The sequence below is a fragment of the Centruroides sculpturatus genome, unplaced genomic scaffold (genome assembly GCF_000671375.1).
Source record: "Centruroides sculpturatus isolate CEXI.00-Female unplaced genomic scaffold, Cexi_2.0 scaffold883, whole genome shotgun sequence".
Lineage (NCBI taxonomy): Eukaryota > Metazoa > Arthropoda > Arachnida > Scorpiones > Buthidae > Centruroides > Centruroides sculpturatus.
Window position 1 is genome coordinate 9,589 of NW_019385114.1, and position 56,370 is coordinate 65,958.

Below are 56,370 nucleotides of genomic sequence, written 5' to 3' on the forward strand. Positions count from 1 at the left end.
AAAAAAAAGATTTTTAATGGAATGGGTATAAAAATTTAATTAAACTTAGTTATAAAACAGAAGACTAGTAAAACCTCATGTGTTTTTCTTCCAATATCCATATTAAATCAAAGTCATAGTCTGGTTTAATTCTTTTCTTTTTATGATTGACTTCTAAAATCGTGAAGGGTTGGTAAGGGGCCTTACAGAATTCAGCTTAGGGCTTCGAAATGCTTAAATCCGACCCTATGTCCTACACAAAATTACCGGCATTTTAAATTTTAACAAAATGTTTTAAAATTGACAGCATAACTTGTTTGTGAAAGCTGGACAATCGGGAAACTGCCAATTCTTAACAGTCTAATCCACTCTTTCAGAATTCAGAGCTCATAAATGTAACCGATCAATTTCCGAATAATCATCTGCTTTTCCCGTTTTTCGTGTGGGAATAGACGAAAACTTATGTCAGGCTCTCGTAAGGCTTTGAAATTGCAATTTGGAACCAACAGTAAGCGTTGCTTTTTCTATTGCTTTTCATCTTTACTGCTGATAATACACAAGAATGAATCAAACGACCCAGATAGAATAGTTTTGTTTTTAAACACCAGAGGGCGAGCATCCGGTGAAAAATGCGAATAGGCAGCCGGTTTGTGTGGGACGAACCACTCCCTGAAAAATTCCTGATGAATTTCTAGATTCGATCCCGTGTTCCTCAGAGCGGTAGGCTGCCATCTTGATCGATCGGCCATCTGGTCATGTAAGCAGTGGTGATATTCAGCGGGTTCGCACAGGTTCGGCCGAACCCGTTGTTAACATTTTCAAAGTTTTCCGAACCTTGTTAAACACACGTAACATTTCTCAGTGGTTTTGTTTCTTTTAAAAAATATATTAAAATACACGTATTATACTCTGTAACACTACTAAACTAGAGCCTTATATCGCGTTCGCCTTGGTACGACCTCCCTCGACCGTTTCAATCTCGACTGAAACGAGGTTCAATCGCGATCGACTCAAGAGAGTTCTTGAAACTAAATCCAGTCCAGCGTTGCCACGCCGATTTGCTTGCCATCGGTAGATTCATTAGGCAATTTTCGGTAGATTTCGGTAATTTTTCGGTAAATCGACTTTTTGTGGCAGAAAGCAGGTTGCACATAAACAATAACATTCTTTTTCGTCATTTTATTATACACTATAAAACAATAAAAAACAAAAAACTAACACAGAACACTTACGTAAAAAAATAATAATTTACTAATTAAGTAGGTACATTTTGTCTTATTTTTCTAACAAAATACAGTGTTACCTTTTATTTTTCGGATATTAATAATAATAATTATTATTCAATATCTTCCGTTTGTATGTTTTTAACACTGTTTCTTATTTTTGAAATTAAATTAACTTTTACAGGAAAATCGTAACAGTAATTTTTATCTAATTAATTTTTTAGTAAGAAGTAAGCCAGTGATTGTTTCAGAGCTCAGTTTATTTCCGTGTTTCGTGTTTAACAGATTTATTTACGAAAATATTTTTTCTACATTAGCTGAAGAATGAGGCAGACACAAAATATTCTCAACAAAACGAGACAGAATCTTTGCAATAAAGTTCTTACAATATATAAGAAATGAAGGTACAAAGAAATGTTTTATTGAGAATTTTTAGATACATTGAAAATAAAAATTTCTTTCTTGAATTATCGTAAACTTTTCGGTAGATTTGGTGCTTCAATCGGTAGATCGGTCCCAAAATCGGTAGATCTACCGAAAATTCGGTAGACGTGGCAACATTGCTCCACTGTAAGGTAATAAACTTCGTCATAAAAAAAATCACGGGTCTTCAAATAAACTCAAAAGGATACGAACATTTTAAAAATAAACCTTCGGGTTTAATCGAAGAAATGCGGTACCGGTAGTTAGTCTACTAACTATTTGAAGTTTTAAACTATTTAATAAATTTAGCAGATTTATAGCCCGAGTATCTAAGGCGATTGCTTGGCTGTTTTCTTATTTATTTATTTATTAATTTATAAACTGATGTTAAAAGTTTAAACTCAATAAATCATTACCTTATATAGACTAATGATTTTGTAGCTAAATTTTTTTAAAACTTCTAAACTCCTTGTTACTATTGTATTAAATACAGAATAAATTACACAAATATTAGAAATTTTGATTATTGAGTCAACTAATTTGTCATTCATCTCTTCAGAGCTAACGACGTAGCGACGCCATTTTATTTAAATAAAGAAATATATTTTATATACTTTTATATTGAAATAAAAATCTCCGTTAATAGTCGTTAATTTGTATTTATTCTGGAGAATATTCACAGACCACATTAATACATTATTTAAAACGAATGTAGGGAATTTAATGAGAAAAAATTTAGTCAGAATTAAAATAAATTAACACGAGATCTAGTTTAACACATTTTTTTCTCTTTCTTTAGACATATTTATTTTTTATTGTAATTTTTTAGTGTTAATTTTCTATATATTTTTTATATTTTTTGTCAATGATACTGTATATAGATTTTTAATCTCTCTTTTTATAATTCTTAATATCTACAATAGTAGGCCTATTATTAAAATAAGTAAGAATAATTTGTATTTACTTTTTAAAAAATCTTATAAAAATCTTAAACACTTTTAAATAACATTTCATATCATTTATAAATATAGGAAATGTATGTCATGGCACAGAAGATCGAAACTAGAGCGTTGTTTCTTTATTGTTTGCATCATCTTGATTATAGTTTTTATCACTACAATTGCTCTTATAACAGGTCTACATAATAAAAGTAACTATTTGAAATTATTTATTTATTATTACATAAAATTTTAAGTAAATGTTATAAAAGTATCGCAATATTAATTTTTGTAACGTTGTCCAGTAAGCAGAAATAAGTATAGTTATGCATAAAAGAAAGTAAATGATATAAAAATCTTTTCGAACAGATTCAAATAATGAAGTTCTTCCGAAAGAAAAAGTTTGTCTGAATCCAATCTGTAAGCAAGAAGGTAAGGCTCTTGATTTATTAATTCAAAAATCCTTTGAGGTAAATATTACAATAATTTTATATACAATTATTTTAAGAATAAATTTGATTTAGATTCGAAGATTTATTTTTTAGGTCGATTAATATATGGGTCTAAATAATTATGAATATTACTTTTTCGTTAAAAAAGATACTTAAAGGTATTAACATTCCGTAATATTTAGTATTTTCATTTCATTATAAAATAATATTTTGTAAAACAACATTAAGTGCTTTCAAACAAAAGTTAATGTAAATCTGACATAATATTTTTGAATTATTTAAATTCTAAATTCAAAGAATTTAACATGGTAATTTAAAGTAAGATGGTAAAACGCCAAGTGTTGTAATTTGTGACACTTATTTGTATTTGAGAAACAAAGAAATTATACGACACTGTTTCAAATTGTAAGATGATAATTTAAATCATCGAAATCTTACGAGATTGGATTGTAAACAATCAAGTTATTAGTACAGTACTATATAAGCCATACAATTAACTTAATTTTATAGGAAAATAGATTTTACTCGCAATTAGTTCGATAAGAGAAGTGAAAGATATCAATGACATGCTTATGATTAAACGTTCCACAAGAGAGAGAATCGCATTCGATCTTAATGAAGATTTCCACTTCTCAATGATGAGAGCATTAATGAAAGATCCTCATAATGACAAAAATTCATTCCATCTCATTATGTTACCAATAAAATCCTTAGAGGTAGAAACACTTCGATTTTCATACAAGATATGCTTCGCATAAAGGCGATTAAAAATTTATTTTTTTCTGCACTTTTTCATAATAAAGGCGTATTAAAAATCTATTCTAATATTTAATATTTAAGTTCGTTAATCACTTTGGAATAAGATTATATTAAGCTAAACTGCATTATACATCGGCAAATACTTAAATCAACTAAATAAAAACTTGATGATAAAAATTGCCAAGTGCCTGAAAATAAATACGATAATAATTTGTGTTTGAATTACTACTAATATTTTTACAGACGCTTTACTCTTGAAAAAGTAAGAAACATTAGCAAATATAAGATATAATCTATTATATACATGAAATAAATGAATAATATGATTTAAATTGCGTCAGAATAAATAAAAATCGACATTTAAACATGTATATAATTTTTCCTAAAAAGTGTCAAGAGTAAAAGTAAAATTCGAAGACTGCTTCTTCTGTTAAAACAATATATTATCATATGATTATTGAAGTTTTTTTATACGATACAATACGATATATTCACTTACAAATAAAAGTGATAAAAGTTTCTATAAATTTCATTGTGTCTGATTTTTATTTAATAATTTTCAGTTTATTAATAGAAGTAGAAAGAAAAAGAAATGCATAAATGTAACCTATATCATGTATAAATTTATAGTTTTACTGTTTCTATTTTCTTTCCTTACATGATTTTTTAAAATCTTCAATACATATTTATTGATTTATTATAAATAAACTTTACTTCAAATTAACATTGTTTAAGTCACGTTCCTGAGTTTTAGTAAAATTACGTTACTGCAAATATATTGTTAAGAAATCATTTAGAAGAAATCATTAACTAATTTTTAATAGATATTTCTTTCGCATATACGAAAAAAAGAAATGTTTATAGTACAGTAGATACAGTAGCCTACTAGAATTATATATTTGCACCAACTGGCATTCTTCATAAAGGGGCGTGAAAAATTTCAGCTAATTATGTATTTGAATAGTTAACACGTTTTATTTAGTAAATCACTTTAAACATATATGCAACTAAATATGTTCATAACAAAATGTACGTTTTCTAATAATGATTTCTAAACTATTACTTCTCTGCAATGCGGAAAAAGTTTAATCATTATGAGAATAAAGAAATTTTCCGTCCGAAGAAATTTTTCTGTGTAGGCATGTTTTCATTTTATTTAGTTCTGTTTTTGACAGATTTTATTGAATAATAGGCTATTTCTTACAAACAAACTATAAACTAAAAGATGATCTAAATACTTCGTTGTGTTTTTCCTGACTAGAATTACGAATATATTACACTAGACTAGACTAGAATATGAATATATACACTTTCAAGGAAAAATGCAACAAATTATTTACGGTTACTATCTAGCTTAAATATACACAAAGTATGGTAAAATATGTTTAATAAAACAAGTTGAGTGTAATTTATCTATTAATTAAAATCACAGAAAATTACTCATCTGTGATTACATAATTCAGGTAAAGTGGTTTTATAATAAGGACGCTTATAATCTATGTAAATAAGTAGGAATATAACTCATACCAGAATTTGCTATTAAGACTTGGCCGATTAATCCAAAGAATATTATATTAACTTATTTTTATGTCTTTTATTTAATTTTGTTTTTGAATAAAATATTTATAATTTTGATTCCATATTATTGTGAAATTGCGCTGGAGGATGGAAGAACAGTGTTAATGCATTTATATTTCTATAAACATTATGACGCCTTTTTAGTATGTCTTTCAATTTTTGATGCCTGAGGCAGATGCCTCTCTTCCTTATTCATCGGCAGAGCCTCTCTCAATATACACTCACTGCCAAAAGTTAAGCACAAAGCGATAAACTGCGAAAAAATAGACAAATACAGCTGTGATTGGCACGAAATGCGGCAGGATAGTTGCAAATATGTTTGTGCATGAAACAGCACAAAGAATTACATAGAAAAATGAAAATAATATTGAATTTTCATAAAGTATAAGATGAAATCATATTGGAATCATTAACAAAACGATGTTTAAATCCAAAACAAACAAACAAACAAACAAAACTGACATCAATAAGGTAAATGGTCACCCCTTATCCTTACACAAAGTTCACAGCATGTAACCATGCTTTCCATAAGGTGATCAACCACTCCAGAATCAAATAAGTGTCATTCCTCCTGTAGAGCAGTTTGCAACTCAGTGAGTGTGGCAGGGGGAAAACGTGCACACACAGCACGGCCGAGGGTATCCCAAAGATTCTCAATGGGATTGAGGTCTGGTGAATACGCCAGCCAATCCATACGCGCGATTCCCTCACTCTCGAGGCAGTCGTCGACGAGGGCAGCTCTACGGGGTCGTGCATTATCATCCATTAAAACAAAAGCAGGACCAACTGCTGCAGCAAACAATTTCACAATGGGTTCGAGGACTACATCCCGATACCGGACAGCCATTACAGAACCCCCTCGATTGATGTGCAAGTCGGTGCGATATCCCAAAGAAATGCCTGCCACACCATAATGCTTCCACCTCAGAATGCATGATGCTCGATGATGTTCTGGGGTCAATTGCATGTGCCTTTTTCTTTCCATACTCTTACATGTTTGTAATCTGGCTCCAGAGAAAATTGCAACTCATCCATGAACATAACGTTGCCCCAATCAGACACAGTCCAATTCACATGTTGCAGACACCACTTTAATCGTGTGCCTCTGGATTGGACGGATAGTGGAACACAAATTCATGGTACCCAGACGTACAGTCCGTTCATGTGTAGCCTTCGGCGCACAGTAGCAGCAGATATCGTTTTACCAATGGCTGCTGCAACCATTGATGTCACATGTGTAGAGGTTGCTCTTTGATTCTGCTTGGCTACAACAGCAATATAGTGATCTTCTGCAGGGATCGTAACTCTTGGGCGACCGGCCACAGGTCTTCAGACTACTGTTTGGCTTGTTTGGAATTGTTTCCATAACCGTGAAATGACGGAATGATGAATGCCAAAGAAAAGAGCAACATCTGTGATTGATTGTCCTGCTTCAAGGCATCCCACACACCACCAGCACTCACTGTCTGTCATTCGTATTCTGGAAGTCATAAAAACACATCAGTCATGCACACTAATTGTACAACAGTTCTCCACACTTTTTCTCGGCACTTACATGCAACTCCTCTCACACTTCAGAAGGCTGGCTTCTTATATGACTGCATCTTTTGCATATTTTGTGACACGTAACCATGATTGATAGTAACGTAACATATTTGCATACTTCCACCTACCTCTGCAGTGAATTGCAGCCTCTCAAATGCAGATTGCTTTCCGGACATAAACATTTTCTGCTCCGTGCTTAACTTTTGGCAGTGAGTGTATTACGATTATTGATACTAAAATTTATCTAATTTTGTATTACAAGCTGGAAGAATTCTTCAAAACATGGATACTTCAGTCAATCCATGTGATGATTTTTACAAGTTTACTTGTGGATCTTATCTAAAGTACAGAGATATTTATAGCGATTGGATCGATCCCGATACAGAATTAAGAGGACATATAAAATACTTACAAAAAGGTAACTTTCTGTTAAATGAATTTATTTATTCAACAACTCAATGTAAGATTTGATAAACAAAAAAATTACTTAACGTTTAAGTCCATGTTCATTAAAATTAATAAATAAAAGATAATTTCTTAATTTGAATTAAAAGTAATCATAAATCTAAAGTTGCATTTTACGATTATCGGGAGGAGCAAAATAACAGTTGCATAATAATTTATGATATATATATGAAAAATAAAATTAATTCTTTATGCCGAATACTTGAATTTAATTCATTTTTACTGAATATATAAACGAGGAAAATTTAAGTTCGGAATGATCAAAATTAAATTTATCTTTAAATTTTTATACACGTAGATCCGGTGTAGAATTAATGCAGAAAATTAATTTATAAATTATAATTTTGTCAAATAAAATATAAACTTAAAAATACGTTATTTAATTAAGCTTAATTTTCTACTGTAAAACATTATAAATGATTTTTTAGTTAAAGACGTTTTTAAAATAGCAAAATAAATTTAATTTATAGATTATTTAATGTTTCATTTAGAAAAGTAAACAGTTGTATGTAAAAGATTATTTGATTTAAAACTTTAGAAAGGCCCATATAAATTTCAATATAAGACTGAAATAACACTTTTTCTGGTATGTAAATGATTTTATTACGTTTTTAGAAGCTTTGGAAAAACCGGAGGAATCTACAAAAACTCATAATTATATAGAGAAAGTGAAAAAGTGCTATAAGTCATGTTTAAAGAAACGTAAGTGTCTAATTAATAATAATAACGATTTAAAATGTTAATTATTTAAGTTATAAATATCCAAAAATTTTATTGATTTTAAAACAATAATTCATGTTTATAAAATTGCATTTTAGCTACTTCTGTTAAGCAAATTCTGGATGATATTCTCGATGCGCTTCAAATCTCAGGTTGGCCCTTTACTGAATATCCTCGCGATAAACATTTATCCATTAATATAGAAAAAATCCTGGCCAAACATATGTTATATAAACCGACTGGGATATTTTACCAAGCTCTCTCACACATTCAGAACGATACGTTGCAGTATATATACGTATGTATAATGTTTTTAACATAATACAATAGAATTTACACTTAGTTTAAATTACTGATTGACCAAACTAATATTTATTCTGTCATAATTATAGGATTATATATCTAACTATGAAGAGTTAGATATATATATGTTTAGGAATATTGTTTTATTTTTTAGAAGACAAAAATATAAAGTACAATACAATCTCGTTAATCCGATAGATATGGAACCGGAATAATGTCGGATTACTGAAAGTAAGATGAATTCAATAGTTTAAACATTCGAAATAAATTGTTTATTTGAATGATTTTAACACACTGTATTAAGTTGGACAACTGATAAGAACATATAAGCGCACTGGGTCGCTGGTAATCATTGCCAAGTTGGTGGATTCTCACTATATTTAGTGGGAAATTGAATCGACCGTGGAAAATTTAATTAGAAAATAAATGGAAGATCCGGTATTTTTAGTGGAAAGTTTCGGGGAGTTGATTTTATATTTAAATATTATTATTATAAGATACTATACCTGTTTTGAGCAGCTCAAGATGATGAGCCTAACAATCTTTAATATCGTCAGCAAGCTCGAGTAATCAAGATCGAGCTCGATACCATGCCATGTTTAGTGGAAACTAGAGTTTACACTAATGCAAGCTTGTCTATGACTTGGCAACAGTACCAGTAATACCCAAGAGTAGCTAGTGCCGGATTACTGGCAATGTTTAACTAGCGAAGGACCGGATTACTGAGATTGTACTGTAATATTATATCGAATAATACAATAGATCGAAAGAATTTCATAAAGTCTCCTTTAGTATTCTTCACTTACATTCGATTTCACTCCGTCAATTAAATCAAGTAGTTACATTTCATTTATGTTCTTGTATTCCTTTATCCAAACAGTAAATACTATTTTTGCATGATAAATGATTTATTTCGAAAAAATTATAATTTTTGAAATTTTCAATCTCGAATTGTTCAAGAAAAATTTTAATTATAGTTGTTTGCATCATTTGAAAATATAATAGTAGAAATAAATATTAATTCTTTATGCCTCAATCTCCTTAATATTTCAATTTTATTTTTATATTGTCCACAGGTGAAAGTAAAGATACTTTTGTTTTATTTTTTACTAAGATTTCCTCCCTTTACTAATTCGAAACTACGCCAGTATAATAAGTTCTATTTATAAACAAGGTTTACGTGTACAATATTAAAAACATTTATAATAGTGGTAAATTAAAATAGCAAAGACTTCTAGAATTAAAAAAATATATATTTATTGAATGGCACAAATTGAAAAATAAAACCGGTACTATGCTGTGTACTATGCCGGACCAGAGTGAAGGCATAGTACTCAGCTACCGGTCAATTAAAGAAGTGTGTCAATGTGTGTTTCTGTATTCAGGAATTTCCTAACAATATGACATGTATTCAATATAGTGGCCTTCTGTAGTGAGATATATGTATTTCTATTCAATTGTAATGTTCCCAGGCTTTAGTGTAGGTATGACTCCTGTAGAGGAGAGAACGACAGGTACAATAAGCACCCTATCCATCCTCCACAGATGCCTTATTTTCTGGATGGGTTCTGTGTACTTGCTAATTTTTTCAGTAGATGTGTTTTGTATATTGTGAATGTTTGGAATGGATATGTCTACAATGTATGTGAATTTATTGTGTTTGTCAATGAGTGTGATGTCTGGTCTGTTGTGGTAAATTCTTTTATCTGTGATTATGGCTTTTTCATAGTACATTTTGTGCGTGTTGTTTTCCAATGAATATATTCGTAGGTCTCTAATAATTTGTTTATTTGCAAGCTCTTGGTGTATTATATTTGCTATTTGATTATGTCTATGTAAATAATCTGTCTGTGCCAAGAGCTTGCAACCAGAAGTGATGTGTGGTATGGTTTCGGCATGATGTGACATTTTCTGCATGTTTTATTTGTGAGTGTTGTATTTTTGAGTGTGCTTTCTGCAGTTTTTAGTATTTATGACCTGATCCTGTATGGCAATCATAAACACTTCTGTTTCCCCAAAGAGGCATCCCCGCGCTAACAGGCTGTTTGATGCAGTTTTATCAACAAAATCCTGGGCCAGCTCGTAGGGATGCCTACGATCTGGCCCAGGATTTTGTTTATGACCTTGTCCAGGTTATAAATGAAACAAATACTAAATCAATTTATATAAAATTATAAAATAAATGAATTAATCTTTCATTACGAAAATGTTCCATGAAGTCTTATATATTTGATAATTCACAATTTAACTAATAATTTTGAAAAGAAACTATTTCAAACATTGTATATAACAAGAGAATTATTTCGTGTTCAGAAAAGAACGCCAAAACAATTTATTTAAAAATAATGAAATTTTATTCTGATAATATTTATTGTTCTTTTAATGGATTATTTTGAATATTTAATTAAAAAAATTGTACATTGTTATATAAACCATAATTCGATGTTAAATTAACTTGTGCATGTTTCAAGATGAACATGGGATATTCTGCCGTTTATAGTTATGCGTTTTTGAATGATACAGACGAGTATTTAGTCCAACTGAAAGAGAAATATAAAAGTTTATTTCGATATGTTTTTATACGTATTGGATTAGACCCAACCGACATTAACGAGATCATGAATGAAATAATAGATTTTGAAACACGTTTAGCAAAAGTGAGTATTATTTGTGATTTTATAATAGTTTAGAAATTTAAAATTGAATAAAACACATTAAAAATATATTTTTCATCACATAATTTTCGATCAGATGACTGAAAACGTAAGTTATAATACGACGATGGTTACTATTAGCAATCTGGATAGTATATGCAATCAGGTAATCTAGAATACGAATCCCAACTCTATATATTAAATGTAATTTATATTATATTTTACTTAATTGATATTCTAGATTAAGTGGTCTGATGTTTTTAAATTTTTATTCGAATATATGGATCATCTCCAAAATTACAGTAATGCCATTCAGTTAGAAGTTAATTTGGAAGTAATGATGTCATTATGTAAATTATTTGAAAATACAAAACCTAGGTAAGCTATATCTTTTGTATACTTAGAAAATGTTTTAAGTATAATTTTCCAATGAATATTACTGATTGATTTTTTCCATTTTTTACAGAATTATCTACAATACAGTTATTTGGAACATAGTTATTAAATATTTATATGAATTGGATTTTATATTTCGAGAACTTAGTTTTGACGAGAAGCGAGGTATCGCAATCAACGTATTTACGCCAAAATCTTACGAAAGACAGAAGTGGAGAGAATGTATAAAAGACTTCAGATTGCCATTTAGGTTCGGATTGGAATATTACATGTTGGAATATACACAGGCCGTAGAAGAAATAAAAGAAGTAAAATTATATTTAAAGAAATAGCAAATTTAAAACATCAGAGCATTATATTATAAACGCTATGAAATGATTTAATGCATTTAGATAGAAAGTTATATGAAAGAAGTATTGAAGGCAACAGAAGAAATAATTTCGGAAAAGAAATGGATCGACGATTATAGTAAAGATATATTAATATCCAAGGTAACTTTATAAAATTTAATATAATTTTATGAAACTTAAAATTAAGTAACGTGCTGGATTTTTTTGACGAGATTTATGAACTAAAATTGTAAACAGTTTGTTTTATACAACTTTTTATTGTTATTGTATGACTTTAAGTAGTTTTATTAAACTTATGAAAAATCTTTTGATTTTAGCCTATATAAACTTTTATTTATATTTCATTTAGGTAAAAAATGTTAAGTATCGCATTGGATATACGAATTCTTCTTTAATTATACCTATGCTAACCGAAATTTTCTCAAAAGTAAGTCTAAAATCTATAAACATTTTTGAAATCGAATGCTTAATTTACATAAATAGTAAATGTAGGTGCTTTATTTTTATTTATTTATTTTTTAAACAAAGTGTCAGATTTTTACATCCTACGCTAAATACTATTTAAAAGACACACACAAATATTTAAAATTTTAAAATTAAATTGATCAAGTACAAAGAGAATTTTGTTAATTCTTAGATACTTTTGTTTAAATGTTTTGATTATTTTCAAATATTTTAATAAAATATAAAATGTATTTTCATAAATGTACCAATTAAGATATTTAAATGGTTAAATGGATTTGTTATAATAAATTTTCATTTATTGTAAGAGAGAGATCAGTAACATAACTAGGGTGGGCCCAGGAAGTGTAATAAAAGTTAAATAAAATTATTGTTTTTTGTTTTATTTATTTATATTAATTATATTTAATACAGTATTTTTCATTTGAAAATTGATTATAAAAATAATTTTTATGTTTTAAAGTTATTTTTTATTTTTAGATTAAAGTAACAGATAATCACGTAAAAAATATAATAGAAACAGATAAATATATAAACACAGATAGATTTTTTGAAAGCACATTTTCAAAACTTAATTCTAAACGGTAAGTTTTTGAGCTTAGTGCATGATAAATAATTAAGAAAAAAATTGGTATTGAATCTATATAAATTTACTTTTATAGAGAACGATTTGATACGTTTAATGTGAATGCCTATTATTCTGATGAAAATTCAGGACTTATCAGTAAGTAAAAGTTTATTTTCGTCTTCTTTCTAACTTTATTACTAAGTTAATAGGAATTTTCATTAATATATTTTTAATTTAATAAAGCGAGACTGTTCCTTCACACAACTTTTCTAAATTAGACTGTATAGTTAAGTTTATTAAATGATTATTTTAAAATTACCTCACATACCTCACGTAGAAACACTAATAAAATAGCAGAAACAAATAAATTTAAATCTTACGCTTAAACAAATTTCTTAAAATATTTATTTAACTACATTAAAGATACACGAAAAATTTAACATGCTGCTCACTAATTCCCACTAAATTTGCACACCTTCCCATTAATCGTGACATGATATCGAGTTTCAGCTTTGGCACGATATTGAATATCATATCATTCTCCATCTTAGGATGCTCAAAAATGATTGGTACCATCTTATAACACAATACTGAATAAATTCAAGGGTGAGTCCCCGAAATTTTCTACAAAACTGTACCACCCATTAAATTTCCCACTAATTTATATGGGAGTCCTTTAACTTGGAACTCATATTACCAGTAATCTCTGTGCGCTCGGATGACAAAACGGCATAAGACAATTGAAAATTATTTCAAAAGTATGGACGCTTAATTTAAGAACTCTAAAATATAGTGATATATGATTGTTCTTATTTTATATTTTCGTACTATTCCACATGTTTTTGACGTTCCCTGAACACCGGGAATTTGGTTATGGATTAGCGCTTCGCCAGGACGGGCTGGCTACGTGGAGCTTTCCGAGTTTTTCTCCACGTCTGTAACGCCTGAATAGGGGCCTGTTACCCTTAAACAACCTCCCGGAAGGCGTCAGATCGCGCAAGTGTTGCATTGCCATAACTTATAAAACCAAATTATACGTTTTTGATTAATACAATGTATTCTTATCGTGCAAATAAATAAGTGTTTTCTTTCCGAATAATTAAACTAGATTTTCAACCGAAATGCTACAATGACATTTAAAGTGGTGCCGCGAAATATAGTGCTGAGCAGCTCCATAACACTTCTTATGTGTATTACCAAAAGTACACAAGACGCAACAGTTCTACATTGATAAAGAAGTAGGATTCCGTAAGAAAAAAATTACCAAGTTATGTTGTCACAATTAGAAAAGACGGAAAAACACTGGATTAAACAATTGAAATCACCTTAATTCCAATAATCCAGTAGTTTCCTTAATCCGACACTATTCTGGGCACATATATGTCAGATTACCTCAACTATACTGTAGTTAAATTATTTAATTAATAAGATTTAAACCATCCAAAGTTTATGTATATTATTTTTTAATAACTCGCGTAGCTATACCATTAGGAATAATGCAGCCACCATATTTTGCATACCGTGCCCCGAGGTAAGGATGTTAATTACTACTTACTAAAACTTCAGTTTAATAAATTAATTAAACTAATTTTAAATATTTCTATAATAGATATCTAAATTATGGCGGAATTGGTAGTACGATTGGCCACGAGATTTCCCACGGCTTCAGTGAATTGGGTTTGTAACTTATCCTGATCTTAATTATTGATGTTTTAATTATTAGGATATGTAAAATTTTTTCGTTGCTGAAATTAGTAATAAAATTATTTATTTTTAATAATTCATATATTCTATTTTATTACAGAACGGGTGAAAGTAAAGTCAGGAGGAAACGAAAAAGTAGTAGATTGGCCGGATAAATTTTTGAAGGAATTCGAAGAAAGAAAAAATTGTTTAATAAAGCAATATTCGAAACTTCCATTAGAAGGAAATATCACTGTAATTTCAGATTATATATTTTATTGTTTTAAATAAAAATTTAAAGTTTAACTGTATTGTACTGTACTTATTGACATTTTCAGATAGAGGGAAGGCGTACAATCGACGACGATTTTTCGGATAACAGTGGTACGGTTATAGCTTATCGAGTAAGTTTTTATTTCAAATATGTAAAAATTTTAGAATTATTTCATTTTCTAGAAATTTAATAATTGTTGTTACAGGCTTATAAGAGATATCTTCAGCAACATGGTAAAGAACCAAATCTTCCAGGTCTCGATTACACGAATGAACAAATGTTTTTTATAGGATTTGCTCAGGTTATTAATAGAAGAAATGTTAAATAATAGTAGATCTTATATATATCACTTAATTAGGTTCTAAAATAAGCATATGCTCTTTTTTAATTTGTTGAAAATGTATTTGATAATGTAACAAATTTTAGCTAATCATTTTTAATAGTGAAAGACACAAAAAGTCTAGATTAGCATGGAAACTTTAATAATTTACTAATTAATAATGAATTATATAATAAAAATACTTTCACTTTATTTATTTATTTATATTTGTTGACAATGTAATAGGCCTATTTAAAAGTATCGTTTTTTGATTTTAGGAAAAATGTGAAAAAGTGCAATCCCTGTTCGAGGTTTATGGCAGGGAGATGCACAGTCCTAATAAATATAGGTATTTGTACTTATGCAAACTTATATTATATAATTTTAATACATATTATTTTTTATAAATTAATAAAAAGCAAAAAACGGATACTGTAAATTTCTTAGTTGTTCTCAATTACAAATTTTAATAAGAAAAGCTTTATTTTTTCAGAACCTTGGTTCCTTTAATGAATTTCAAAGAATTTTCGAAAGTCTTCAATTGCCCTTCAAATAGCTACATGAATCCCGAACAAAAATGTGAGGTGTGGGACTAACACAAAGCGCGTAATTCTGCTTGTGAAATATTTGTATTTTTTAATAAATTCATTTTGAATTTGTTCAGTGAGTGAAATATAGTATTTATTTTTTATAACTCTTTGCTCCGTGTGACACTAGGAAAGTTTTTCAAGCTCATTAAGAGTTTTACCAAGCCTACAATGAACAATCAAGGGATGAGTGACGGAGCCTTTCNTTGTAAATATTCTAAAATCCATTATGGATCCTGCAATAAATATAGGTATTTGTACTAATGCAAACTTATATTATATAATTTTAATACATATTATTTTTTATAAATTAATAAAAAGCAAAAAACGGATACTGTAAATTTCTTAGTTGTTCTCAATTACAAATTTTAATAAGAAAAGCTTTATTTTTTCAGAACCTTGGTTCCTTTAATGAATTTCAAAGAATTTTCGAAAGTCTTCAATTGCCCTTCAAATAGCTACATGAATCCCGAACAAAAATGTGAGGTGTGGGACTAACACAAAGCGCGTAATTCTGCTTGTGAAATATTTGTATTTTTTAATAAATTCATTTTGAATTTGTTCAGTGAGTGAAATATAGTATTTATTTTTTATAACTCTTTGCTCCGTGTGACACTAGGAAAGTTTTTCAAACTCATTAAGAGTTTTACCAAGCCTACAATGAACAATCAAGGGATGAGTGACGGAGCCTTTCCAGGGCAGACCACTCCCGAAAAATTCTTAAGGTTTTTCAATTTATCAGGATTCGATCTCGGATCCCCGAGTAGTAAGCTGACATCTTAAGCTGCATTAATGACATTTTACAAAAAATCTGAGAAATACAGGGTGTCCATAAAGTGCGTGTGCAATTCAAAAAATTTATAACTTTATCAGTATTTGTGATAGAAAAATTATGTAGAATGTATTGGAAATAAGAAAATCTATATATTTTTAAATTATTTTATTGTGTTTTATTAAGTTTCCACAAGTCCACCATCATTTGTAATACAAAGGATAATACGATTATGTAGTTATCTGAAAACATTTGCCAATTGATTTACAGTAATGTCTGAAATCATATTAGTTATTTTAGCTTTCAAGTCCTCTAATGATTGAGGTTTGGTTGCATACACTATTGTTTTCACATTTTCCCCATAAAAAAATCTAATGGAGTCAAGTCTGGCGAACGTGGAGGCCAGGAAAATGGTCTACCTCTTGCAATCCATTACTAAATAATTTTACTTAAAACTAGGTACTTTTAGCTGTCTAATATTNCTGAAATCATATTAGTTATTTTAGCTTTCAAGTCCTCTAATGATCGAGGTTTGGTTGCATACACTATTGTTTTCACATTTTCCCCATAAAAAAATCTAATGGAGTCAAGTCTGGCGAACGTGGAGGCCAGGAAAATGGTCTACCTCTTGCAATCCATTACTAAATAATTTTACTTAAAACTAGGTACTTTTAGCTGTCTAATATTTTTTAGACTTTTTCTATCACAAATACTACCAAAGTTATAAATTTTTTAAATTGCACACGGTCTTTATGGACACCCAATATATCAAAATTTATAATAAAACAACCTAGCTACTGAGAGGTGTTTCAAATTCATATAGTCATATACGAACATTGTTGTCATGTATGTGATGAACGAACGAAATATGAAGTTACTGAAGACTAGAAGAAAACTGATGAATTTTTATAAACTATTACTATCTATTATCAGCATTCTTCAAAAATTGAATATGTAAAAGACTCAGAAATTATGATTTTGTAATTACTTCAAAGCATTTTATATACCACAATATACCACAATATGTTGTTTTAAACTTTAGATGTTTACTCTCTTACTTATTAATTTACTGCATAGTTTGTTCATTCTTGTCCAGCTCACTCTATAGTAACCAAACTTTCACCTTTACGCTTAAAATTATATTTTATAATCGTCACTAAACGTTTTCGGTCCTATTTATAAGCCCTCTTCGGGTATTGTATCTTTCCGTTTTAGAATAACCCAAATTCTCCGAATGATTTCATATCAAATTTTCAAAATGTATTGTATATTCGAAGAGTAATGAAACGACAGGTAAATAGGTTCTTCGTAAAACTATGTGTAAAATGTATGATTATTTTCAAATATTTTATTCCAGAGACAATGCTATAGAAGCATTCTTCGTAATAAAAGTTGTTCCGCTTATATATTGTCTTCAATTAAAGTGACAAAGCACCTAGTCCTAACTATTTTCAGCGAGTTTATCCATAGCTATGGGAGGCATACGTTGCGTATTCTAACATTAAACAGCATATAAGCGTCTAAGAGAATTAATATTCAATGTATTTACGCGCTCGAATACACCAACCAAGCCTCCCATTATCTTTTGCTACTGAAACTTTGTATTAAATATAGTTAACATTAGAACCCAAGTCAAAGGTTAAAAGGCTATAGTGGATCCGGGAGTAACAATTAAGATATCAGATTTCGTCAAATTCTCGACGTTCTCCAATAATTTTCACATATTTTCTCACAAAGTTTCCTATTTTCTCCATCGGATGACGTTACATTCAGAAGAGATATGAATAACAAATAGTGAATAATATAGAACTATTTTTAAAATTAAACTTATGAATTTTGGGTATAAGTTTACCGACGAACAATTATTTTACTTTTAATAATCCATCTTTTATTTCTCTGATTAATGCAAATCGTTCAGAATCTATCTTCCAATACCCAGAAATATTATATTATTTGCATAAAAACAAGTTGTTTTATTAGAATTAAAGTTCGTTTACAATAACAAAATTTATATTTAATTCTACAATAATTCGAAAAATTAAAGAAAATATAATAATTTACCAGAATTATCGATTCACTCGCATTTACAAATTAACATGTTAATTTAAATATATATATGCGACTTAATACAATACATCATTTTTAAAAATATATAATAAAAGGAAAAAAATATATAAATTTTCTTTTATTGTAAATATTCTAAAATCCATTATGGATCCTGCAGAATGAAAATATTTTGAATGGTGTCCAGTACCATCCCGTGCATGGTGGAGGCAATCAATGGACGTTATTAGGAAATTCTGAATCACCCAGCCTACAGTCCAGATCCATTATCGTTCTATTATCGCCTATTTGATTCTTTAAATGTCAAACAGGTGATAATAGAACGACGATTGGGAAACGAACCACTGCCTGAACATCTGAAGTTAGAAAGTTCTTAATGCAGTGGCTCCGACATTAATGAAAATATTTCTATTTTTCAGGCATACCATCGTTGCCTAAACGATGAGAAAAATGTCTGAATGTGAGAAAGGAGCATCCAGAGGAAAAAATGAAAAAAAAGAAACATAGATTGGAACTATGTAACATACGCAGTTCCATCACTGTTATTGAAATTCCGAATAGAAGTTGAATCATTTTTGTATTATTCTTTGATAGAACTTATCAGTATAATGACCAGAATAAATACTATAACGTTCTCTCAGTTTAATTAGAAATTAAACTTGGTACAATGAAAAGACTAAATATTTATCTCATAATCCTTTCTTCAGATTATCATTTAAATTAGAAATTTAAAATATGTTTTTAACTTAAATGTTAATTGTTAACACTATATTTATGTTTAGAAGTATTTTTATTAGAAAGGTCAAAGGTCAAAGAATGTAAAAAATTTTTACATTCTTTATATGACATCCTGGTTTAGTTATTTTTCATATCGAATTTCCTATATATTATTTAAGTAAATCTATTTATATTTATTCATAATAAACTTTAGTCAGGAGGAATGTATCTATCTTCTCTAATTGAAATCTGGTTGAATCTTGAAGTTTTTACATTTTTAATGCTATAATTATAAATTTGTATTAATTCCTTTTAATTATTTGAAAAGTTTAATTTATTTACGGTATCAAACTCTAATAGAAATTTCGCGTGCATACTGTCATTTGAATAATTATGTATACTATGAGGATGTTTTGTTGACGTCAAATTTGATCTTACCCATAACAAGTCTAGAAGCATATATGAAGGATAAGAAAAGAATTACTTTCGCTTATCATAATTATCCAAAAAAAAAAAGATTATCTTCTGTTATGATAAAATGGAATAACTAATTAATAATTTTATTCATACTGTAAAATTAATTTAAGCATAAGTCTTTTCCATGATTATTTAAGTCTTAATCATTAAAAAAAAATTAAAATTAACTATTTATATTAAAAAATTTTTAACGCTTAACATTAATTATTAAAATGAGGAGCAATTAAATTTTTTGAAATTAACAACAAAAACGTTGCTGTAAATAGTTAACATAAATTTCAAAAATTTTATAAATTCCAGTTGTATAAACCAAAAATAAAGTTTATTTTCTTTATAAAAGAAATATATCTATATAAATTAGTATTATGTGTTTAGAACAAAATGTATACAAAATAAATAATACATATCTAATAAAATGTACAACACCCACCAAAGGAAGCTCTTGAATATAATTTTAACAACCAAGGACAGACTTATTAGTGTCAAATCTATATGGAGCGATTGGATCACTGGCAGAATCCGTTCAGATGTTATAACAACAACAATGAAGAAAACTGTTCCTGAATAGAATATGCCAAAAATTAATATTAACAAATTATATTGGATTCTTTATGATAAAGAAATAGAATTTGAAAACGGAATAAATCAGCGATCAAAGTCCTGTTAAAATGTAAGTAATCAGTTATATTTTTAATAGTAAGTTCTTACTTTGGTTGTGAAGTATTGATATTTTACCAAAACGCATTAATTTATTAATTTAATTCGATGTTAAACTGAAAATTAAGAAAAGTTTATAACTACTTTTTTTTATATAACGACCGAAACTAAAATAATATTAAGTTTTCATTTATTATTAATTCTTTGTAAATGAATGGCTTGACGCTTGACGCGTGCAACTCAAAAATAAAAAAGCAAATAACCCGTTAATGATGGTTATTAATAGATTATAATGAAAACTATTTGTTAAAAGGAAATTACACTTAAAATAATTCGGCACTTGTACTATTTTAATAACGCTTGTATAATTGTTATGCTTGTTCTTTCTAGCAAATTTTATTTTTAATAATCAATGACTAAAATCATTTGGTATTTAAAACTTCAATTTTCTCTGTTTGATAGTTTATCTTACTTTGTTTTTGTATTATAATGCAAATTTAACTGCTAATTACATGAAATATAAAAATTCAAATAATTACCAACAAAATATTATAAAAGTTAGGTTACTATTATTATTATTTATTTATTTATCAAATGTTATGTTTATTCCGAAATATTAGTTGTTTTTATGTATATTTTGTTTCTTATATAGTTCAAGAGACATGAATATGAATATGTTCACTCTATATTCTTTATATGTTCGAAATAAAGTATTATGGCTTAAAGAAATAAGAGAGTTAATAAAGAATTAAAATAATGACAAGCATATAGCATAAATACATTTTTTTCTTATGAATCATTTCCAATAACGATCGTGAAACTTAATTCATCTTGTTCATTTACGTCTGTATTAAATTATCTCTCTCTAAACTTGTTAGTTTGAAGTTAATATATGCAACGTGAAGACAGACTTCAGAGATAACATAAAATTATAATGTAAAAAGTACTAGATGTAAAAGTAAAGTAACTAAACTTATAAACGAAAATGAGATAGGAAGAACTCGCATAACAGAGGAATTTCATATGGTTTTATTAATTTTTTATTGCAAATATCATAATAATAGTTAACAATTATGTCATTTCATAATTATAATTTTTATAATAAAAATATTTCAATGACACAAAAATAATGCAAGAAAATTAACTAAATGAAATGTAGAAAATTTTTAATTTCGAATATTAATTTCCAGTTAATATTTATTAACTTAATTTAGTTTATTATCCATATTTTTATTTTAGTTTTGTATCAATGATATCGATTTACATTATTAGTTAATTAGTTTTTAAAATTTACCCTAATTTATATTTAATTTTTTAAACATAATTTTTGTATCTCATTAATTATGTTTTAAAATATAAATATATATATTCTGATATACATTGACCAAAAACTTTTGCTATCAAATATAAAGAATAATATTTAATGTATTATAATATATTCCTCGTTGATCTTTATATTTATTTTACTTATAAGAACTATTCTTGTAATTAGATTACTTTATTCACTATGAACAGGAAGTCTGGGAAAATTCCCAAGATACTAAATGAGGAGATATTTAATAAAATGAAGGATAAACGGAAAAAACAATTAACTTATTTATTAGTTTAAGGAATATTAAAAACATAACTCCCGTTTTAATTTTTAGATTTTAGTGTTTTCATAATTAATGTTACTTGACGCATATTCGGAAATATAAGGTATAGTCTACTAAATATTGAAAGAAAATGATTATTCAAGAGAATTTATCTATGTATTAATAAATTAAATAATATATTTTTATTTATTTATTTAGCATTCTGGTACAAAGACCCTGATGCGGGGATATAGCATAAAACAAAGTATACAAAAACATTACAAAATAATATACACATTTCACAGATTATATCCGTCCATTGCAGTAACATAATTTAATATTAATAGAAAATTACACAATTCAAAAAATTATTTTAAACCAAATTCAACAAAAGGAAAAAACAAAAACTTAAACTACATGGGAGAACTATCCGAAAAAAAAAATAAATAAATCCGAAAAAAATAAACAACCAACTAGGTTAAAAAACTTACCTAAAAAAGAAAAACAACAGTTTATATCGCTCTTTCAAAAAAATCGGATAGTCTCCCAAGCAGTCCAAGCAACCACAGGTTAAATAATAGGCAGACCACGCCCCAAACCGAAATTTACATAAAAAATAACCACTATTTTCACTTTAAGCCTAAGAACAAAACAGAAAAAATCAAATATATTATAAACATTATGAAATAAGCAATTTAACCTTCTTTATAAAAATAAATACCTTAAAAAATAAATCAAAATCAGAAATAACTTTTTTAAACTGATTAAATGAAAAACAGGGAACCCCAAAGGTCTCCTCACGTAATTTTGACAAAAAAGTACAAACAGCGATAATATGAAACGCATCCAATGGCGAGTCAGCCACACCACATACGCAACTGTCTCTTCTGTAATTACATAAAAAACTTAATGAATTACACCTTATTTGCATTAATACAGCCATAACATTAGATGAAAAATTACTATTATAAATAAAACAATCAAAAAAGGGTTTGTTCAGACTCTTATACCACTCACAGTAAGAACTTAATAATATACCATGATTCAACTTCGAAATATAATTATCAAAATTATTTAACTTTAATAAATAAACACTATTAACATCTTGTAACAAATTATCAAAATTGATTCCGTTCCTTGCACAATTAGCCAACCAATACTTCGACCAAGGTAACTCAGCTTGTTTCAAAATAAAACTCAAACAAATTTTACTAAGACGTTTATCATTTAAACTCAACGTTCTAAAAATCCAATTAACATATCTGTTCAAGATCAAACAAGATAAAGGAATCAATGAACACTCCATAGACACTAAATAACCAGGAGTGCACCTTGGAAGCCCGTACATTCTCTTAATAAAAGTAACTAATACTGTATTCAAGCTTTCCGCCTGAAAACCCCACACCTCGGAAGCATAAAGAAGAGATGAACCCACCACAGCATTAAATAACCTTAACCGATCCTTCAAATTACACAACTTTGCAGACTGACACATTTGAATAACTTTGTCCATTTTTATCTCTGCATTAACTTTACAGGACCTCACATGGGTATTAAAATAACCATTACTTTTAAAAATTACACCTAAATACTTATATTGTGATACAACCGAAATTGGAGCATTTCGGAACCACCACTTATCAGCCTTAGAAACCTTACCACCATTTCGAAAGACCACAATTTTAGATTTTGCAAGATTCAATTGTAAACTATTATCCTTTAAATATTTATCCAAAAGGTCAATCGACCTCTGCAATGACCTCGGAGAATCCGCCACAATTACCACGTCATCCGCATACGCTAATATCTTAACAGAAACACCACCCACAACTATACCATCTCCACCGGAGTCATCAATACAATTCAATAAATCATTTAAGAATAAACTAAAAAGAATAGGGCTTAGAATGCAACCCTGTTTAACACCCTTATCAGAAAAGAAAGGTTGAGAACAATAATTCCTCCATTTAATCCTAACATTCGAGCCACTATATAACTCTGCCAATAAGGATACAAACTTAAAACTTAAACCAAACTTTAATAATTTCCTCCATAATAAATTCCTATCAACAGAGTCAAATGCTGATGCTAAATCTATAAAAAAAGCATAGACCTTACGCCGTTTCCTACTTAATGTCTTAGCAATTACAGTATACAGAATAAAAATATTATCAACAGTCGAGTAGCCTGCACGAAAACCAGCCTGACTCTCTGAGAGAATATCTCTCATACTCAACCAACTTATTAACCTGTAATACAAAACTCTACAAAAAATCTTAGAAACACAACACAACAACGAGATACCTCTATAGTTTGTAAGTACTGACCTTAAACCACCTTTAGGCACCGGAACCAATAAAGAACTCTTCCATTCATCCGGAATAACACCAGTTTTCAAAACCTTATTAAAATTATCTAATAAACAAAAGAAAGCACTATCAATTTTCCAAAATTCAGTAGGAATACCATCTATTCCCGGAGCACCACCAACATTCGACCTACTTAAAACGATTCTTAGTTCTTCCTCCGAAATATAAGAGTCCAATATTTCGTTCGACCAAGTCACGCAATCATTAAAAACCACTAAATCAACATTATATGGACTCTCAGAGCCATAAAGGGAGAAGAAATAACTAAACCAATCAAGTAAACTGATATTTACCTTAACACAACTTCCTCTTGCTTTACATAAATTCCAAAATAATCTATTATTTTTATAAAAGTTTTTAACATTTTGTAACCTATTACAAAATTCCTTCTTCTTTGCTAAACATAATTTCTTTACCAAACTACGGTACAATACAAAAACTTTCCTCTGAACCGCTAAACCGTTTTTCTTAAACTCTAACCAAGCTCTATTTCTAGCTCTAATCATTAATCGACAATCCAAATCAAACCAATCATCAATTCCAACCATAGTCTTTTTCTTTTGAGTCAATCCTTTCACTTTGGCAAAATCCAGTATCACCTTACTGAGCTCCAATAGAGATAAATTAGGGGTCTGCTCCAAGCAGCACCTCAAATCAGCAGACAACGATTCCAGCTGATCACTGTCCCAGAAAATCCTCTGATAACAAGTGCCAGAATCACCTGAGTAAACTGTAGCACGATCTTCCAAATAAAGGACTATTGGGCAGTGATCAGACAAAAAACAACTCTCTATTCTAAAACTTTTAATACAATTCCACACAGCAGGAGCAACAATTCCCAAATCAATTACCGAGGATCCTCGGTTAGAAACAAAAGTAAACTCTCCCGCTTCATCACCAGCAGCTCTACCATTTAGAATTATTAAATCATTATCCGCACAATACTCAAGAACTTTCCATCCTCTCACATTAATATTTACATCCTTGGAGGCTCTATTTCTCTTATTAACAGTAATACCTCTACTATCACATATACTTGTCGAAATTATATTATGGTCACCAATCCGTGCATTAAAATCACCCAACAAAATCCAATTAGAGTCATCGATCTCAAACCGGGACAATACATCAAAAATTTCTTGCCATCTTTGTTCCTGTATATAAACAAAACAAATATTAAACTCTCCTAACGGTAACAAAATATTAATCAGTACAATATAACTATCTCTATAAATAATATTAAATTTCAAAGAAGATTTAATGCAAAGCAACCAGCCAGCCATAGGTCTACCTCTATTATGAGCCCGCAAGGCATCACCAACAATACAATGATATTCTCTTAATTCTTCCCAGTAACATCTACTCCCACCTTTAACAAACCATGTTTCCGATAAAAAAACCACATCATACTTTAATAGATAACTCCAAAAGGACCGCGGTTTATTACCAATCCCAGCACAATTCCACGCCATAATAGAAAACACAGAAGTCATTGGTGGTTGCTATGAGATCGGCACCACCTTGGCCAATACTTCATCAAATTTATACCGAACTCCATCTACTAATAACTTATCATAACTTAACCGAACATTTTTTGCTCCTTCCTCCCTTTTTTTCTTTCCAAAAATCCTTAGGTTGTATCTAATATCCCTTAAACGTTTAGAAAAATCATCATACACAGAAACATTAAGATTCCGATTCTCAAATACAGCCTTTTTAAACCTTAATTTATCACTAAAAGACCCAAATTGACAAATCACTGGTCTGGGTTTATCTCCAACCTTCTTCCCAATCCGATGCACGTTTACAAAATGTAATGAGGATAAATTCAAAGTATTAACCGAAAAAAAACTAACAGTATCAAATATTTCCAAAGACGACTCCTCTTTCCTCTCTTCCAATCCGTGGATAACAACATTGTTCATCCTTCTCTGATTGTCCATAGCATCCAGTTCTCTCTCAAAAGAAGACAATTTTGTAAGAATTTTATCCGTATTCACCGAATGCCCAACACCGGTTACCTCCCCTCCAACCTTTGACTCAACCTCCCCCAACCTCACCTCGAAATCAATCAACGCCTCATCTACATTTTTGAGCCACTCTGTCAGGTGATCCAGTCTTCTGATGAATTCATCAACCTTACCATTCAACGAAACATGCAAACGCAATAGAAGCCTAACTCCTTCCGCCACATCAAAATTTGAATCCTGTAATAAATTCGCAATATCCTCTTCACCAGAAGTAGTCTCACCCCTAAATCTAGTTGTTGATCTTTCCGGAACGGTTGGAGAAAAAGTCTTCCTCTTCCGAGTCTGGGACATATTTATAAAGTAAACTTACCTAAAAAAAGAAAAACAACAGTTTATATCGCTCTTTCAAAAAAATCGGATAGTCTCCCAAGCAGTCCAAGCAACCACAGGTTAAATAATAGGCAGACCACGCCCCAAACCGAAATTTACATAAAAATAACCACTACTTTCACTTTAAGCCTTAAAAAATAAATCAAAATCAGAAATAACTTTTTTAAACTGATTAAATGAAAAACAGGGAACCCCAAAGGTCTCCTCACGTAATTTTGACAAAAAAGTACAAACAGCGATAATATGAAACGCATCCAATGGCGAGTCAGCCACACCACATACGCAACTGTCTCTTCTAAAAAAGAAAAACAGCAGTTTATATCGCTCTTTCAAAAAAATCGGATAGTCTCCCAATTAAATAATATAAATTTAAATTGTTGATTTTTATTCAGTTTATCATAATACATAGACCAAATGTTTAGAAGTTTTAGAAGCAATTCGCATATTCTAATTGTATATTATAGGAGTGTATAAACGTTGTTAAGACAGTAGCTATATATCATTTATCAAAAATAAGATATTACACTAAGTGGCCAAATTTTTAAAGACATTATATTAATATAGTGTTTATCCTCCTTTAGCTTTGAACACAAAACATAATTATTCTAGACAGATTCTACAAGCTGTTGTAATATTGCTTAGGAAATTTGAACAATGCTCAAGAATATTGATTCATACTGACATAATAGCAGCTCTCAGTTGATTTAAATTAGATGGTGGCATTTCTATCTTTATTCACAAATGCTAGATAGGGTGAATGAGCTGGTCAGTGAAGCAAATGCTCGACCAAAGAGCCTGATGAAAGGCAAATTGTCCTGTTGAAAGTGCCCATCTGTATCAGGGAACACAGTAGCCATCAATGAGTGTACATAGTTAGCAAAAATATTGAAGAAGTTTATGGTATTAAGAGATATTTCCAGGTGTTTTAGGGGTCACGTGTGTCTCAGGAATACATTCCCAGACCATTATTCAGATGTAGAGAGATGTAGATTATCCAGATGTAGAGACCAGATGTAGAGCTGTCTCTTGGCAAGCTGGGGCCACGGATTTGTGCTGCTGGCATCATATTCTGATCCTGATATCAGCATAGGGGAGAAGAAACCGAGGATCGTTGGACCAAGCAACTTTTTACACTCATCAAGCTCCAACTGTGGTGTGTCTGGGTCCATAGCAGGTGCGCTTTCCTGTTTTTCTGTGATAGCAAAGGCACTCTTGACTCTTGATGGTCTCCTGCTGTTATTAAAACCTATCTGGAATAAGGTCTGGCATTTTATGTGTTCGGATGTGCTTTTTGCTGCACTCGTGTTGTACTGAGCTGCAGTCTGTTATGTTGTTGCCCTTCTGTTGTCATGGACAATTCGTATCAGTCACCCGTTAACTCTTTGATCCACAAGCTTTTTCCGTCCACAGTTGCACTTATTGCTTGACATTTTTGGCCAATAGCCATTCTATGAACACCCATGATAGTGCTGCAGGAGAAAAGCCAAGGATATTAGCAGTTTCTGAAATACTGGAACTGGATATTCTCGCTCCTGCGATCACGCTACAATCGAAGACGTTTAAACCTTCTGTGTTACCCATGTACAGATTAACTGTACTGATAAACAGTTCTCTTGATACCGAGCATGCCTTTTATACAATATTTATTGCTGCTACATCACCATATGTCACTAATGGACCCAGCTAGGTTAAGTGATGGGTTTCTCTAATAATTTGGCTACTCAGGATATAACATATGTAAATAAATGTCTTTACTCAGAAAAAACTTTAGTAAGTTTTATAAAAATTTTCGAGTTTGACGTTGAATGAAAACTATGTGTATTTAAAGGAGACAATCCATTAAAAAATAAATACAGTACTAAAATTAATTTGCATATTTATAAGAAACATTAAACATATTTTGACGTTTTATTAGTTCCACACGTTTTTAGCCGCTCTACATATTTGTCTAAAACCTCAGTCAGAATCGAATGTTTTGGTATTATTCACGAATTTTATGAAATTTCGTTCGAATGGAAACGCATATTTAATGAACGGGGACTTTATTTAGATTCAAATCACTAATAAAGTTTTACACTTGTACTTAGGGCTTTGCTAAACTAAAATTTTGATATCGATATCAGGCTTGATATCAAATTCCCTTCGATATTTTTGTATTTTTGATTGATATCTTTGTAAAGAAAATAAAAGCGTAAAGGAAGCTCACTGCTACTAATTTGTCTTCAATGTTTTCCGTAAATATATAAATTAATCTTAAATTTTTTTACGAAGTTGTCTTTTTTTAATATTTATATTTTTCAAATATTTTATAAAATCTATTATAATATATATTTAAATATATATCGCTGACTTTAATTAATAAGTTATAACATTGATATCTTTCTATTAACTAAATGTTCTGAATGTTATCATCAAGATATAGTCTACTGTATATATGTTACTGTGAATGACCGAAATGGGGGGAACTGTGTGAATGTCAACATTCACACAGTTCCCCCCATTTCGGTCACCACAGACAACTGTGTGAATGTCAACATTCACACAGTTGTCTGTGGTGCATGTCAACATTCACACAGTTGTGTGTGTCGACATTCACCGGCGAATGTCGACATTCACAAACATTGGTCTTTCACAGTAACATATATACATTTTAAATTATTTTTTGTATTGTTATAATATTATTAGTATTTACATGTATATTTTTATTTCAACCATAAAATATGATTGAAAAAACATTCGCTAATAACTAATTCAAACTTATTACTTTTCTATAGTTTGTTGACAATTACTACAATACCTCTATACATATTTATAAATTATTACTATATATTAAATTATTATTAATATAATTTATTATAAATCATAAATTCATATAAAAATATACATGAATTAGCAACAATGCTGATGAGGAAATTAAAAAGACCGTAATGCATTTATGGCCGTTGAACGGCTGTTTGTGAAATAATAGATTACATGCCTTGATTATTAGATATTTGTTCTAAAATAAGAATTTTATTGATAGATATATTTATTTTTAAATATACTGTTTAAGTATTATTTAAAAATTTTTAATAAGTAATTAATTAATTAAAAATATTTCATCATTTCCCATATCACAATTAAGTGAGTGATATATGATATGATTGTAATAAGTAGGGCTATTTATTAAGCACAAGTTCAAAGTACACTTCGTAAATATGTATATTTATTTATTATTATTATCATCGAAAACAAGATATTTTTTTTTTCATAATTAAAAGTAAAGCTTTGTTCAATATTGGACAAAATGTCGAAAATGAGTTGTCATTTGAGTAATTCGATACAATTTATTTGAATATAAAGTATAGTAATTTTAAATTCGATACGACAATAAAAGAATTTATAAAGATATAAAGATAATTTAAAGAATAAAGGCCTAAGGGTGTGATTCGTAATACTGGATGTAAATAAAATAAAATAATATTAATCAAAATAAATAGTACAATATAAAATAAAGTCGTAAAAAAGTAATAATAATATGCTAAGTAAAACGAATTATTGTTAGAGGAAACGTCAATGAAAAAATAAAATGTAAAACTGAAGTTTTAGTGAACAAATTTTTTTATATTCTTAGATATTAACCTATTCTACAAATATATTATATAATTAAATATTTCTCTTCATGGCTGTGCTTCGGGGTTAACCCCAATTCCTTCTAAATGAGTTGGTTAACCCACTCATTTGGAAAGAATTAAAAATTAAATAAAAAAAAATAATAAAAAACCTTGTAACTTATACTGTAAAAATTAATAAACTACGTTATGAAAAATAACGTGCATTTTAAATTTTACCCTTGAAAATTTTTTGCACGACCCCGTTTCTCTCGTAGGTAAAATTATACAGAAATTAGTAAACTTATAATAATTTAATCGTAAAGAAAAATTATTTAATTATCATAAAATTGATAAATTGTAAAATTAAAATAGTTTTTTTGATATAAATAATTATTAAATAATTTTTTACATTAATTCAAACTTTATGAAGCTTATAAGAAACGTTATCCAAGCCTCAGGTAAAAACTTAGACTATTCTCACATATTTTGGGTTCTCTATTGAAGTACTTTTCCGTAATCTTTAGACTTGTGCTCGCGATACCAAGGTGTATGTGTGAAGACGCTAAAAGGTAACAAGGGTAAATATTTTAAAAAATTGCTATTTTACTCGAACATAATGAGTAAAGTAATGCGTTTTGCATCGATTAGCAATAGTTTAGATAAGTTACTTCGTGAGCTGGCACGTCGGGAACACAAAGGGAGCGACACCAAAGAAATAGTCTTTCGTTGAAGAAGGGAGACCAAAGTACATTAAAATTACCGTATCTTCCTTTTTAGAATAGATGTATAGAAGTGCACTAAAAATAATGAGAATTAATTTTCTATATTATTAATTTTGATAGTTGACGTATAATAGTTTGTTGTAAATAATAATTTGAAATATTTCGCTAACTTATTTTAATATAGGAAAATTTTGAATGGTGCTTACAATTTATAACCTAGAAATATTAAATAAATAAAATAATCTGGAGTTATCAATGTCATTATTTAAATTATATTGTATTTTTTTTTTTGGTTCTTAAATTCTTGTGAAAAACATTCAACAATTCAAAATGGTTAGGAACTGAAATGAAATGATATTGATCGAATAGAAATGTGTTTTTACCAGTTTCAAATCTTACTGAATATAATCAGAAAGGAGAAAATTAATGCTAAGAAAACAACAAATTTGAAAGAGTTCACTTGTTTACGATTGGAATAAGATTTTTCTTAATCAAATTGTTTGATTAAACTTTTTATAACTCTTTTCATACAGCGACCACTAAAAGGCCATAATTATTTGGTTAAAGTTTAGATTTTTTGAGTCATTCTTCGATAAGCGTTTCGAAGTGAATATTTTCTTGCTCTAGAATAATACGAAAAAAATCTATTTCGTGAAATAAAAACGCTATTTCGCTATCAAATTAATAATTTTATTTTACGAGTGACTTATTTTTAACAGGAAAGATAACACATTATTGAAAGAAAACGTTTAATTTATATTTTAAAATTTAAGTAAACTTTTTCTGTTTTTAATTTGATTTGAATTTTGATATAATTTCTAGATTTTATAAGTTTACTTTCTAATGTCTTCGTTTTATATATAAAAAAATAAATGTAACTATAATTAGCAAAATTATAATGTAGCCTATTTAAAAATTATTTTAATAAATGAAATATTTTAAAAGAAAATTAAAATGAGTTAATTCCATTTATTCTGTATTCATATAATTAGCCTGTAATTTTCTGAATTTAATTACTTTTTCTCCCGCAGGAAATGGGAAAGAAGAATGAAAGTAGATTGTTATTTATTTTTTATCTGCATGTTTTTACTTCTTATATTTACCACCATGATTGCCATTATCATATACTATAAAAGTAAATATTTTGAATGCTATTAATTTTTTTAAAGAAAAAGAAACAATACAAACAACTAAAAATAGTTTCAATATTTTTAAAATATTTTAAAATATTTAATATAAATTATTGTTTTGTTCTGTGAATAGGTATAAACGTAAATTTTCCTAAAGAGGAAATATGTTTAACATCAGTTTGTAAAAATGAAGGTGAGAATATTTTAAATATTAGCATATAAAACTTTACGGAGAAATTGTATTGTCTATTGTATAATTTACTATTTAGTATTATATTTCAAAATTTTATGAAAAATAAACATTGGAAAAATAGTATAGGCCTACTTTATTAAGTATGTTATTTTTCCAATTATGTAATAACGCTAAAGATGTTTTAAGGCAGCGATTCCCAATCTGTGGTACGCGTACCCCTAGGGGTACGCGATAGGTTGTTTAGGGGTACAGAAAAAAGTTAGTTATTATGGCAGAAAAAATAATATATTATGTATCACAAACTAATAGTATTAAAAAATTATTAGATAAATAATGTTCCTTGCAACAATCACAACTTTATTATACATTTTTTCTTTTAGTTTTTTTTCCTTTAATTTAAAGTTACAATATGTAAAATTAACAATACGGTTACTTACTAAATTTCTTAAATGAGGGGTACAATCTACAGATATGACATGTCACGGGGTACGCTAATGAAAAAAGGTTGGGAACCACTGTTTTAAGGAACTACAGAGAACATGTGAAAACCGACAACATCTTACAGAACTAAACAGTTAAATTTACAAATAAACTCTAACAAGACTGAAATAATCATCTATAGTCTGGTAAGAGTATCAACTTGCAATATATATTTTTTAATTGATCATCAAAGATTGGAAATCGTTGACTGAGTTCAAGATTTAGGTATAATATTTGATTCAAAACTCTCAAACTGCATATAGGAAATTTAATCAAATAAGTCAATTCGTAGGAGATTGCTTTGGCGAAATTTTAGAATAAATTCTAGTAAAAAACAGAGTATTATGTTCATCCAACATACAGTCTATAATAGACTATACCTTACCTATTTCGGCTTATGCCCATCCATTTACCCTAAATAAACTTTATTCAAAATTGGCTAAAATTTATATTTTACTTAATAAACTTTCTCGTTTCCGATTTACAGACTCGCTGGAAGTCGCACATGTTCGCTTAGGTTTGTCTAAGTTTCATAAACGCATTTAATATTTCGATTGAATATATACTTATAAATATTTTAACGGTACTCTTATCCCAATATATTAACCTTCATATCACCTCTCAATATTAGAAATACTACTTGTTTATACTCTTCATATTGTCGTCTTAATGTTACCATAAAATCGTTTTTTTTTTACCGCTACCACGAAGCTTCTGTAAAAATGGAAAATAAACTTTATATCGAACTTTATCGTATGAAAAAACTTAAACGATGGTCAAGTAAGCGGAGACATTTTTAACCGATTCAAGAAGTCATGAGTAGAGCCTGGAATCATCAACGTTATGATAATTGTTGTGTATGACTAATATGAACCTGCGATAATATCACACGGTGTATCAAGTGGACAAATAATTAATGAAGATTATTACTAGAAATATCTAGAATATTATCATCTCCCAGAAGTGATCTGAGCTACTGCAAGAATTACCAATAATTCTGTTCATTATATTTTTCGTCAAGTATCCGCTAAAGTTAAGGGTGTTCTTTGCAGGTGGGACGAGAAAACGGAGCATTTTTCCTACTCGCCTCATATAAGTACTGTACCTGAAATTATTAATCTTCTATGCTAGACATTAGAATTACAAGTTATATAACATGTAGTTTATGGACATCCTATCCGGTGAAATAAAATTAATTATAATATAATTAGTTTCGTGATGAATTTTATCGCATATGACGTCATTGAAAACTGGTATCAACAGCAACACTATATTTTATTTTCCCACAAATCATTTTTTATAATTCATTTCATTTTGTAATAAACTAGATTAATGGGAAAATTTTAACTTTCTCTAGTTTTTAAATTATTTAAAAATGAATAAAAATGAAATTTAACATTTTTAGCTGGACGAATATTGCAGAATATGGATAACAGTGTGAATCCTTGTGATGATTTTTATTCTTTCACTTGTGGATCTTATTATAAATATAAAGATGTATACAGTGACTGGATAAATTCCCTCACTGAATTAAGAGGATATGTGAAATTTTTACAAAAAGGTAATTTTAATGTTATAACAATCAATATTTAATACTCCAAAAAACGAAAATATTTTATTTAATTTTAGAAACATTAGAGAAACAAGAAGAAGGTTTACCTAATTATGCAGAGAAAGTAAAGATGTATTACCAATCATGTCTAACAAAATGTACGTAACTTAATGAAATTAAATTTATCATTACTTATGTAAGCTATAATACATGCGAACGATAATTTTTCTATCATTGATACATAATTAATAATTTTAATTTAAACAATCACATTTTAGCCACTTCTGTTCAAAAAATTCTGAATGATTTCCTGCAAACAACACGAATTTCAAGTTGGCCTTTTACTGATAATGTATTTTATAAGTATTCAAATACAAACGTTGAGGATATTATTGCAAAGTCTTTTATTTATGATGATACCGGATTATTTTTTTCAATTAATTCTTTGCACAAAAACGGATCTTTATATTACATAAAGGTATATTAATATTTTTGATACACATCTACTATTTCTTAATTACTCTTTGTGTATTACCCACTTCTTTAACCAATGCCTGTATAAGTTATTTCATAAATTTATTCACATTGATTATATTTCTTTCTTAAATTGTATAATAGTAAAAGTTTTGATAAAAGTTTTTTTCAGATATTTCCAGGAAATGGTGCCATAAATAATTATGGATTATTGAATGATACAGATGAATACTTCATTTTTTTAAAGCAGAAATATATTTCTCTGTTTAGATATGTTTTGATGAATATTGGATTAAAACCAGAAAAAATAATACAGATAATGGATGAAGTTATAAACTTAGAAACTTCTTTAGCAGAAGTAAGTTTTCTTTCGATTATAGTTAGATTTGGATCGGAATGGTGGGAGAAACTCAACGCCACGCATGAGAGATCTGCTAAAGGGGAGATTTTCTACGGAAAAATGTCTCCTATTTAGTGTTAGACATGCGAAGGAAAACTCCAACTTTAGTCTTGCTCGATGGTTTTATCTACTCGGCCACTGGTAGGAGATTGCAATTAGACCAATTAGATAAGTGCTATAAGTACAGGAACAATCAAGCTAAAAACCAAAATTCGTTATTTATTATTTAATCATCATTATATTTATTCATAAATGAATGATGATCAAATAATATTTCATATTTCATTGATTTAACTTGGTATAATATGTAGATTTTGAAAAATAATGTGAAACCATACATTATTTTCATTATCACATTGTTATCATAGAAATTGCTTTCATGATATATTTTATCTATTGAAAACCATATCCGTTTTATGTGAGAAGTCTGAATGTGGATTTATATTAAAATTTAAATTAAAAACTATTTAAAATGTAAACTAGATTATTTTAAATGATAGCTAACTGAAATAAATTGATATTATTTTTGTATTTTTTCATAGATTAAGGAAAATGAGAGAAGTGATAACTTTACAATGATTACAATAAAAAAATTGGAATCTTCATGCAGCGAGGTAATTATTATATCATTCGAAATACACCCTTGTTCTTTAGTTAATCATCTTTATGTCCATTAGATCAAATGGACCTCTCTATTTAAATTTATGTTTGAATTTATGGAGCATCCTCAAAATTATAGTAATGATATTCAATTAAAAGTGAAAGATATGGAAATAATGTTGGATCTATGCAGATTAGTAGGAAGAACACATCCTAGGTAAAGTATTTTTAATTTATGTGACATGACTTGTATTTATGATTAATTCCCTCTAATTAATTAAGATAATTTTAACGATAAATAAAGCTATCATTATTTATTGAACAGAATATTTCAGTTGAATTTTTTTTATGTATTTTTCTCTCTATTTTTAGTTTCTTTTTTACATTTAATTGACAGAATAATCTACAATTCAATCGTTTGGAATATATTCATCAATTATCTGTATCAAGTAGATTTTGTATTTCGACAGTTAGCGACAGATAAGAAACGTGATATTTTAATTGGATCAAGTTATTTCAAATCTAGAAGTAATCAAAAATGGAAAAAATGTCTTGCTAATTTAAAAAAACCTTTCTTGATTGGATTGGATTATTATTTATTAAATTATACTCAATCAGAAGAGAAAATTAAAGAGGTATTTTTAATAATAAGTTTTGTTTAAAGTAGACTTGTCAAATGGAAAATGGTTTTATTTATATTATAGATAAAGAATTTTATTAAGCAAGTTTTAAAATCAACAGAAGAAATATTTTCTGAAGAAAATTGGTTAGACGATTTTAGTAAAATTATTTTGAAATCAAAAGTAAGTTATATTTAGAAAATATTACCGGTATGAAATTTCTTATGTGTTATTATCATCTGCAAAATAGAAATATTATTAATTTGTTAATTATTTGAATAATTCTAAGAAATGGAAATATATTTTTTGGTTTGATTTTTTATATTTATACTCTCTTTAATGCACAATTTGAAGACCTCCGGATATCCGCCCGTAATTCAGAGTCAAGCGTTTTTACCCCGGTTGTAAATATCACCAACTGCACTCGCGTGACATTTTTGATTTTATTATGCATTCTATCTTCATGTGTTCGCGATTGTTAGAGAAAATGGTCGAATTCTCGATTGGATCTATAGCAATATTTTATTTACCAAGAGTATTTTAATTGAAATAACTTTTCTTTTTAAACATATTTTGGTCGAGGTTTCGACTTCTGGTCGAGACCTCACAAAAAAAAAAAAAAAATTATGGATGGTAAGTCCCGGATATGTCGGGTTCAGTCTCTTACCATCCGGTCTCCTCCATTTTGGTCCTAGCTAAACTCACGATCGGCCTCGAAGAAAGTCTTTCTTATTGATCATGGGGTGGAAGGGCTCTAAAAAACGCACAATTTGCATCAATTCGTTTGTATGTAAAATAGACTTATACATTTTTTTAAATACACATATTACTAAACATATATTTATTCGAAATTAATTGGGCTGCAATTTGAAAAATTTATAGACCTATAAATTCCCACTGTCGTCCGTCCGTCTAACTGCCTTTCCTAAATATCGAGAATGGAGTTAGTTATATGAAAACCGAGACAAGATATGAAAAGATGAGGAATAGTAGATTCCTTATTAACTATATATAAACTTCCAATGCACACCGAAAGTCACGTTACTTCAATTCAAAAATTCCCCTCCCGAAAGGAGTTCAGGTGGATGACCGGTACGACTCGGTTGCTAAAGAAAAAGTATGATGTACAGTACAGTACAGTACAGGGGCAAGTAACTACTAATTTGAAGGTGGAGAGAATATATTTTAAATTAAAGACATTAAAAATATGATTAAAAATTGCAGCCTGGCATTGTGAAGATGTCACAATAAATAATTACTCGTATTTCATTTTAAAGTGGTTCATTAACCTAAATTAGGTCACCTAAGTTAAAAGTTATTATTGTTAAAGGATCTTTTATAAAATGTATTTTTTCTTTGCAAATTATTTTAAAGTTGAGTTTTCAATAAAAAAGGCTAAGTTTTATATAGGCCTACATGTTGCTATTGTTATCTATTGCGCAGCTTGAATTTCTACAGAGAAAAATTTGCTAAATGCATTAAAATAATTTTAAATGTTTTATTTAAGTAATATTTTAATTATACCTACTGAGTATAATCGCTACTTTTTTGTTATTATGACTCCAAAATAATTGGATCATAAAAATTTATTTATACAGTATTTATTTTATTTTAATATATTTATGCAAATATATGTAAGCTTTTAATTGAAATAAAAAGCTGTATTATAATAAAGTTTATTTTAAATTGATGCAAAGCATAAACAAATTTAGTAATATATATATAGGCTATATATGTATTTTACTAAATTATATATATATAGGCTATATATGTATTTTACTAAATTATATATATATAAGCCTACACATATATAATATTTATTATTAATTATACAATGAATCATTTATGAAGATTATCCTAGACCAGGAGACCAGGGGTGGCAAACGTATGACCCGCCTGCCCAAAGTGGCACGTAACGTATCGTACGATTTTGATTTATCGTTTGTCTTCTTCAATCATTGTTTCATTTACTGTAATTAAAGCATTCTCGTTTAATTTTTTTAAATATCGTTATTCGAAGTTTACAACTTTCGCACGCATAAACATCTTTAAAGCTAAGTATGCTTACAGTATGGCATGCGTGCTCAAAAAGGTTCGCCACCCCTGACCTAGACTAAATGCAACCAAAATGTTCATATTAAACTAGTGACAAACCCATCAACAAGAAGGGAATCATAATACAAATAATTATATTGTTTCTTATATTTTTTTCGAAAAATCTTCAAATCTCTAAAGGGACCAATTATTAATTTAAAATTTCAAATGATTGATGTTTATTTTCCTAAAAACGACAGGGAACATAATTCCGATGCGTTTAGTGCAAATTTACTACCAGATAAAAAGAATAATAGGCCTATATGAACAAACCACTTGATAAAAATTAATTTTAGTAAATTTATGTGAAATGGATCAGATTCATCAAAGTCACTTATTTTAAAGAAACTATAACAGAAAAAAATATCTGTATTGTAAAATAATATTATAATACTTATTAAAAATTCATAATTCGCAAATACCTAAGTTTATTGAGAGTAACGATATTGATATTTCTAAGTACAGTACATTGGCAAATGAACATGGTTCATATTCAATTTCTGTATGGGGTAAAACGAAACTCTTGCTTTTCTATTATTATAATCGAACTAATTAAATACAAACACATCAAAGAAAACTCAATACACTAAGTACTGTAGTTTAAAGCAGAACAATTCAAGAACATTTTCTTTTATACGATGGGTATGGAAAAAGTCTTCGGACTCACAAAACAGAAAGAGACAAAAATGAAAACAAGAACCTTGTTCCTTACGAGCACTATGTAACTAAGCGGTCTTAACTTCTGCTCTCTCTGGACTAGGCCTTAAGAATTTCACTTTGGGTTTATTACTTTGGAAATTTCTTGGGAACATTTAGCTTTTTGAAGAGCCAAGATTATCGGTCCTGTCTAGTTCGTACTGACTACCTGGCCAGCTCCCATGGTGGGTTAGGTCTTGCCCATAATGAATATAATTTGAGACCAGCCAAATATAATTCAGCTGTACTAAAACTGGATAGATTTGGCTGAATTAATATTAGACTAATTTTTCGTGAATAAAAAAAACTGTTCGAATGCATTTACATATAAATTAACAAGTTAAAATGAAAATAACACGATTAGGGATGGTCATTGTTATTATTATCGTATTCGTACAGCTTCTGCGAATTTTCATGAATTCTAATGGATCCATTTCATTTTATCTAAAATGATGCAAATTATGCAACGCGGCAGAAAAACATTTTTTAATTGTTGAATATCTTGTTATTAGGCGGATCATAGCTTAATATCGTCAGAAATCCCTCTACATTTGTTTAATAACAGATATGCACTTTTATTTGTAATAATAAGCGAAACACTTCGGTTTATTGCTTGTGCTGATGGTAACTTTCAAAGTATTCACATGTGGTCGTCGCTCGCCAAGTACTTTTTTTTTTTTTTTTTTTTAATTTTAACTTCTGAAATCTTGAACGGAGTCAAAAATAAACTTTTAAAAATGTTTAAGAAAATTTAAATTAAGAGAAATTATATATTTTTTTTCTGGGAATTTCCGGATCAGGAATCCTAATATTAATTATATAAAACTTGACTTCATAATGGCTTATAGATCGGATGTATTTTGTGTTTGTTAAAATCTGGTGACCGATTGGTTTAATAAGTGTAAGTTCAATGTTAACCCCCTTTTTATTTATGGTTTAATATATCTAACAATATTTATTATTAATAGTGTAACCGTCTACCAGAATTTGGAAAATGTAGGAGAAACTAAGACATTTACTGGTGGAGTGAATATGTTATACCACATATCATAGTATTCTGATTTATACTAGATAATTTAGTTTAGTGTACGTGTTACATTGAGAAATTGTAAATGCAGTGTACTGCATACGTGGGATATCCCGGTGTATTGACAGGTTATTGGCTTTGTAATTGTTACGTTTTTACCATGTGTTTGTAAGCTGATGAGGGGTGCTTGGACCCGAAATGCATACTTACCTAAATTTGATATGTGATTATCACATATCAAATTTAGACCACCTTTATTAAAGACCACCTTTTTTATAAAAGTTCTGGTCCTTCTTTCAGTCGGCCTTGGTGTGATAAGCCCTGCAGATAATGTTATACCCTATTTGTTGGGTTATCTAATTCTGTTTAATATATAAAACTTGCATTGAGAAACTTGCAAATAGTAGAATGTCTAAGCAAAACTTGCCTAGAGATTCTACTATTTATTTGACGAATCAAAGATAAATAGTTTATTAAACTAAATGTAAAAATCCTAGCCGAATTTCACTTAATTGTTTAGTTTCATTTTAAAAATAAACATAAAATATTTATTATTACCAATTTTAAATATTTTTATTTCCGTTTTATAGCACTGCATAATGTTTTACATGAAATTTCTACATGTTTATTTTAGGTAAGAAACATAAAATTTCGTATTGGATATGCTAATTCTTCGTTTGTTATACCGAAGTTAATAGAAATATTTTCTAAAGTAAGTTAAAAATGTATTGTTTCTAAACTAATATTAGTAAATTTAAATGAATAAATAAATATATTATCTATATTATAATTGGGCTGCAATTTGAAAAAAAAATTGTAGACCAATATAAATCTTGCATAAAAATTTTTAAAATAACAATTAAAAACTTAAATGTTTTAAAATCAATTCACTACTTTCACACGCCATTTCAATTCTGTGATAGATGAATGTATNTAAATTTTCGTAAATAATTACTTTTTTCTTAGCTATGTGATAGATGAATGTATAAATAGAGTAAATTAAGATTGATTCAGGAAATAGAAATATCATTCAATTTCTCAGAATTAAAGATAACTAAATAATTATTCAATGTGAATTGGTTTTGATTCAATTTGAGAAGACGGAGCTTTTTATAATACTAAGTATTCGTTAAAACGGTAGATATATTATATGTAGAATCTTAAAAAAGTAAAAAATAAGAATTAATCTATCAAAATCTATTAATCTATCACTAAAGATACTGTTTTATTAATAGTACAAATAATTATTTTCCGATCGGAAAATAAAGAAAGTCTAGTAAGCAATAAATGAGTAATATTACATTCAAGACAGTTATTGTTAAGCCACACAAACAACTGTTTACAGAAAGGTATAATTTCCAGATATTGTTATTTATAACTTTATACAGTTATCCCTATGTAGTCATTTCGTTTTATAGCAAGGATTTAATTATAGTATTAGTAATGTTAATTTGTGCTCCACACAAAGGATTTCTATTTAATACAAACATGGTTAATTAATTTAGATATTACGTTTGAAATTCATAATTCTATAAGTCATATCGTTTAGTACTAGTTAGGAAATTGTACGCATTATAAGGAAGGAAGTGACTACTTAATCCAGGTAAAAATACTTTGAGGACCGTACAGTTTTTGAGCCACTTTTGACTCCCTCTCTCCCTCCCTGTTGTGTACAATGATTTTATTTTGGCAAACCCTTTACTTACGTATACATAGACCAACTTAATATTGAAAAAATGACAAAAAAGTTCTTCAAATTGATAATTTATTCACATGACTAGTAAGTAATCACATAAGAACAAGTTCGTATGCCACTAATATCACTAAAAAGTCCAGGTAGACAATGTCTCCCCTCCTTCTCTCCCAAATAATGATGCAACTCCCTTCTCCCTTAAACTATGCACGTAATTAATGGACGACTTCTAAATTATCAGTACAGTAGAACCTCGGAAACTCGGCCTAATGTGGACCGAAGGTTGGCCGAGTTTGTGAAAATGCCGGGTTATCGGGAATGGGGTTAAAAAAAATAAGTGCGAGTGTTTCCTCAGAAAATACTGTACTGTACTTGTATGTATTGTTTACTTGAGAATATAACAGAGAATAAACTGCCCGAATACCCTTAAACAAAGGAAAAGTACGTCCTTTCATGAAGGCATAGAGCCTTTACTACATGAAAATGAAAATTAACGAATACACTGTGTACAGTAATTTACCTGATAAGACAGACCTCAGAAAAATACTTTATGAGAGCTTTTATACTTTTATAAAGCTGTCTATAATGAAAATTAATTAACTAAGGATTTTTTTGCTCTGCCAGGATGTGCCCGAGTTATCCGGAGTGCCGGGTTATCGAGAGCCGAGTTTTCGAGCTTCTACTGTACTATCGATATGCCGAGATCGGCTGTTTTGTTTGCCAAGCACATAATGCTTGTTAAACGTATAGTCCAGTAAACTAAGATTTCATTATAAATATGTACTTGAATTCGATTTATATAACTTTTTTAGTATATTTAGTAATTTAAGAGCTGGAATTACTTAAATTAATCTTTATTTTGATCCTACGTTTATTTATTAAGCTATATTTTCATGCAATGAGCAGCATTATAGGTCTATTAATGCAGAATTTCTATGCAATGAGCTTGTTTTTATAATCCATTATATAAATCTTAAACACTGATCATTTCTAAACAAATAAATTACTATCTTGTTACATTTCAAATTAAAGTCATCAGCAACTTTAATACTATATACTTAATACTCAAAATTATAAAATAAAACTACAACAATGATTCAGAACAGTCAACAATAAATAGATGTAGTTTAAACAATCCACAGTTTGGAATGTTAAACTTCATTCGTGACTTAACTACATTTAAAAAGGTTAAATTAATTCTTGACAAACTGAATTTCTTAATGATAAACGGCACCAATTTACCAAATAAATTAAATATTTTTCTAACCGTTCGTAAATATAATAATTATGTTGATAATCTAAAAGTGATGGAATGTGTCGCGACAATATAATTAAATTAATGCTCTAAATTAATTTTAAGATATGGTTAATTTCATTTCTGTGAAATGTCTAATAAACATTATGTCAAATATTTGTATTTTATAACAATGTTATTAAGGAAACGATGGATAAAATATAAATTTTCTGAGATTTACGAAAGTAATTGAATTTCGTAAAGTTATAAATAGCCTACTGTACACAGAAAATGCTATATTAGTTCCAAATACTAAGTAAATTTTAAGACTGCAAAATTTATTCGAGAAGTAGAGAAAAACAAATAAAAGCTTCTTTATTTTCGTTTATTCTGGTAATTTTCAATCGTTTATGCAAAGATTTTTCATGCTCATAGCTTGTCCATTAAATTTTCGTAAATAATTACTTTTTTCTTAGCTAATATTTTTACATTCTTTTTATCAATGGTACAATTATGTCTTTTACAACGAATAAACAACGGAGATTATTCGCACTTTAATCTGATGGCCGATTCGTGCTCTTTAACTCTAATACCTGAAGATCTACCAGCTTCACCAATATAGTACACTTTATTATTTCAACTACAATTATTAACTATACCGGACATAAATAATTCATGTATGGAAAAATTGAATATGTCTGGTATGTATCCCTGCGTATGGTTTTAATAATTGTAAATTTATTTCATTGTACTGTACAAAGGCCAGTGATAATTTTTTTCCTTAATAATTTGTAATTTACCTTATTCATTCGTAATTCTGTACTTTTTAGAAGAATTTTAGCCTGAAGAGGGATGTGCAGAGTCCGAAAAGTTTATAAAAAAGTTTATTTTATGGTCTTGGTATTTAGTAAAAAAGAGAGATAACATAAAATTACACGTTATTAGCCAACATAGTGTGTTTTAAATGAAAAAGACATAAAACGATTTTTTCTTAGAAAATTTTGTACGTCATTAACTTTCAGAATTCACTAAATATTTATTTTCCATAAAAATTAAATTGTGGATATTTTTCTACATATAAGTTATCTACTTTACAAAGAAGGTTTTGCATCATTATCAGCTATATAACCATATTGCCATTGGAAATAAAGATCAAAATTTTGAAAAACAAAATAATAAAAACAAATAAATGCTTCCAGTGTTCGTTTATTCATATTTAATTTGATCTTTCTACACAACTTTTATCAGAGTTTTTTCCTCTTTTTCTACAGCATTCTTAGATTTAAATCATATCAAACATATTCAACTTTTGTATTGAGAACTTTTTCTTTATAATTCGAAAATATTTTTTGTGATCTTTCAATGATATGATATAATTAAATAGATAAAAACTTTTATTAGGATTTAAAATTTTTAAAAATGTTTTAAATTTCAATTTAAAAATTATAAATATTGTAGATTAATTTATATATTGAACTTTCATACAGAATAAGAATCGTTTGCCAAATATAATCGTTTAAAATCTCCTCAAATATTTATAAAATGCCATTAATAATAAAACGCATATCTAAAATAGAGATTTCTAAAATGCTATGTGATTCACGAGGGGTGATAATTTATTTCTTGGGCAGGAGCGAAAACTTACCTTATAAAAGCCACGAGATTCAATCAAGAGTATTTTCAGAAATGACCGGAAGATTCCGAAGATGACATTTAAGTTAAATATTTGTTCCTGATCACGAATTAAATGATTGCCCCTTGTGTAAGACAACATCTATTATATCTTTATATTTTAAATATAATTAAAACGGCAAAGAAAATTTCGATTTTAAACTTTTTATTTCATATCAAACGCATTTAACTTTAGAATTAAATTTACTATCAAATAAAAACAGATAGAAGACTTACGAACGTAGCTTTTTTATTCATTGAGTGAAAAAGTTTCGAATAGTTTTGGTTATTAAATTATTTGATTGATTATTACGCTATATTCTTAACTCGTGCATTATATGTAAAATCTGATAATTCTTAAAAAATAATTTGATGATTTTAATAAACGAATGCGCAATAGGCCTATATATAATTTTTAATTTAAGCATTTATTTTTGTAGAATTCATTTATCAGACTTTTACTTCTTTCCAGAAGTATATTAAATACAAATAAAATTCTAGCTTAAGCGTTTTATTTTGACATTTGAATGATTTCATTTATAATGCATTTATATTTTTTCTTATAAAATTGACCTTACGTATCGATTAATCTTTATTGCCACAGTTGAACTTACTTACTTACAGAAAATATTTATATAACAGTTACAGTAACTTATATGCTAAAAATTTTGATTATTAGCTTATAATATCGAACTATCTCAGCATCAAAAATAATACATCTAATTTTATTAAATGTATTCGTAAAAAATAATACATCTAATTTTATTAAATTTATTCAACTATAAGACTATTCTGTAAATCTGAAGAATTTCTTCAGATTTACAGAATAGTCTTATAGTTGAATAAACATTAAATATATAGGTCTATATATAACACACTGCTAACTTAGAACAGATGCTCTTTCCCATATTCATGAACAAAAACGGAAATTATATATATGAATATAAAAAGTGCAACTACTGTATTTATTTTAAAATATAAAAAATAAGCAATAGATAATTATTTACTGTACAATTGCGATCTTATCGCATGTAGTTCTTTCTAGTCAGACTGTCAGTTCCTCACTCTTTTACTCCTAAATTCTATTAATACAATTCAATTAATACAGAATACGTTACTATTTTATAAAAATGTCAATTTATATATTGATTTAACAATAAAATTTTCACATCTTTGAAATTATATAGATCTTTTCAATTAAAAAACTGAAAACTTTACGCTTATTATTGACACGTTATCAATCTGTAGGACTTTTAATAAAATAAACAAAAGAATTAAATCGTATAAATATTAATAATTTATATCAGATATAATCATGTTATTCTTTTTTAAATTTAATTTTACTTATTTGTAGATCAACGTAACAGATAATTATGTACAGAATATTTTAGAAGCGGATAAATACATTTATATAGATACTTTTTTTGAAGAAACTTTATCTCAACTTTGGTCTCATTTGTGAGTAGTCTTTATTTAATTCAACTAGCAAATATTTAAAAAAATAGACAAAAGTGATGGTAATTGATTTTTACACAGAGGGCGATTTCAAGTATTTAAAGTAAATGCATATTATTCTGAACAACAAAGTTTTAAGGGAAAATTAAGTAAGTATTTGTTAAATTATACCTAATAAACTCCAAATTTTTATATTATATTATCAGATATTATTAATTAACTTAGGGTGATATTCATTATTATTATTGTTTGTATGTCGTATTTTTTAAAATTAAGTATAGTATTTTTTATTTAATAATTTTAACAAATCGTTATTACTATAAAAACTTGAATAAGATGTGATTACAGCTACATTTATCTGACAATAAGAGAATAAAATCCACGTTTATATGAAATAAATTTACTTTTATACAAATTTATTTGTCACAGGTATATTAAAAAACAATTATCGATTTGTTCGATTGGGTGGACAGATAAAATACTTTCTGTATTCATTGCTAATAATAAACATTGCGTTTTATAAAAATCATTACGTATCTTTCCTTTATATCTAGATACAATACTAAGCAATTCAATATAATTTGAATAATTTGGTTTAGACAAAAATTTACATTTTAAACTGTTGTATGAATTAAGAGTTAAATGTATTAATTATCATAATATTTAATAAAATTGACTTATTAGTTGTCATAATAGAGATAGTCTGTGATGGTTTTACACGAGTATAGTTTGTTCTAAAATTATTTATTGACTTGCAAACTTTAAATAATTTACACTATTACATAAATCGATGTATAATTTAATAAAATAATAAATAACAATGTTTCCAAGAGAAGTCCGCTGATAGATAAAACGTGGACTTTTCCACGAATGTCACAGGTTCAATCAAATATAATTTTTTAACAGTTGCAGCTATGTAGGCCTATAATCTTTTAATTATGTAATTACATTTACAAATTATGAACATTTCTTCAAGCCTGAGAGAACCGTCCTGTCCTAGGAGAAACAAGAAGGAAGTAGAAGTCTACAGTGGGTAGTTTAACTCAGGATGTTGACCATCTGAGGGTGCCACCAACCTGACTACACGGCTAGAACATTCTTTTGACTACACGGCTAGAACACTGGTTGCCATTTTCAATGATATGTTACTATTTTTCGAGAATAAAAACAGTTTCCTTTAACTCAAGTTTCAACAATCTCTCACGGTTCTTCTTAACTCCTAACGAATTCGATACCGTTATGTAGGAATACAGTAACAGAAACCTTTGTCCTCACTCTTCTGCTCCAGAATCTTGGATGAACTGATTTATGTCAATTTCCACTCTCTTTCTTCTGTCTTCTTCCTGTCTCTTTTCCGGAACCATTGTTTAAATTGGGTGTTTTAGTTACAATCAGAGTTAAAAACACGCAGTTTATCAGTTTAAACCCATCAAGTCATAACAGTTTATCGACCAATACGCTTCTATTTGTCAATAAAATAGCGTTGTTCTCATATCATAGAGTTTCCAATTCCAATAAACATCTCTAAGACGTTTTTTGTTTTAAAATAAGTTAAGCAGCAGCGTAAGTTTCTTCATGCAATAACTTTAAACTTTTTCATTAGTCTTTTTTTTAAAATGATTTTTGTTAATCTTAGCTTAGTTGGGCCCGAAAATATTTCACAGGAGGATCTCAAAACTAGTTATGCCACTGGAGATTTATTGAAACAAACGCAATATCAAAACTGATTAATAGTGTTGGATCCTAATATTAATTATTAAATAGTACAACACGTAAAATCAACAGTGTTTTTTTAAATCTTTTCACACTTGCGGACCGACAAATATAGGAATAATATTTCGAGGACCTGCAAAAAGCTAAAGATAAATTTTCTTAGACTTAAACTTCTTAGACGCGGGTGACACGCGCGACTGTCGTAACTGACCATAACACGACACTGGTTACAGTGCATTGCAATGGTGTTGCTACCCTTCGCACGTCATCACTCGCTTACGAGTCACGCGCGGTCGTAATAAAATAAGAATTTTTGCTACATGTCACCAACAAGCGATCTGACGCAATACTGCAACGCCTATTAAGTGTAACATCAGGGATGTAAGGTGTGGGTAATTTATCACGAGACTGACACTAATTTAATAAATGTCATGCACAAATGTAATTGGAATGTAATTTGAAAAAAATTCCCACTGTCTGTCTATCCTTAATCTCGAGAACGGAGTTAGATAGATGAAAGCCGTGACCAGATATGGAAACGATAGAAACACGAGACCCTGATAAACTATATAGAAACTTTCTATTCAAATAGGAAGTCACGTTATTTCAATTTAAACATTTTCCTTTGAAAGATATTAGCTAGATGACAGGCTCGACTCTATTCTTAAGGGAAAGCATGATGTACAGGGGCAAGCCACTATTCATTTGAAGTGGAGAGCATACATTTTAAATTAAATAAATTAAAAATATGATTAAAAATTTCAGTCTGGTATTGTGACGATGTCGCAATAAATAATTGTTCGTTATTTTATAAATTTTTTAATTATTATTATTATATAGTAATTAGAGTATTATCTAATCATTTTAATAAAATTACGATTTATAATAAACTTTATTTAAAACAATTGCAAGTTACTTTGTTATTACAAAATTTCCTGCCAGTCTACGAAATTTTTCGCGGACCCAACGTTGAAAAACACTGTTATAAGGAAACACGACAGAGATACACGAGACAAATGCTAAATTGAAGGGCACTTCAATTTAATTTTTTTTACACATAGTGTTTGTTGTAGGTGTGGCCGGAAAAACTGTTGCGAAGTCTCAGTTGCAAGTCTCAGTCAAGATAGCAACTGTGTAGAGGAAGAAACAGGGTATTCTTTGGTTTGCTAAATTTGAATCTAATCCTTACGTGGCCTGAATATCGGGTGTTTCCACGTTCTCTGTTTAGTTAAACAACTATCGGACAGCCTAAACATATTCTGTTCAAATAGGTCTATCGGATAGAACACGTTTAAGAATCTGATTTTAATCAGGAATAACATTTATACTAAATATAAGTAGCTGCTTTATATAATATAATAGAACAGTATTAGTATAACAGAACATGACATATCAGCTATACAGGTTGTTTCATTTTATTTAGTCAATCAAAATATCTCGAACATTACGCATTGTAAGAAAAAATAGATGTTCTAGACCAGAGTTTCCCAACCGGGGTTACACGAAAAAATTAATAATGGCGGATGTAATTACTGTAAGAATATTCGGATTCTGCGTCGAGACCTTTGGCGATGTCACAGCACTCGATGCTTAGTTTTAAATAAACAAATAATTATATATTTTTAATCATATTTATCTATGCTCTTCCTCTAACGCTTTTCGATTAAAAAAAAACAAAACAAACTTCTTTTACATGTAATTATTCAGCGCTGTATAATTAATTGACCAAGGCGCCACTGTTTGGCGAACACGCGAAATAAAACTTAGGAAAATGGGCTGCCAAAAAAGGTTGGGAACCGCTGTTTTAGACCGAAAATGTTCTGCATTTAGGGGACACAAGATAATAACACTAACGATGTCATCACAGATGGCGCTACAGTCGCTTTCTTAAATGGCACACAAGATTGTTTTTATTGCATATTATGGTTTTGCAATAAAAATGAACACGTTTTTATCTAAAATATTTTTTGAAAATTCACTTATGAGCGTTTGACGCGGAACGCTTGCACCATACACAGCCACTACACGGTGCACGAGTGAATCTCTAGGCATCTGTTATGTTCATTGAAATAAACGAAGAAAATGTTTAAAAAAAAAAAACATTAAGAAACTATTATTATTTGATAGAACCAAGATCAATGTCTTGTCTTTATCAGAATCTTGATGGTTTTAATACGCTGTGGCATTAAAGTTCATTATTTGAAGAAAAATAATTTTTATAATGATTACAAGTTAGAAATATATTTATTTCCCATATATAATGAAAATATTTAAATATATGTAACCGTGGTTATCGAAATGCTGCTTTTCTTGAACCTTGCTGTGACTTCCTCATACTTCTATCATTTTATTTTATTTTATTTATAAACTTGTTAAATATAACTGACACGTATGTAAGATGTTTATAAGTTTTTTGACTATTATGTAGTGTGTTATACAAACGGATTGTAAGCGTATCTCATAACTTGATCAGGCAATGAAAGTTAAGGTTACGTTCGTAAAGTCAAAGAAGATAAACGAATGTTAATGTAACCTGCCATAAAGTACTGTACAAGTAAAGCAACATTGATAATTACTATGCAATATAGTTGACTATGGTATATTTATTATACTTGTATATAATGTAAAATACCGTTGTAACAAAGGATGCGGCTTTAGTGTAAAAACTGAAATTTGCTTTAAAATGTTTTTAGTGAATGTATAAAGAATAAAAGTTCAATGTATGATAATCACCATTTCTATTATTACTATGAATAAATTATTTATTCTTTCGCCTATTTAGTCATACCACTAGGAATAATGCAACCTCCGTATTATGCACATGGAGCTCCAAAGTAAGTATATAAATTGTAACAACAAAAGTAAAAAAGTTTTATTAAAAAAGTACGATATATATTACGTATATAATCTGGAAATCTTTGTTGACAGGTATCTAAATTATGCAGGAATTGGCAACATAATTGCCCATGAAATTTCTCATGGATTTGATAGTTTGGGTTTGTAATATAAGTTTGAAGTATTTTATACAATATTTTTATTTTATATTACCGTGACGGCACTCTGGTATTAACAGGAATTAAAACATATAATAGAATCTCGAATACCTATTATGATTCATTTTTTCGATTAACACCTTTAGGGAACATACTTAAATAATATATACATGAGTCTTTTGTCACAATGTTAAAACTTTGATATTTAAATAAAATACATATAAATTGAAACAAGAGTCGTAAACGACATAATTAATTTGATTCTTAATTGATGATTAATATATTTCAGATAGGTTACAAAAGAAAGCGAGTGTGGAAGAAAATAAACAGGAAATTGAATGGTCGGAACAGTTTTTGCAGGAATTCGAAAAGCGAACAAAATGTTTTATTAATCAATATTCTCAGTTCATTCTAGAAGGAAACATAACCGTAAGTAATTAATTAAACTATAAAACAATTTAAATTGTTAATATATACTTTATATATTTTCAGTTAAACGGTAACAAAACTATAAAAGATGACTTATCAGACAATAGTGCCGTCGTTCAATCTTTTCGAGTAAGTGTTTGATATATTTTTTCTTTTAAATTGAGATCCTGAAAACTTAAGCTTCCTTAATTATCGTAGAATTAATGGTAAACTGTAAATAAAGTGTCATAAACAGGTTTGAAACTTTTAATGGCAGCCACTGAAAACAAAATACAGATGAAATAAAACTAGAACACTAATGGGAAAACCTCACTAGGAAATTATTATAGTCTATATATATTTTCACTTAACGACAATAGTTTTGACAAATTTACTTAAAAGAGTATCATTAAAATCTCATTTTATCAGTTTTACAATATTATTCTGACGTTTATATTAGTTTAAAAACGGATTTTACTTTTACTAATTGACAATTAATATTGTAGGCTTACGAAAAATATCTCCAACAATACGGCGAAGAACCCAAGCTTCCAGGACTTAATTTTACAAATAAGCAAATGTTTTTCATCGGATTTGCTCAGGTATTTTACAGTACCTTGATTCATTTTATAATAATTGATCCATTTATCTTACTGTCCTGTGGTAGTACGAAAGAGTATGTGTATATAAAGACATAGAACCAGGTTATATCTTATTATATGTTCTGTTGCCTTTAAGTTGAAGATTTAGCGACTCAGCTTAAATTCTGTTTTATTTACCAATAAACAATAAATGGATAACTCAACTTTATTTATTGGTTAACAAAATAGTATTGTAAAAAATGGCCTTAATCCTTAACTTGAATATAACACAACATATGATTGTTTTATTATCAAATTATACCAAATGAAACTTTTTAACGTTTTAAATCATTTTCTTACAGACCATTTCAATAAAAACTTTTCATTGTGATTAGCTAATATACCCATTTTTTATATTACACAGAAAAACTGTGAGAAGCTGGAATTTGCAAGAATATTTTATGAAAAAGATTATCATAGTCCGAGTAGATACAGGTAAAATATTATACATGTATTTATTTCTATATTATAAAAATTGTAATTTACAGATTAGAAATACTTATATATATGTATATATAAATATATGATTATATTTTTCAGGACTTTAATTCCTTTAATGAATTTCCCAGAATTTTCGAAAGTTTTTGATTGTCCTAAGAACAGTAATATGAATCCCGAGAAAAAATGCATTATGTGGGGATAGATTATTGTAATATATACTTAAAGGAATGTAATTAAAATATTTATTTTTACAATTAATAATGTTTAAATTCATTAGTTAAAATGAAGATAAAACAAAATATATTGATGATTGTCAATTACTTATTTTTAAATTTATTGGAATTATTTCATTTTATTTTCTTTGAAGTTTTATAAATATCTATTTGAAGTTTTCTCTTCTGAAAATAAATTTATTGATTATTTTATATAACTCCAATTTGTATAGAATAAAGTATTGAATAAAGTAGTTTTGATAAGATGCACGATTTTTATTGCTTATAAAAACTTTTTAAATGTTTTAAATCTGATTAATTAAAATGCTTTAGTATTTTAAGTATTATTATTTGTTGAGAGAATCACAATTTGCTATTAAGTGACTCGATTTAATGTGGAAATGGTAGTGAAAACAAAGTTTAGCATTTAAAAAAGTATATTCACATTTTTTAAATATTATATGGAGAGACAACTATATAAATTCATATGACATTTTTCAAATCGTTATTATCGGTGTATCAGTTTAATATTTAACACGGAACACGCAAAACACTTTAAAATTTGTCGCATAGTTCAATTATTATTTAAAAGATGGCGACACTTTATTATACTAAAGGCATCGTTGATTATTATTTTATTTCGTTGACTTAACTCTGGGTTTCTTATTTATCGGTTCTTTGCTTGTCCCGGGATTTCGAGAAAAAATTGATCTGTTTTCCAGGATATAATTAATTATTTTTAAACTATAAAATAAATCTCGAAATCGAATGATATAATTATTTTTCATTTTTTAAGTAATTTAATAAGTCCTGCAACTTCCAAAATAACAATATTAATGTTGTGTAAAATATGTATTAAAAATTATCTTTGAGTTACGTAGAAATTTTCACAAATAGAAACAGTTTATTAAAGTTTGTTGGAAACTGCTTACAACAAAAATGCCTTAAATTGAGTTGAAAATTTAAAGAAATAAAAAAGAACTTAGATCAAACTTCTAAGTTAGATTTTTAAATTAGTTTTAAATAAAACCTATTATAAAAATTTACAATAATAATATTAAGATTTTAAAAAGCAAAGATGGTCAATACTCCGATTACTAAATTTGATTTTTATTTTAGTCCTGCTCCCTTTTCGATTTAATTGATGTGGGTAGAATCGTCTTTAATTCATTTAAGAGAAGACGAATGTTATGTGTTTTTTCACTCATAGACTGGAAAATTTCTAGTTTGTTTTCGAGACGCGTTGCAGTACTTCTTTTGCCGTCTAGTATTCTTGATTTGTCTGTCTCGGCTTTTTAATAGAGGCATCGAGCTTATAGCCCGATAATTCGGCAGTTCGTTTGGCTTCAATAATCAGGTTTATAAAGAAAAACTTCATACTTCGTAGTCGTTTATATCCTTGCCCAATTTACACTACTTGGCTTAATGCAGTTATTGAAGCTACTGGGCGTAGTTAAAAATTAAGACAGCATCGACGCAATTATTCCAGATATTACAGGTTCCGACAAGTAAAGAATTTTCAGTTTTGCCACAAATAGGCTACATATTGATTATTAACAATCTGTTACATGCCATAACAAGCAAAAATTACAAAACTAATAAGCGGACTTAAAATTAATAAATACAAATGTATTCTGGCAGTTTATGAGTTAATTATACTTTCTATTTGCAAAATTTCCCAAACCTTAACACACACACAAAAAAGTGAACATTTAAGAAATTTGCGGGATTTCCTGGGTTAAAAAACAGCCGGAATTCCGTTAGAGAAGCCCTAATTAACTTCAACTTACTGATCAAGTATTTAATTTGAATGATTAAAAACTATTAAAAAATGTTTACAAATTTTAATTAATTTAACTTTTTAGTTTATGAGCGATTAATATCCCTAACAATCAAATTAATCTGATTATAAGGAATTATTTTGTTTAATGGGAAATCTGCTGCTGTTCATTTGATAAAACTTTCCTATCCAATGTTCATAATTAGTCTCCTTTTAAGACTTTTCACGGCAGCTTTAAGACCCTGCTTTTATACTGCATATGCACAGTTGAAAAATCTATCAAGTGATTATTTTTATGCGATTTATTTGACCGGATATAGTTAGCTCTAAATTTAACAGATCCCGATTTAAAGGACTTCAAATATAACGAACAAAAATTTCTGTCTTACCGGTAAAATTTAAAACCATTTTGCTTTAATTAAAAGTCATTCTTTAATACTTTTACTTTCCCGGATCTTTTATATATAATGGAGAGAAAGTATGGCGATCGGTCAAAAAATAATCCTTTCCAAGACTTTATATTTTTGTATACAGGAGACCTTGAAACGTCGAGAAATGCAAATAAAATTAATAATTTCTGTATGCATGAATATTACTGTGTGTGAGATGGCACGATTTTGTTCACCCTGTTTGAAGCTTAATAACTCCTGTGCTTTTTGTCGAAAATTTCTGAAATTTTGCAGGGAGGTTTGTTTATTAGGGAAATTGATGCTATTGAATTTTAGTGGTTAAAGGCAATGTTCCCTCTAAGCTGCGCGGCTGCGCGGTCGCGCACTGCTCAAATTGTTGCCGCACACGAGAATTTATGTGCCGCACAGACGAGCATGCACATCTATTTGAATTGTTTACTTATTTCTCACTCTGGAACATGATAATTGCTGCGTATATTTCGATTAAATACATTAAATCATTGACAAAAGATAATATTTCGTATAAAAGTATGTTTTAAAATGAATTTTAATCTCTACTTTATAATTAATTATTTTAAATTTTTTAGAAAAAAAAAATAAGATTTTATTTAGGCCTATATATATAGGGGAGACCGAGGCAAGTTCGTCTTCTCAATTTTCTCAGGAATAAAATAAAAGGAGACTCTGGCTTTAGGTTAGGCAGTTGAGTTTTATTGGTGGCTTGTTGAGTGCAGTGTTTGTATCATTTCTACTTATGTAATCATTTACCATAATCCTTAAACCTTTATCACCATAATATTTGTGGTATTATGGTGATAAAGGTTTAAGGAGGGTCGAGCATATATATATATGCTCAGAAAAATTTTTTGCTCAGAATCTGCTCAGTAAATTTTTTTTTGCTCAGAGAAGTATATGTTCCGCTCATCGACAAAAAAATTAGAGGGAACATTGGATAAAGGTCGAGAGGTGGTGAGATTGTGTGGTGTGTATCGTATCTCGAGTGGGGTCGGATTTAATGACGATTTTATTTGTTATTATCATTTAGTTTTTATGCTGATAATCTATAAAATAATATATGGGAGAAAAATAATGACTATAGTTTTTATTGTAGTTGTTCAAATAAGAAAAAGTATATTGGGGAAACCAAGAGAACGTTTTAGTGAAAGAAGGTTAGGAGAACATGTAAGGCCAATTAAAACTAATTTGTATTTTGTCATTCAATCCTACTGATGTTTAGATCTAACATTAAGCAGGCAAACACGAACAGTAACAAAAAAGAACTTTATTAGAAAAGGTTAGAACTGTCACAGACATCCTCGGGCAACACCCGGACAAAATCCAACGAACTTTCGCGCCTTTTCTTTTTTGACGTTGCCAGCCACTCTTGTTGGCAAGTGTTGCCAGACAGAGTTCGTGATCTTGGCAAGTGTTGCCAGACAGTGTTCAGGATCTCTGGCGCTGGCGGCCACA

The 56,370-nt window shown here is 28.6% G+C and overlaps 2 protein-coding genes and 1 long non-coding RNA gene across 3 annotated transcripts in view; 2 read left to right on the plus strand and 1 right to left on the minus strand.

Annotated features, from left to right (window-relative positions):
• LOC111634979 (neprilysin-1-like) overlaps positions 1–15,749 on the plus strand; it is a 21,361-nt gene extending 5,612 nt beyond the window's left edge. The window contains exons 2-21 of the mRNA XM_023379825.1: positions 2,657–2,775; positions 2,933–2,995; positions 7,160–7,315; positions 7,978–8,064; positions 8,181–8,380; positions 10,857–11,042; positions 11,137–11,205; positions 11,281–11,417; positions 11,506–11,743; positions 11,828–11,926; positions 12,135–12,212; positions 12,728–12,831; positions 12,910–12,971; positions 14,295–14,346; positions 14,425–14,492; positions 14,620–14,753; positions 14,837–14,902; positions 14,978–15,073; positions 15,370–15,440; positions 15,585–15,749. Of these exons, the coding sequence (XP_023235593.1) occupies positions 2,657–2,775; positions 2,933–2,995; positions 7,160–7,315; positions 7,978–8,064; positions 8,181–8,380; positions 10,857–11,042; positions 11,137–11,205; positions 11,281–11,417; positions 11,506–11,743; positions 11,828–11,926; positions 12,135–12,212; positions 12,728–12,831; positions 12,910–12,971; positions 14,295–14,346; positions 14,425–14,492; positions 14,620–14,753; positions 14,837–14,902; positions 14,978–15,073; positions 15,370–15,440; positions 15,585–15,687 (2,188 nt within the window). The 3' untranslated portion in view covers positions 15,688–15,749. The remainder of the gene's footprint in view (positions 1–2,656; positions 2,776–2,932; positions 2,996–7,159; positions 7,316–7,977; positions 8,065–8,180; positions 8,381–10,856; positions 11,043–11,136; positions 11,206–11,280; positions 11,418–11,505; positions 11,744–11,827; positions 11,927–12,134; positions 12,213–12,727; positions 12,832–12,909; positions 12,972–14,294; positions 14,347–14,424; positions 14,493–14,619; positions 14,754–14,836; positions 14,903–14,977; positions 15,074–15,369; positions 15,441–15,584) is intronic.
• A 4,324-nt stretch (positions 15,750–20,073) lies between these two features.
• On the plus strand, positions 20,074–52,724 carry LOC111634967 (endothelin-converting enzyme 2-like). Its single transcript, XM_023379818.1, has 21 exons — positions 20,074–20,378; positions 32,015–32,118; positions 32,247–32,306; positions 34,192–34,347; positions 34,416–34,496; positions 34,617–34,816; positions 34,985–35,170; positions 35,755–35,826; positions 35,890–36,029; positions 36,210–36,447; positions 36,517–36,615; positions 40,884–40,961; positions 46,202–46,305; positions 46,384–46,451; positions 50,798–50,849; positions 50,944–51,011; positions 51,298–51,437; positions 51,501–51,566; positions 51,923–52,018; positions 52,422–52,492; positions 52,598–52,724. Coding segments are annotated over exons 1-21 (2,184 nt in total). The 5' UTR covers positions 20,074–20,376; the 3' UTR covers positions 52,701–52,724.
• On the minus strand, positions 22,152–26,964 carry LOC111634968. The gene is made up of 3 exons (XR_002758313.1): positions 26,560–26,964; positions 22,661–22,826; positions 22,152–22,579 (listed from the first exon to the last, which is right to left on the minus strand). It is a non-coding gene; the product is annotated as an uncharacterized LOC111634968 (long non-coding RNA).
• Positions 52,725–56,370: the final 3,646 nt, after the last annotated feature.

Coding starts and splice junctions, on each gene's coding strand:
- LOC111634967 (XM_023379818.1), top strand. Junction 34,817..34,984: donor GATCTTTATATTACATAAAG/GTATATTAATAT, acceptor AGTTTTTTTCAG/ATATTTCCAGGAAATGGTGC. Junction 36,030..36,209: donor GTAGGAAGAACACATCCTAG/GTAAAGTATTTT, acceptor TTTAATTGACAG/AATAATCTACAATTCAATCG.